This window comes from Haemaphysalis longicornis, unplaced genomic scaffold (genome assembly GCF_048455015.1).
Source record: "Haemaphysalis longicornis isolate Haplotype H1 unplaced genomic scaffold, Haemaphysalis longicornis Haplotype H1 scaffold_10, whole genome shotgun sequence".
NCBI lineage: Eukaryota > Metazoa > Arthropoda > Arachnida > Ixodida > Ixodidae > Haemaphysalis > Haemaphysalis longicornis.
The window spans coordinates 140,743,320-140,805,391 of NW_027526204.1; the positions used below are offsets into that span (position 1 = coordinate 140,743,320).

The following is a 62,072-nucleotide window of genomic DNA, read 5'->3' on the forward strand; positions in this document are numbered from 1 at the left end:
AGGAGAGTAGCGCCCGCCGTTACGGTGAGGGCTACACGAGCGCCCTCACGCGTCGGAATGCGGAGCGCCCGCTACGCGAGCGAGAGCTCTCCCGCCCGAAGTGGAGAGGAGGCGCCCAACACCCGCAGTCACTGAGCGGAGAGAGGAGGAGGACAGTAGCGCGCGTCCATCTCCCCCCGTTGCTAGGGAAGACGAGGAGCGCGCGCACCCGCAGCTGTTGCTATGCGGACGACGGCGGCGGACGATTCAGGCTCGCTTAAGAAGTGCATTCGCACTTAAAAGTTCGAGTCAAACCCTGTCGTAACCGGCATGTAGTAAGCGAAACGATCCTAGCCAATCCCCCAAGTGGGTATGCGCCACAAACTGCGCAGGAGGCCGCCTGGTTCTTGCTGCGGCAGGAGGAGGAGGAGGAGGAGTAAACATTTATTGAGCAAAAGGGCGGGAGTGAGGGGTGGTGGTCAGCTTCCTACGTCCAGGAGGCCGCGAGCCTTTGCTGATTCCAGGGCCCGTTGCACAAGCGCTTTTTGGCGCTCCGGTGCCGAGCTGGTCAGCGCAGACTCCCACTGCTCAGGGGAAGGGGAGGGGACGGGGTCAGGGTGGCGTGGGCAGGAGTAGACGAGGTGATAGGTTGTGAGAGGAGTGTCGCAATGCGGGCAGTTGTAGGGGTATGTGGATGGAGATATGTGTGCGAGGATGGTGTGATTGTAAAAGGTGTCAGTTTGTAGTCGGCGGTAGATATATGCCTCGTAGTTAGATAACGTGTGGTGGGGGGGAGGATATGTTCTTCTCGTGTGGGTGTAATGTGACAAGAGTGAGCTGTAGCTGTTGTCGAGGGGTGCCAGGTGGGTAGCTCCACTCTCCGTGCCCCTCAGGGTAGCTTGCATTGAGGATGGGAATGCCCGGGAGTGGAGTTCTCGGGCGGAAGCGTGTGCCGCTTCGTTCCCAGCAAGACCCGAGTGACCAGGAGTCCAGACAATGGATACTTCTATGTCTTCAGGCAATCGCTGTAGGATCGGGATGGCCTGGGGTGGTGCCAGCCCAGCTTGGTACATTCGGCAGGCTTCCTGACAGTCCGAGATGATGGTAAGATAGGGTTGATTGTGGTGAGTGGTGGTTGCATGGGCTATAGCTAGAGCTTCTGCCGATCTTGTGGATAAATCAAAGTACGTTGCTGCAGTGGCAATTTCTCCTTTGGAATCGACCGTGACCAGGGTGGTGCCGGGTATCTTGGGATTCTGAGCGATATCCGTGTATCGGGTATGACAGTCGTCTGCATATTTCTTCGTAAGCTGGCGGACCCTTGCCTCACGGCGGCCTCGATTAAAGGCTGGGTGCATATGCTTGGGAATGGGAGCAACCTTGAGTTTCTTGCGTATGTGTAGCGGGATTCGTTGAGGTAAGTCGTTGGTGGTTGGGCTTGGTCTTCCGATGTCATGAAGCACCTTCCTCCCTGTAGGAGTAAGTGTTAGGCGATGAAGTTGTGAATTTCGCTGGGCTTCAATTAGCTCTTGAAGAGTGTTGTGTAGCCCCAACCGGAGTAGTTTTTCATTGGAGGTGTAAGTGGGGAGGCCTAAGGCCGTTTTGTATGTTTTCCGTATGAGGACGTCCAGCTTGCTGATCTCTTGAGGTTTGAGTTCAATAAAGGGAGTCGAATATGTTATCCGGCTAAGTAGAAGGGCTTGTACCAATCGGCATGTGTCAGTTTCGGTGAGACCATGCTTTTGGCCTCTTATTCGCCGTATGAGGTGAGTAAGTTGGGTCACGGTTCTGTGAAGTTGCGGTAACAGGGCCGAACCCGAACCATCATGGTGGAAAGGCACGCCAAGAATTCTAAGTGTTCGCACTTTGGGAACGGGCTGCCCGAAAATTGTGACGTCTGGGTCCGGAGTGCGAGGGGGTGGGCGTCCTCGCGTTCTTGCCCTAAGGATGAGGAGTGCTGATTTAGAAGGCTCACATGTCAGTCCCCTTGGTTGAAGGTATGAAATAGTTTCATGCACTGCCTGTTGGAGGGCGTCCTGCTGCTCCCCGCTGGAACCTTCGACTGTCCAGAGGGTTAAATCGTCGGCATAGAATGCATGCTTGAGATTTGCTATTGCAGGAAACTAAACATCCCCTTCGCGAGGGGCACGATCAAATGCAGAGCATTTCCGGGGGCGCACGACGTTAAGTAGTTTGCGTTACGTTAATGTTGTTGCACTTGTTGCTGTTGGTTGTTGTATTGTAATTAAATGAGGAGACGTAATTACGTGGTCACGTGACATCATTTATTAGCAGGTGGGCATGATTATTGTGGCGCAGTGGGAAGAGCACCATGTACCTCGCATTCCGCCCACAGGTAGAATGCGTTGTATCAGCAGCTTCTTGACGTAGTTTGAATGAGTCAAGGATATAAGGCGCGTTCGTAGCCTTCCATTCTGTGTCGGCTTTGTGGCGCAGTGGGTAGAGCACCATGTACCTTGCGTTCCACCCGTAGGGTCGTGGGATCGAAACCAGGCGCCGGTAAGTATTATTTTTTTATATAGTGTAGGGGGAGGGGTGCGGACCTGTTGTTGAGAGCGAGGAGGGTAGCGTGATGCGGGAGAGGAGGAGTGAGGGAGAGGGCGCACCTGGAACGGCTGTTGCGGACGCCGAGGCACGCCGACAACGCCGGGTGACATCGTGAGTTAAAGAAATGCTCTGCATTTAAAAATGTTTGTGCAGAAGCAAGGGGGTCCTATCTACACCGTATAAGCAGTCTAAACACGCACTATTCATGCTGTCAGCAAAATCGATAGAGGCGATGATAGGATAGTGCAGGCGCACAAGTGAAAAAGTAATACAAAGAGATTGTATGCCATAGGTGGCGATGCGAAAAAATAGATCCTTTGTGTTTGGGGCGCATTGAACCGCGATGTTAACGACTTAAAATTCCCCGCATTTCCCCGAGGGGAAGAATGTGAAAGTGCGAATGCACGAGTTGAATTTGCGCGGTTCGGTAATGTTCGCGAAAGAGAGATCACACACACACACACAACTACAAAGAAAGAAAGATGCATTTATTCACAGACACCTATTTGTGTTGTCGTTGTACTTGGTTGCTAGAGCGGATCTCAGCTTTGAAATTTCGTGTCAGCACTCCTTTAAGCAGGTGCATTAGCCCTTCTCACGCCCGATTCTTGGCCAATCCCCCACGTGGATATGTGCCATGTCAGCGGCCAGGCAGCGCGCGCCCATCTCCCCCCGTTGCCAAGGAAGACGAGGAGATTCCTGGCCAATCCCCCACGTGGGATTGTGCCATGTCAGCGGCCAGGCTGCGCGCGCCCATCTCCACGTGCGCGGACATCGCCGGTGGACGCAGGTTCAGGGTCGCTTAAGAAGTGCATTCGCACTTAATAAAAAGTGTCGGAATGGCGCTATCAGATAGACGTCGGCTTCGTACTGTGACTGGCCGATTCTAACCACGAGTAGCGTTTTAACGATTCTCCACTTAGCCCACGATCATCATCATCGTCAAAGAAAGTTGGCTTTTTTACAGTCCGCTTTGTGTGGGCTACAGACGACATCAGTGAAAGACTGAAAGCTTCGCTTTAATACGCGAACAACGGCCGGCATTCTTTGGGATCAGGTTTTGCAAAGCAGCAGCTCGGCAGGTAAATTGTTGCAGAGAAACATTTAGAGACATTTAGCGAGCATACCTGTCTTCTGAGCAAACTTTCTGACCTGTTCTACATGGAGTGTATATGTTAGGGGCATTCATGATATGAATACAGTTGTACCCTCATCCCTCCCTTATCTTTGTCACCTCTGTCAACCTCTACCCACCCCACTTCTCCCCTTTCGGCCACACTGAGTGGCTGGGCAGAGCTGATACAACCATGCAGACCTCACTGTGTGTTTTTCTTAACAAATTCTCTTTACTTCAGGCTATTTCAAAGCAGCATAATGGATACCTGCTCAATCGCACTTCATTGCGTCCGCCCATAATGAAAGAAACGGTGCCGGAAGCACCAAACATGGTTCGCTTTCCTGTCGACAAAGCGCGATCCTTAGAAAGCACACGTGGGGCATCACGCGGTGGTTTCCCTTAAAAAGGCCACGCAGACAAAATTCATGTCTGTTTTATTCGAAAGATTCGTGTTTTATAGTGCTCCCAGCACTTGTCCGGAAGTGAACGATGCTTTATTCACTTAGCTTAAATTTAGGTTAAATTTAGGTTAATCAATTTAGGTTAAAAATTTCATTCTCGCGATGTTTTTGTATCATTATTTACCTCGCACGTTAATCTTTTGGTTGTAAGCAACTCTAAATTGTTTGTATGTTAATCCTTTGCCTATAATCAACTTGAAGCTGTTTATGTGTTTCTGTAAGTGTCTGTAACTGGCAGTCTTCGCGCTCTATTAGTTTTAAGTGCGAATGCACTTTATAAGCGACCCCAAACCATCCACCGCCGGCGTCGGCGGCGGCGGCGGCGTCGGCGGCGTCCGCAGTGCTCTTTAAAGAAGAAACACCATCCGGCGCCAGGTTTCGATCCGAGGACTTTGCGGGCCGCAGCCCGACGCTCTACCGAATAAGCCACGGACGCGACGCTGATATTGTCAGTAACGCGCCTTATATCTTTAACGCATTCAAACTACGTCGTCAGCGGCGTGCGTTGGCGACTCAGCGGCGTTATAGCGGCTTGATAACTGCGTGGTGTACACGTGATACTACAAACCCGATGGAAGAGATGGAAGAGAAGGCGGCGAGGCGGTGGGCTGCGGGGGCCGAGCGCAAGCGCCGCAAGCGGGCCGACAACCGTGCATTCGCACTTTCACATTCTCCCCCTCGGGGAAATGCGGGGGAATTTTTTGTAGCAACAGGCGCTACACTTGTTTAATTGTTTCTGGTTGTTACGTTGTATCATTGGTACCAGGATTTTTTTATAATAAATCTATCCTTTCAAGACAGACAAAAAGACAGACAGACAGACAGACAGACAGACAGACCAAAATTTCTGGGTGTAAGTAGCCCAAGAAAGCCTATCGTCTTTAAAAAACACCGGCGTCCGTAGTGTGCTCCGTTTCAACCCGATTCTCAATGGTGGTGTCAACAGAGCTGTTATTAATCGCACTCAGATTCGAGTCGAGGCATTACTTTGCCTTCGGTGGTGTAGAGTTTGGAACGTCCAACACGCAGCCTGTGCTCCGCGGCATGTGCATCCCGCGGAGCCCGACGTAACCAGAGGCGGCGAACTCAAATGGTTGCTGGCATGCGTGCCTCGCCAGCGAATACCACCTATAGGTGTTCGCGTAACTTATAGCTGCAAGAGCAAATCGCTTGACAATATGACACACATGGAGATAAAAATCAGATAGAGTAGAATCTCGATAAACGGAAATCGCTTAAACGGAATTGGCGCCTAAACGGAACAGTAGCCAGTAAGTTGGTTTTGTATTCAGATAACGTAAAAAAACTCTCGGTAATCGGAACTAAAGTTTCCACGTTACCGTTTAAACGGTACCTGAAATGTAACTTCTTGTGAAACCAATTGGCATGAGAATCAGCTTTTTACGGTTCAGGCTGTTTCGTGATTGTTTTTTTCCTCCCTCCTCGTAAGCCTCGTCTCGTTAGTGGTCAGCCGTGTTAGCGCAACGAATGCAACATCGCAGTTCTTGTTCCAGTCGTATGGTCTCGATTTAAGACGCCGAGATTACACGGCTCTGCTCCTATTGCCTCGTTCGTGCCATCGTGGTGCTATTCGCGCTTCATTACCGCGTTGCCGTCCTCTACATTCGGTGGCTCGTAAGCACTCGTGAAGTTGAGGCCTCTAGCCTCCGTGAAGATGCCGTTGCAAAGACTTAAACAAACATATTTGATGCATTTGATGCTCAGGGATTCATTGTTGCCAAATTAACTTTGTGAGTGCTGTGCCTAAACCTCTTTTAGTTTTCATGCTTTCTGAAAAACTATCAGCTGCATTCACCTTCCGATGCTTCGAGTTCCATGAAATTGTATTGATAGTGTGTACGCACATAAATTTGCGCTTTCATACATCGATCTCGGCAAACGGAACTCCTGTTAAACGGAACTAATTTTTTCGGTTCCTTGAAGTTCCATTTATCGAGAGTCTACTGTATACTAAAGGCGGGCGTTGAATAAATATTGGATGAATAAGCTGTAAGCGAAAATTGTTTGAGATTAATACACCGATCCACATAAATCCCCGTGGGGTCCCCCATCACTTTTGCAAGCCCGAAAGGGATACCCTGCACAACCATCGTTCAGAACCACTGGCCCATACAATATGAATTGCGTGGTGATTTAAGTCTGATTTTTGAAAAGGCGCAGAAAAAAACACTCGGAGGAAAGTTGATTGATGGATAAACAAACGAAGCGCCAGAGCGTCTAGTCTGAACTTACTTGACAGTCACAGAGGAGTCGTACAGGAGGCCGTGTTCCCGCATCACGAAGAGGCTGTCTCCCTTTCCGGCCTCGAGGAAGGGCGCTCTGGCCCCGACCATGTCCTGCTCCGGAATGAGGGCGTAGTCCCGAAGGATCTCACGTCCGCCCAGTAACTCCGCCTCCCAGCCCAAGGCATCCAGTGTCTTCCAATAGGTGTCATTGTACCGGTGACTGCGACGAAGACCGCCAGAGACCAAACGAAACGCTGTGTTTGACCGGACTTCGTGACGTATGGGCTTCGTCCAACTTTCCTAAGGAACTTCGTTCCTCTAACGTGTTGGTGATGACGAGGCAATGAGTATAAAGAAAATGCGTCATAAGATAAGTTGTTCGGAGAAAATGCCATCTGCTCCAGAATGGCGGACTGATGGTGAGTCATTGTATATTAGGGCGGGAAGACGGCACACAGAAAAGAAATACAGGGGCCAAACGCTAGTCCTCAATCCGAACAATCGGACGATCAATCAATCAATCAATCAATCAATCAATCAATCAATCAATCAATCAATCAATCAATCAATCAATCAATCAATCAATCAATCAATCAATCAATTGATTGGTCTATGGACCAGCATGAAATAAACAACAAATCAAATCCTCCCCCTCACGTGATCGAATGAAGCGCGATCTCGTTCCCCGCGCTGTGCAGCTCGTGCACGTAGCTGAAGTCCGTGCGTACGGCCGACACGAAGAAGGTGGCGGCCACGTTGCAGCCGCTAGCCCTGTTCTTCCGTCTACCCGGTTCCAGCAGCCGGCGGTAGAAGTACATGTTCTCTGCGTTGACGTGATCGTCGAAGGTCAGCATCACGAACTGCGGCATCTTCTCCACGCTCAGGTTTCCAGGCGGCTGCCTGCTCATGCAGAGGCAGTTGTCCTCCGGACGGCACTCCTTGGGGTCGCACTTTGCAGCTTCACTGGCGACGGCAACGAAGCACAGGAATATCAGGCACAACGGTGTGGCTGGCGTTACCTCCATTGTACCTGCACCTGTGAAGCGTTCGTATCAATCGATTTGGAGTGACGAGTCATGATTACATTGATTTCTGCTATCTTAAGCCTGAAATCAGCGGCGTATCGAAGGAAGAGCGCGGTGGAGGTGATCGCACTTACCCTAGCGCTTTTCGAACTATATACCCTCCTGGCGCTGCTCTAAAGGTATTCGCCCCCTCCATCAGAAGGACTCCCCGTCGTTAGGCAGGTGGTAAGTTTGAACTAAAATATAACGGGAGCAACGAAAATGAAGGCGGGGCGCGTGGCCCTATAGTGCGTTGCTAAATACCTCACTTCGTGCATACGCTACTCTGTGGAAATATAGTCCTTTGGTAGGCTTCAGAGAATGCCCACAGATTTGTTGTTGTTGTTGTTGTTGTTGTTGTTGTTGTTGTTGTTGTTGTTGCTGCTGCTGCTGCTGCTGCTGCTGTTGTTGATGCTGCTGTTGTTGTTGTTGATGCTCCTGCTGCTGCTCTTGTTTTTGTTCTTGTAGTTGTCGTTGTCATTGTCGTCGTCTTCGATGTCGTCGTTGGTGTCGTCGATGTCATCGTTGTCATCATTGTCGTCGTCGCCATCGTCTTTGTCGTCGTTGTCGATGTCGTCATTGTTATTGTTGTCGTTGTTGTTGTTCTTGTTGTTGTTGTTATCGTCGTCATCGTCGGTATTGTTGTTTATGATAATGATGCTCTTGTTGTTGTCGTTGTCATTGTCGTCGTTGTGGCTGTCGTCATTGTCGTCGTTGTTTTTGTTTGTGTTTGTTGTTGTTGTTGTTGTTGTCGTTGTTGCTGCTGTTGTTGTTGTTGTTGCAAGCTTTTATAGAAAGGAAGGCATGTGGCCACCGAGTAAAGAGGGGGGATGAAGGGAAGGGGGTTCAGTCCTATGGAGATCGCCTTTAGGAGGCATCATTTATAAGTCATGTAGACCGATGCTAAATTGCCCGTATTAGGCCGCTTTTCGAGGCATAAATGATAACGTAGCGTACGGTATCATGTGGCAGTGATGTGAATTCAGTGCAAGGTGTGGTGTCGTGGGAAGGAAGGGTAAACGTTTCTCGAGAAAGCGAGAAGGTTTGGGGCAGTGCCAGTTGATGTGGTTGAGGTAGGCTGTGATAGGGTGGTGAAAGTCGGGACATCGGGGGTGGGGCGCTCCGTGGATAATTAAGTTTTAATCCCTTAGTTTGATCGCAACCACTAAGAAAGTCGAGCACGGGCGGTATTCTGAGTAGTGTTCGTTTCGTAAATGTCCGTTTCGTGTCCGTTTCAGTTGTGACGTAGTTGCACTTGCGAATCATCTGACCAATAGATGTTCTGCGCCATATTCGGCCGCCTGCTTTCGGCCAGTCAGGGCGAACTGGAAACGTACAACTTGAAACGGACGTGAAATAGAAGAAACAGAATTTCGATGTCTCAGTACCCAGTACCCAGTACCCAGTACCCAGTAAACAGTCCCAGATGTCTTGCAGTAGACCTTCCTAGGGGCTCCGACCTAAGTAACAAATTAATTGAATAATAGATTGCTCGGTGCATGTCCCTGTAGGCACTGCTCAGTAGCAACGCGCGCTGCAGCGGCACGCATTCCTGCTCAGAAAGCTTGTTCTGAAACGCACCTGCGAGTAGGTGGTACTCTATGGGTATGTGCCCATCTGCTAGTATAGCTGCAGAACCTGTTGAATACGCGTCAGAGGGTATTCTCAACGTTTCGTTCCGAGGTTTTACCTATCACTCTATACTGACGCACAACTACAGAAATGAGTACTTCTCCCCTACGGTACCGGTTGACTACGTTAGACCTCTGCGCCTAACGTTGGGCCTAACGTCCTAGGCTCAGGCTTAATTAGATGTAGCCTGTAAGTTGAGCCTCACTTCGTGCAAAGCGACAGCGCGCTTATTGTATCTCGAGCTGCGGGGTTGACAACGTTAGACATCATAACTAGTCGGGCCGTCGCGTACCCGCGCCGCGTCCTTCCTCTTCTGCACGCATCTTTCACGCAAGCGAGTTAGGAACCGGAAAGTACGGGAGGCTTCATCGAGGGAACAATCCGAGTGAATGATTTTCTACACCGGCGAAATCTAGTGAGGTGTATACGATTGCAGGGCTATAGCAAGAAAACTGTTTGCGACCATGTGCGCTTAGCGAAAATGAACGCTAGCCATTGCGCACAAGTAAAGGTATTCGTGTAAGGTGGTTACTGTGTTTAAAGACAGACAACCGATTTTTGTCGAGTATATTTTCCCTATCCCAAATGACAAAGCCCGTTAACCCGAAACGGTTTTGCGGATAGCGCCATGAACTTTTGAAATCAGAATTTTTAACACGAGGGTGCTTTAGGGCGGGGTACACAAACCTCACCGTCGTCATATCCGTGACCGAAACGACATCACTAGAAAAAGCTCCATTGGCGCGGCGGCGCTAGGTTTCGGGCCCACGATCACTCCGGCCGCAACGGGAGGAGTGAAACGCTCTACCGACTCAGCCATGAAGTCATGCCCGGGTAACGGTATGAACGCGCGTATGTCCTTCCCTCTAACTTGAACATTCAGATGGTGCTGCCATTTAGGAGAGGTGAAGCGAAGTAGTGCGTCATGACGCTAATGAGCGCCGATAGTTGGTGCTTCGTTGGTGCAGCGTGTAGCAGCGGAAGCTGCTGTGTTTACCCGTCCGCCGCCTATGTGGAACGCCGCCCATCTTGTGGACCGCGCCGACGCGTTTTACGAGCTGGGCTCGTCGCAACGCAAGCGCCTAGCGTACACGCCACGGAGAAGGGCCAATTTTTGTCGCATCTTTGCCTAAGCGACCCGCCAGCAAGGCGTCGCTCGCCAAGAACTCCCACAAGACTGCTGCCGGCCCGCAAATCATGCTCGTTTCGCCGTTGCGTACTGTGACTTCACCGAACGACTCGCTGACAACCCGTTCGGTTTCGTTCGCACCGCTTGCGAGCGCCGGGGGTTTCAATCGGATTTACGCGATGCTCCGGCGCGTGTAATCCACTGTCTAATGTTGATGCGCCTCACGGTGCCATATCGACCAAATATAAATAGCGATGTGCAAGTTCATATCGGTGCACAATAAACATTCAAATGCTCCTATGAAGGCATTTTCGTGTTTTACCGATTCCTATATGAAAGAAGGATCATCCCCGGTTTTTAGATCTACCAGCCATACCTTCCCCGCCAAAAGTAATGCTGGCAACCATGACACTGGGCAGTGCGGCAACATACATTTAACTGCACGCGAGAGGAAAATATATTTTAAAAACTTGTGCACCGGCTAAAACAACAATAATGTGCATCCTCTCCTGTCGAAACATATTAGCAGAAGTAACACAAACGACATTCATGCATGTAACATGGCAGTGGTTGGGCAAACGCTGCAAATAGGGGGAAGCTTGCCAGCAACTAAGAGCATAGCTCGGCAGGCTCACTCACGAGTGCACTCACACACCCCCACTCACCAGAGTGGTGAGTGAGCCTCGCCATCGTTTTGGACTGGCCAGTGTGAGTGCGAGCCCACGCGCAGTGAGCCCCGCTCACCGCTCGCGAGTGCAAGTGCAACTCGCCGTGAACCCCGCTCACCATTCGTGAGTGCACTCGCGCTACTCGCGCCATTTTCGGGGCTGCTTACCGCGGTGAGCGCCACTATTGCGCTTGTACTCGCTGTTGGCTACTCCTCGCAGGAGCTGCTCGTTGTATGAATGCTAAAGCGGGATTGCTCTTATAGCTTCGGAAATACGTTGCCACTGAGCTCCTGCTAAGGGGCACCCTAGAATTAATTCTGCGGTGGCGTGTTGATTTAGGAATATGATTTATATGGCCTTTTGACGCCGTAATGCACTAATACTTTTTTGGTTTCATGACTCATGGAGGGTCAGCTGTACACACTCGCGTTCGAGGGGAGATGACGAGGGGGGAGTGTGAGTGCGAGTGAGTGTGACTGGTGACGGCGAATGGTGAGCGTGTGGTGATGGCGAGTTGCGAGCGTGAGCGCTAGTGAGTGATAGTGGTGATGGCGATCGGTGAGCGGGAGCGCAAGTGGTCACGGTGAGTGGTGAGCGTGAGCGGGAGTGGGTGCGAGCGGTGGGGGGCGCGTAGTGAGCGTGAGTGCGAGTGAGGGCGAGTGGTGAGGGCGACTCGTGAGCGTGAGTGTGAGTGAGTGCGTGAAGAAAAAATATTTTTCTGTGTGAGTGTGAGTGAGTGCGCACAGTTTTGCAGAGGTATGACTAAGAGAAAGCTAGCCATCGTCAAAGACAGGATGTACGCATTCAGAGACGAGCGGGGTAACATTGCGCATAAACTTGGACGAGATAATGAAGGCAGCAGAACAATTATGCACCAGGCTGTATGCCAGCGTTGGTTAGACCAGGGGAAACTATTGACAGTACAAACTCAAATTGCGATGTCCCACAAGTAACTAAAGAGGATGTTGGAAAGGCTATCAAAGAATCAAGATAGGGAAAGCTGAAGGTGATGACGTCATAACCGCAGGTCTTTTGAAGGAGGGAGGAGATATTGTACGGAAAAGCTTGCTGTACTATTTTAGGAATGTTTGAAGACCCAAAAAGTGCCCACAGTCTGAAAAAACGCCAAAGTTTTAGTGATTCATAAGAAGTGAGATCCCAAGGACCTCAAGAATTACAGACTCATCAGCCTACTGTGAGTTGTTTACAAGCTGTTTACCAAAGTTAGTTAGCCACAAATGTGGCAGCCTAAATTTCGAACAACCGAGAGAGAAAGCTGGGTTTGGGAAAGAGAACTGAACCATGGATCACATCCATTTCGTCAATCAAGTGATAGAAAAATCGGCAGAGTGCACTAAACCCCGTAACATGGTATTTATAGACTATGAGAAAGCGTTTGACTCAGTACACACTGCAACCGTTTTAAAAGCACTCAAAGAACAGGGAATACAGGAAACGTACTTACGTCTTCCAGAAGGCATATATAAGGGTGCACGGGCAGGATAACCCTCCACAAGCAAAGCCATAAATTTCCCATTCGAAGGTGAGTCAAAACACGAAGATAACATCTCGCCAAAACTATTCACAGCATGTCTGGAGGGGATATTTAGAAAGCTGGCTGGGAAAACATCGGATTAGGTACAAACGGGGAATACTTGAGCCATTTGAGGTTTGCGGACGACAAAGTCTTGATTAGTGACAGTGCAGAACACATGATAATGCTCGAGGGACTACAATGAGAAAGCACAATCGGGGGGGTCAAACTAAATATGAATAAATCTGAGGTAATGGGGAGTATGCATGCCGAAAGAGTCCTCTTCAGCTTAGGAAACGAAACGCTATGATAAGTAAAGTAATATAACTATCTCGGTCAGGTGGTTAGTGCTTATTCCAACCACGAGAGACAAATCCGGCGCAGAACAGGTATGAGTTGGGGAGCTAACACTCCGCTAGTACTTGCAAATGAGGAAAAGTAAGCTACCTCTTTCACTCAAAAGAAAAATCTACAACGAATGAATGCTGCCGGTGATGACATACGCAGCTGAAACTTGGCGCCTTACTAAACAACTAGAAAGCAAACTTAGGTCGGCTCAACGGGCCGTGGAACGAATAATGTTAGGAATAATATTCAGGGACAGGAAACGAGCAACCTGGAACAAAGACCAAACTGGAGTAGCAGATATCATAGTTGAAATAGAGAAAAAGAAATGGACTTGGTCATGTAACGATACGAACCCACAACCGGTGGACAATAAGGGTGACAGAGTGGATACCCAGAGATGAGTTTAGAACTAGGGGAAGGCCATTAATCCGATGGAGGGATGAAATTTAAAAATTCGGAGGTAAACCGTAGACTCGAGCAGCGCAGGGCAGGAGCGGTTGGAGGTCAAAGGGAGAGGCCTTTGTCCTGCAGTGGAACTGAGTAGGCTGATAAGGATGACGATGACGATGATGATTTTCTATCCCTTTATGCTGCTTTTGAATCACGTGTGGAAACCGACGGAGTTGTTTGGACACGTACGGTAGTGTCAAGTTCAGACACCACATGGCGCCCCCTTTCTGACTTCAGAAATTGAAGGGAAAAATAAAATTATTTTCGCCTGCTTGTTTACAAATTCCTTGCGGTTATCCTAGTGCACAAAACTCTGGCTTTCATATGGGCTAGAGGAAATGCACTCCACAAAAATCGGTTGACTGTGCCATTAGGATATCACATCGTGGTCACGTGCGCGTAAATAGCATTGCGTGACTGAATAACCACTACCGAGAAAGCCTTACAACGAAGGCTTCAGTTGTACCCAATTTTGGTCTAATCCGCCGTTTTGAAAACCGTACGAGTACGTGACTATGACCTACCTGTGTGAGCAACGGATATGAGATGAGGGGCGAAGATTCGTATTGTAATCCGCAGCGGCACTGTATGAGCTGAAATAACGGCGAAGCGATTCTTGCCGCTCCCCCGTCAGGCAGCTGGCGGGTCGTATGCCCGAGGCACAGTACGCACACGTCGAAAACGACGACGCACGGGTGCCTAGATAGTTTTTATGTATTCCGGCGCAACGGCCGTGGAACAATACACCCCCAGAGCCGACTATTGCGGTTCAGCGGTTTCCTGTCAGTGAATCAAGGACACTATACGACGATGCTTTCGACTAACATGATGAGACCGACACGTGTCATGAATTTGACTAACCGAATTCTCTCTAACAGCACCCGATTAGAAAGATGTTTGGACAATATCAGTGCACTCTGTCCATGTGGCTGGGTGCGGGGCACAGATGTTTGGAAATTACTTCAGCGTAGCTTTGCTCATGAAAGAACGGAGCTTCTTCGTTCTTTTATAGGCGGTCACTAATTGTGCGTCCCACTTGTCGCTTTACAGTGGCGATTACCTGCCTTCTGTACTCTTTTAAGTTTCATTCGGCCGCATGATGGACTGCCTTCACGCCCACCGCCACCTCACTCTACTGTCGCCATGGTACTGGAGGCATCATTCCGCAGACATTACTTTCGAGAGTAACGTCACTGTTCATTTGCAGTGCCACATCTACGTTAAATCCTCGCATCCGCCCATAACGCCGCAACAGCGTCGAACCAGTGGCTACGCGGCGTCTTTTGTATCCGCCATGACGTGCCGACGTTGCGGTAGCCTTTTATTTCGTGGGCAATTTGATGCGTGATGTCGGGGCAACTTTTCGGCGCCGATCCGTCGATAGCGAGCGAGAGACAGAGAGGAGGAGGAGGAATGCGTTTATTATCAGAAGGTGCATTAATGCCCTGTAGGGGAAGGAGAGGGACACGAAGGAAGGGAGGGAATAATCAAAAAAAGAACACTGTTTAAGGTTCAATCACTTGAAATGGTGGATAGCATTTTTAAGTCCGGGAACATATAGTCCGAAAATTTCGTGAAGAGATAGGTGCGACGATTTTTGATACGTATCGGTCCAGTTTATTACACCAACTTGTAGAGACCACTGGTTAGTGCGTGTTCAATAACTTTCTCAAGCACTGAGGGGTCCTCTCAAACGCGTTGCAGATGCGCTTCTTCATCTGCGGGTGGAGAACCGAGGTCCAATACTGGTTCGAGCCCGGTCTTTAAGTGTGCACAGTGCCATATCAAATGATACAGTTTAGGGACGCACTTCTCGTCTCAATACGGGCAGCGTTGGATGTGCGAGCTGGCTCCGTGAGTCCATTTATGTAGTACATGCCTTGAATTTCCGCAGGTAAAGTTGCCAGTCTGTCTGGTCGTAGTAGGTGTTGCAATGGGGCACTGGAAAGCACTTGAGGTGAAAATAATGTTACCATCCCTTTCCAAAGAAAGCTGAGAGATGCGCGAAAACTTTATAACATCAAAAGTGCGTTAGATGTGCGTCCCACCTTCGCTGAAAGTGCGTCCAATCGATCGCCAAACCTTCAAAGACCCAAATCGCAAACGATGAACCAGCCCATGCGACCATTTTTCGCACACTAAGTCAACGCATATACGAATGATCTAAGCGTGTACCGATACGTGGTTTGCGGGATAAGAGGTATCGATTTCCTCATATACACAATTAAATTATCCGAATTCATCAGACAAGTCGTACCAACACTGGCCATATACACTTCAAGCAATTGAAGAACATTTTTCAAAGGCTGTTTAGCAGCCGCAGACATTTTTGATGGAAAAGGGGGTTTCAGAGCCCGTCGGCAGTGTGAAGTTTAGGGCACCATAAGGTAGTGCAACTGCGCAGTGATGCTTCGCCGCTGGCCCTGCAATGCAGAAATGATCTGGCAACAAAGGCGTGTTCGATGCTCAAACGTTGCGTTGAACATAAAGTTTGATTTCGTTATGCTTCTGAAAACGAGTATGCACATGTTTGAATAAACCTCTTTGGAGAAAGCCCAGAACGCAGTAGCGGTCCCAGAGATTATTATTATTATTTTTTTTTTTGGGGGGGGGGGGGGGGGGGGGGCAAATGAATAACCCCTTTCCTCTTTGCACCAGTTCTGCGAAGGAGGTGATAGCCATGCCGGTGTGTGCGCGTATGCGAAGTAACCTGCTTGCGCACAAATGGGCACAGTGGTTTTTGACCCCCCTTACGCGGTACAACGGCTGGCTCGAGCCCGCACTTCTGAGGGTCACAACACGTTTGCGACCTCGCACAAGTGTGATGCTTAAAAAAAAACAGAAAAATAAGAAGCTGAGGACCTCTCTTGGGGGGGGGGGGGGGGGGGGGGGGGCGATCGCTTCCTTTCGCCCCCTTGCCCCCCCTGGGACCGCCACTGCCGCAACGTAGTATAAGAATCACTGTGAAAATTGTGGAAGCATGGAAGCAATAGTAAAAGCTTTTGGGATCCACAATTGTGCCTTTGTAACTGAAAATATCCGTCCCATCCCGCCAAAAGGAATGCTGGCAACAATGGGCCTCCTCGATTATCAGTCCCGGATCGTCCACGGACTGCTCGAGACGCGATCCGGTGCTCGATTTTTCCATGTATTCCTATGGGACCTCCGGTCCGAACGCAGTCCTCGGACTGCCCGCGGATCGTCCAGGACTGCTAAATCGAGGAGGCCCAATGACAGCGAGCTGGGTGGTAACGTACTTTTAACTGTACGTGAGACGAAAAGATGTGCTTAAAAACTTGTCCCCGTCCAAAACAACGGCTGTGTACAACGTTTCCTGTTCCTTCATGCGGTTTTTGAATCACTTGTAGAAATCGACGGAATTGTGTCGAGACGTAAGCTAGTGTCATGTTTAGACACCACACCGCGCCCCCTTTTAGACTTAGAAATTTCATTGCAAAATTAAAATTATTTCCGCCTGCTTTAGAAATTCTTTATGGTTATTCCAGTACATGAAACGATGGCTCTCACATAAGCTATAGTTGACAGGGTAAGAGCATAGCAGGAGCTCCGCCCACAAGTGTTGTGTGGCCGCTACCTGACTCTCCGCGGTTACAAGAAATAGTTCGTTATATTGCTGCTGTTTATACCCATGATTACTAATATTAGGGGCTGAAAGTATAACTATTTTATTATAAGGTCGTTTATTTATGTTTCATTAACAAGAATGAAGGATTTTCAACGGAAAAAGTAAAAGTCGTCCTCATTGAAAACTTGCTCAGGAGGAGGAGGAGGAGGAGTAAACATTTATTGAGCAAAAGGACGGGAGTGAGGGGTGGTGGTCAACTTCCTACGTCCAGGAGGCCGTGAGCCTTTGCCGATTCCAGGGCCTGTTGCACAAACGCTTTGTGGCGCTCCGGTGCCGAGCTGGTCTGCGCAGACTCCCACTGCTCAGGGGAAGGGGAGGGGACGGGGTCAGGGTTGCGTGGGCAGGAGTAGACGAGGTGATAGGTTGTGAGAGGAGTGTCGCAATGCGGGCAGTTGTAGGGGTATGTGGATGGAGATATGTGTGCGAGGATGGTGTGGTTGTAAAAGGTGTCAGTTTGTAGTCGGCGGTAGATATATGCCTCGTAGTTAGATAACGTGTGGTGGGGGGAGGATATGTTCTTCTCGTGTGGGTGTAATGTGACAAGAGTGAGCTGTAGCTGTTGTCGAGGGGTGCCAGGTGGGTAGCTCCACTGTCCGTGCTCCTCAGGGTAGCTTGCGTTGAGGACGGGAATGCCCGGGAGTGGAGTTCTCGGGCGGAAGCGTGCGCCGCTTCGTTCCCAGCAAGACCCGAGTGACCAGGAGTCCAGACAATGTATACTTCTATGTCTTCAGGAGAAAAAAAAAATTACTCAAACAAAGGTTTTTCTTGATACAACCTATTCCCGGAATATTTTAAATTTAACTCAATGCAATCTGATTGGTTTACTGTTAGACAAACAGAAATTAACACAACAACAACGCACGTACGATTTTTGGCTCTGAATAGTTCGAATTTCGATTGCAGCACGTTGCTTTTGTCGTTGTCTTGGAGAAAGATAATGGTCCTCTGTTACATTTGCTCGGGCTCGTTGCAGTGCCATTATTTCTTCTCTTTGCGTGTGCACTAATTATCAAGAAATGTAGTCGGTACAATAACTTCCACAGTCATCATCACCGTCGAATGAAGCGCCGTAAACGCAGGGGGGAAAAAAGGAGCGATTCGTCGCCGCAATCAGGGATTTATACACGCCGCCCCAACACCTCATAACACCCCTCCCCCCACAAGGATTCGGAACCCTCCCCCCCCCCCCCCCCACAAAAAAAAAAGATTTCACAACCACGGTCTGGCACCCTGCCCAGGGATTTATACACACACCCCCTCAACAGCCCCCCCCCCCCCCCCCCCCCTCCGCGGAGTAATTTTTCACCCTAGCGTAAGCAAAGCGCAAAGTGCAAAGCGCAAATCGCGGTCACGATCGCTTGCACGGATAGAAATTCGGACAACATTTGCAATGAATCGTCAAGGTGTGCATGCTTTACACTTTAATAGACATTCTCTATAAAAACTCTTGCCTGGCTACGTGGCCTAGTAGTAGCGTGTTGAATTCCTTGGGTACTGTTGCGAGAGTCGGTAGTTCGATCCCTCCTGAGATGTTTTTTTTTTTTCTGATACTACCATCCAGCAGCTCTTCCTTGGGGAGTATCGGCAAGGACCTACGGGTGGCGGGCTAACCGTTCCCCCGCTCACATTTAGTCCCGGAAGTGTGTCATGATTGCGGCAAAGTGCACGAGTCCCCCAGAAGACGAACTTTTAGTCCTCTTTGCCTGCAGTAACTACTGCAGCTCGCGACTGACGAAGTCGCCATCGCTCACACTAGCAGCGAGTTATCACCTAAAATTCACTGTTGTGTTCTTCTGTAGGTGATAGGTGATAAAAACAAAACAGAACGCACACACAAGCCCTGCAACCAGTAACGTAACGCCAAACCCCTGCGGTTCGTTGGGTAACAAACGGACACCAAACTTAGGCTCGGGAAGAACGGAGCACTTAACAGCCCGGCATGGGGGCTGCGGCGTTCGCTTCATAGACGGCGCTGCTGTCTGGTCAGAAATAGTGAGAGTAGTGAGAGGAATCTGGAAGGGTGTAATGGTACCAGCACTCACTTTTTCAAACGCAGTAGTGTGTGCCAAATCAGAGATTCAATCAGGGCTAGGCGTAAATGAAAGGGGGTAGGTCGATTGGCATTAGGGGCACACAGTAAAACAACAAACGAGGCAGTGCAGGGAGACATGGGATGGACCCCCTTTGAAGTTAGAGAAGCACAGAGCAAAATATGTTTTGAAGGAGGACTTAGAAATACGGATGATCAGAGATGGGCGGCCAGAGTGTTACGGTATCTTTACATGAAAGCGTGGACACACACTGGAGGAAAAGAACCAGAAGGCTCAGGACAAAGTATATGAAACCTGGAAGTGCAGGGGAAACGACCAAGGCAATAAAAAAATGAAATGAAAGAATGAGAGACAACAACCTGGAATAGGAGGACGGACGCAAAGAAGTCCTTAGATATATACAAAATCGGGAAGCGGGAGATCACGAGGGAAAAATTCTTTGGTAATACCAAAGGGAGTGCATTGCTTTTTGAAGCCCGGGCGGGTTGCTTGCGGACAAAAACGCTTACTCACGAGCGGGTACTGGAAGAACTGTGCGCAGGTTGCGGCAGGGAGCCAGAAACCAAGCGACATATTGCAACGGAGTGCAGAGGTATATCCGTCCAGGTGAGGGAGACATGCTTCTGGAAGCCGGAAAAGTGAACTGGACAGCAGTAGATGTCAGTAAAAGAAGGTTAGAATGTTGGTCGGGAAAGAGCTGAGAAGAATCTGGGAAGACATGCGTACATAGAAGTCAGACTAGCACAAAAATTCCATAAAGGTTCTTTTTTTGGCGAGGTGATTGTACAGTGGCGTTACGACCAAGGTCTCTGTGCAACGCCACCCCGTTACAAAGAGGAAGCAGCTAAGCATCATCATCATCATCATCATCATCATCATCATCATCATCATCAAATAAGGCCCCTAAAATTGGGGCTTAGTCAGAAAAAGCATAATGGTGGCGCTCACGTCTAGAAAGGAAAATGGTGTTAGACTTCAGTTCCCCGAAGATCGGTCTCCTCTCAAGAGGACAATGACACGGGCGGTGGTGGTGCATGTGTTGTGCAAAAGAAAGGCGCTGCAGTGATTTCCACTCTGTTCCCAGGCAGAATCAATCAAGTATGATATCGACAAGCTCACAGGAAAACAGAATTCTGCCGCACGGAATTCCTGCCAATGAGCATTTACATTGCACCCATAGCGGCAAGGCCTCAATCCATGCTAACTTTACCGTGAAAACGAGAAGTGTGCTTATTGCGAAACAACACAATTAATCGCTTGGTAAAAAGCGCCAGCAAACATATGAGAACTGAGCACAAGATGAAAAGGTAGCTGGTGCTGTAGTAGACGCGCTCAAGTGTGGCGGGTCCTGCTGCGCTATCTCGCTGTGATTCCTTCGCCGTCCCTTCTCGAATCCACGGATATCTTTCGGGGCACCGTCTGCAACTCGTCAGAAAGCGATTTTCTCTGATTTGCGCCTCCGTAAATTCGCAGGAATGTATTTCGGGGCAGCGGGAGAACTCAGTCGCTTTGGAGCACTTGGACTGCACGTATTCTCCCAGTGGCTTCGGGTTTTGCATGAAGCGCACGACTTCTTCCACGGTGACGAAGAAGACGTCGTCCATGGTTAGCAGCCAGTCGACGAAGGTCAGGAAGCCCTGAGCTCGCTCTGGGTCATGCAGCCATGTTTCGTGGATGAAAAACGTAAAGGGGGCTCTGTGGTAGTGGTAGAACTCGAAGTTTGATCTGCAAGAGGAGGAAAAATGGCGCTGTACTTTGGGAGACCTAACGAGGAGCAGTGCGTGGCAACGGTTTTTAATGGGTGCCGTCCTTTACCTACTACCAGAGCGTTGAAGGTCTCTGCTACTACTGACAAATTTCTGCCGTGGATCATGCGGTTTCCAATGCCCGCCACTGTCTACATTTACAAAATGAAACGCAACATGGTCCTAATTATTTAATATAGAACAACTAATATTTCCCCTGGAATAATGTCTCTCCGGTGATGTATTTCTGCACTATCGAAGCCAACTTTGAAGGGGCCCCCCTTTAATATCAGTCCGGCTAGTTTTACCGAGAAATTGTGGTCATGAAGGTGGCTTTTCCGAACTGTATTCAAGTACCGCAGCGGGGGCCACATTACTGTACGCCTATTCGTGTCTGTAAATGCCAAAATCCCTGTAAAAAAGATGCTTTTCAGAAGACCATGTCAAGAAGGCGTTCCTACAGCGCACGAACTTGTTCTAATTACGCCTACTTCACACAAGCTCGGTGAAGTCCACTTCTGCAGGTGCGCACCTGCGCGCTAATAACTCAAAGGGGAAAAAAATAAACAAGAAAAACGGAACATCCAGGGTTGAAAACAGGTTAGAAAAGACTGGAAATAATCTGACACGTAAGTATAAAAATACTGGCGAAGCTTGCACCAAGCTGCGAAGCTGCAGGACTTCTTTCTGCGTGAGCACTGAAAGACACATCACCACTCATTTGTACAAGTTTGAAATTGTTTATTTCCATGATCCGTCGTCGCTTTGCATTGTGCTAGTAGTAGTCTTCGTCGTGTGCATCGATACCATCGTGTTTCTCGATATGCGCAGCAGCGCTTGACGACAGCTGGTGTGCAGCGGCGGCGCTTACGTGCACGGCGCATGCCCGGCGTTCCTGGAGTCGCATCGAGGTTCCGTGGAGCAGGTGTTGCGCAAGCTATATAGTGTTGTTGGTTGCTAGGCAACGCGAGGCCCTCCTCGGGGTTTCCGTCAGATTTCTTTCTGTTTGCTAAAGCCACTGTGAGAGCAGGGGACGCTCGCCGGTCGCCACGAGGCACGCGCTCGCGAGCACTCGGTGTTTTTTTTTAAAGACGATAGAAATTTTGGTCTGTCTGTATGTCTGTATGTCTGTCTGTCTGTCTGTCTGTCTGTCTGTGACTGGATTCAGCCACCCGGCCAAAGCAAAACAATGCCTGCGCAATAGTCTTATATAGTCAGAGCTAAATCTACCCGTCTATGTCCGGTGTATAAGGTTCATACTTGTCAACATTGTTGAAGAAGAACAATACATTACGCAAATATGAGACAACAAATCAATACAGAAGTGATATTTGTAGTGTTGCTTTATAAAAAATCAAACATGCTTGACTTTTGCGACATTAAATACTTCATCAACTGCAGAAAAAGAATTCACTCCGCCGTCGCCTGCTGTCGCCCGCGCCACTATAGCTTCTGGCGCCATTTTAAGAAATCAACTGGCAACAGTTACGCAAGGTTCCACTAGATAGGTTCCACGTTCTGCTTGCAATGTGCGTGGAGTAGGGAAACGCGGTTCTATAAACGTTGAAGTAGGGCGCCTCGATTAACGCGCGTCTTCGCCGTACGGCAGCGTTCGCATCGAGACACCCGGTTTGGAGCAGTGGAGCGCGGGAAATTTAAAATGATTTAAGCAAACCTGTGGCGTCTTTACCTTAGAGAGGAGCGCGACGCAAGAGGAACAACATGAGAGGTGAGCGGGAAAGCGAAGGGAGGCATTTACTTCGCAAAAGCCGATAAAGACTATCGTCTTTTGACGACATGCAACGAAAGGAGCAGATACGCGGCCATTTTTTTTGTATTTTTAACGCGTTACGTGCCACACATTACGGCGAGCTACAACAGCTTTGCTGTTAAAAAAAATCTTCCTTGCCCTGTCGCAGGCGACGTCAAACACAAAACAATAACAAAAAAACACGCACCGTCGACTACGTTCGGTTAGTTCTAGCCTCGCATATCGAATTAACTCTGAGTGATCATATAGTCAGCACGACAAAGACGATTTAGATATGAATGTCAAACACTATATCCCAATTTTAGGAGTTTCGGCCTCGTTTTTGTCGGCCTGTTACGCAACATTGCCTTTGTTGACAGTAATGTTTGAAGGCGACGACCAAGTTTAAAGCATTGGAGCAATTCCTGTTAACCTTAACAAGGTACTTTCTGCCCAACACAAATGCTCCTGCCAAAAAAATATGACTTAATTAAAAATAAAGGCAGGAAGAACAAATACTGAACATTATAATTGCAATCAGCTGGCTCTTGATATCAGCATGAAGTAAATCGGCAAATGGAGTTTAAGCTCATCCCCGTTACACGCCGGTCAACTCCCGCCAGCGTGAGTGCACAAACTCACTCACTCACTCACTCACTCACTCACTCACTCACTCACTCACTCACTCACTCACTCACTCACTCACTCACTCACTCACTCACTCACTCACTCACTCACTCACTCACTCACTCACTCACTCACTCACTCACTCACTCACTCACTCACTCACTCACTCACTCACTCACTCACTCACTCACTCACTCACTCACTCACTCACTCACTCACTCACTCACTCACTCACTCACTCACTCACTCACTCACTCACTCACTCACTCACTCACTCACTCACTCACTCACTCACTCACTCACTCACTCACTCACTCACTCACTCACTCACTCACTCACTCACTCACTCACTCACTCACTCACTCACTCACTCACTCACTCACTCACTCACTCACTCACTCACTCACTCACTCACTCACTCACTCACTCACTCACTCACTCACTCACTCACTCACTCACTCACTCACTCACTCACTCACTCACTCACTCACTCACTCACTCACTCACTCACTCACTCACTCACTCACTCACTCACTCACTCACTCACTCACTCACTCACTCAGCCACCCGCTACCGCTACGTACTCAACCCTGTCACCCACCTTAGATAGTCGAACATTTCAACATGCGTAAGTGGTTGCGGTTGACACGCGTCTGCCATGGGGCAGCCGCTCGTAGACACTGATCCAGCGTCGTCCTGGACCGTTCTGTAGAACCAGTGCACGGGCACCGTCCACAGTCCCTTGTAAAATCCTTCAGGACACGGTGCTATGACGCACGTGGTCTGCAGGCCGTAGTCCACCGTGTACGGGTAGAGCGGCAGCTTGTCGGGCTCTTGAGTGTAACTGCGACGCAAGACAAAAGCACGGTCCAAGTCTTCAATAAAACCACGAATCACAGAGAGAAGCAAACAATTACTTAAGGCAGGGACATCCCCGCGAGACGACGGCCGCCATATTTAGAAGACCACGAGGGAAAAAGAGAAGGTTATCAAACAAACACTATGTATTAAAGTAAGGTGTCACCTTTTGCATGAAGCGCAGAACACGACAGGACGTAACGACTGAATGCGAAGCGATCAGCAATCTAGGATCAGCTCATAATGCCGTGGATATCAAGATACTGTGATGAAACAGTTAACAAAGCGGCTTTTCTCTGGTGTGTCATGCAGTTAATTCAAGCAACCAGCTACTGAGGCGCACTCAGTTTCTGAAACTAACCATCAAAGGGTTCAAGTGCTGTCACATACGTATGTTGCAAGAATACCCTATTTTCGTGCGACATCTCGGTCATGTCGCTCTTCTCGCACTTCATCACGTCCGTCAACGACAAAAAAAGAAGAGTGTGCTCGGTGGCTTTGAACAGCGCAAACCACTAATACGTTGCATTTCGCCATGCAGGTGCACAGTTTCTTCACCGGACTTCTTTTGCCCGCAATTCTGGCCTTCCCCGAAGCTACAGCGATCGCAGCAAACCGTTCCAGAACACCCGGCGCGGGCCACTGGCCTGCTCCGTCCACGACCGATTCATCGGGCCCAACAGCGCCGCCACTACCCTCTTTGGTTCCCCATTCACCTTGGAAAGCGCCATCGTCAGCAACATCATCCGCCACATCAGTTATAAAACCTCCCCTGTCGTCCCCCGCGCTCAGTGGGCTTGGTGGCTGTGCCGGCTGTGCTTCAGCGCAGACCCCTTATCCGTTGCATTTCGCCATGCAAATTAGTGGAATGTATTTTCTTTCGGGAAAAAAATCTAGCAATTACTTTCTTATACAGCTACCGAGCCCACGGTGTTACGCTACAATTGTTGCCGAATGTGTTCACACCATGCAGTCTCTTTTAATTTTGGCGGGAGATATTAAATCTGACCCTGGCCCTCCCAGTATTGAGGACGTAATGAACGAGTTCGGAAAGCTATCGGCTGGCCAGTCGAAGCTGATTACCGAAATACCAGACATTAAAAACCAGCTACTGACAGGAGACAAAACCTTACCAGACCTAAATAAACGCATGACTGATTTAGAAGGACATTATCAAGTCATTTCAACCATCCGAACCGACCTACACACCATTAAAACAGATACCACTGAAATGGCTAACCAGATTTTCCGTCTTGCAAAACAGATGGATGATACCGAAAACAGATCACGTCGGAATAATCTAATATTTTATAACATTCCCGACCCAAACCCTAAAGAAAAATTCGCAGGATCTGAAGAAAGCGTCACCAGTCATTGTAATGATCACTTGAAGTTCACTGTTGACCCTAATCACATTGAACGTGCGTATCGCCTAGGACGCCATACAGAAGGCCATAATCGGCCACTCATTGTAAAATTCAATCAATTCAAAACTAAAGAGTCTCTCCTATCTAATGGCCCCAGATTTAAGGGAAGCAATTTCAGTGTCGGTGAAGATTTCTCTCAGCCCGTTAGAGTTGCTCGTAAAAACCTTTTCGCCTTCGCTAAATCGAAATCCACGTCCTAATCTCCGCGCTTCAAAACATTGCACATTGGTACCAAACGCTACGTGTATGACCACTCCACAGGCTCTGTTAAAGAAATGTTGTAGCAATTGCCCCGTCATCAAAATGCGCCTCACCGCCCTTGATCCGCCCCTCGATCAAACTCATTGCTCTCTGCTATCTTTACTAACATACGCAGCTTTATTCCAAAACGTGACATTATTTCTAATCTGGTTTTGTCATCTGGTAGCAACCTTCTGATATTAACGGAAACATTGCTTCGTGACTGATGGCGAGGTACTCGCTGATCTACCAAATTCTCGACTGTTCGAAACGATCGCAGGGGCACGAGGGGGGGGTGGGGGAGGAGTACTTGTGGCTGTCAGTCACCACATTGTGTCCGACCTTGACATCCTGTGGCTTAAATGCCATGCCGCACCGCACTCAGTTTTACCAGGCGTTTGCTGTAGGCCGCCCTCACAGTACTCCACACTTCTCTTCTAAGATCAATAATATCCTAAGTGAAATACGATCAAACACCCTAATATGCATGTAATTCGGTTTGGTGATTTTAATTTTCCTAATATCGATTGGTCAAGTCAGCCTGCACCAGCGGCTACGTCAAGGGAATCGAACGACTTCCTTGATGTATGTCTTAACTTTAATCTATCTCAAGTTCTTACAGAACCAACCCGCGTTACCGGTAACTGCCAAAACATTCTAGATCTTATATTAACGAGCCATCCCGAGTGCGTGTCCTCCATTGCGTACCTTCCTGAAATCAGTGATCATAAATTCGTTCATGTTGACTTCGTAATTAAGCCCGTTTTGGTCCCGACCTTAAAAAAAACTTTTTGTTTGTATGAGAATCGTCCGACCTGAAGCCGAGAGCTTTAAGCGTTCAAGCTGGACCGATTATCACCCTCTTAAACTACCCAACAGACAGTCTTCCCCCAATCCCTCCCGAACCTCCTCCCTGGTCTTTTTTCCCAAACCTGGTAATTGAGCGTATCCCTCGCCACATGCACCCTGCTCACAACTCGGTCCGCAGGCAACAACGCACAAAAGCATTGAACAGGCGCATTCATTGGCTTAAACAGCATGGTGCGGCAATATACTTCCCGGACGCCAGTTTTGACTCCACTTCTAGAGATGGTGCTATCGCCCTCCATAGCCCTACCCGATCTGTAGACACCATTGTCCACTTAAAAAGCGCCCCAACTTGTACCACCCTCGAAGAATTCTCCATAGCCGCCGCCGTCGAATACGCTGTGAAAGTCGAGCCCCCTGCCACCCCAATTTTCGTGTTTAGTGACTCACAGGAGGCGCTATGAAATATTTCCCGATACACCACACACCCTCATACCTCTGACACCCTCAACTGCGCCCTTCGCGCCCATCCTCCCCACAAGATAACGCTGGTATGGGTCCCCGGCCACGCCAACTTGGACGGCAATGCTCGAGCACACGAGCTTACCCGAGTACTCTCCCCGGGTCCGCCCATGTTGTGGCCCCATGTGTACCACCCTGGCACTCAAAAGATTTCAGAACATCAGGCACGCCGACAGCATCTCTGCGCGCTACGCGCAAGCAGGCAGTGTTTCCCGGTCCCCCACCTCGCCCTGTCTCGTGAAGCCGCATCTGTGGTCCGGAAAGCACAGACCTCATCTCTTATTCCTCCATCCCGTATCCACTACATGCATGGCATCCTCTCGCGTCCCACTTGCTCTACACCCAAGTGCCCTTCCTACCCATCAGTACGACACCTTTACTGGGAGTGCCATCCGCCAGACCTACCACCACACCTGCGTTCCCGCATCGCTTCCTGGGAGGACTGGTTGAACCCGGGTCCTGGCGTAGATGTCAAATCGACGCAAGAACTTCTGGCGGCCCACTGCCTTCGTGTTAGTGTGAACCTCTGGGAGTTCTACGGACCAGCCGTCTCCTAATGAAGAGACTGTGGCACGACGGCCCGGACCAGGGCTGTTTAAAGAATAAAGTTTTCTCTCTCTCTGTCTGTCTCTCTCTCTCTCGTTTGTATGATAAAAGAAATTACGAACCAGTTAACTGTGAACTAACAAATTTTCACTACACTTTTGAAACTGCCCCTTCTTATCATAATGTAGCCGAAAACTGGTTGATTTTCAGAGACAAACTAAACGAAATGGTTGGTAAATACATTCCCCAAATTGCATTAATTCTAATTACGCCCAACCCTGGTTCAATCGATTAGAAAACAATAAAAAACGCTCCTTCCGCGCAGCCAAGTTCCGCAACACCCCTGGTGCATGGAACAAGTACAAAACAGCCGAATCTGCTTATCTGCAAGCCATACACGCCACGCCAAACACTCATTTTTTCATTATGACGTACCGAACATGCTTAAGCACAACCCCCAGAAATTCCGGCAAGTCTTAAACCCACACGACAGGCGCATTATTACCCTATCCAATGAGTCAGGTGATGCCCTCAGTGACGCGGAATGTGCACACGTGTTTAATGCCGCCTTCGCATCAGTTTTCACCCAAGAAACTGAGTTGTCATTTACCATTCCTCATGCGAACTTTGAATGTACCATGCCAGCCATTGCATTTTTTCCCAGAGGCATTTCATCACTGATAGACAAAATCAAACTTTCTTCTTCAGCTGATGTAGACAATATTACGTCCAAACTTCTGAAAAATACTAAACATATCTATGCAGCGTACCTATGCCTACTATTTTCACAATCAGTTTCAACAGGAATGCTGCCTCCAGATTGGAAGTACGGAAAGGTCGTTCCAGTCCACAAATCAGGTAACAAACGCTCCCCATTAAATTATCGTCCCATTTCATTGACCAGCGTACCCTGAAAACTCCTCGAGCATATCATCTACCCACAGGTCATGGACTTTCTTGATTCCAACCATTTTTTTCATCCCGCGCGCAGCATAGATTTAGGAAAGGGTTTTCGTGTGAAACGCAGCTAGCTATGTTTGTTCAAGACCTGCATGTTAACCTCGACTCTAACCTTCAGACTGACGCCATCTTCCTCGATTTCGCAAAAGCATTTGACGAAGTTCCTCATGAGCGCCTACTACTAAAACTTGCCGCGATACATTTAAATTCGACATATTAGCACGGATTAAAGAATTCTTAACTAACCGTTCGCAATCAGTTTCTGTCAACAATCAAATCTCTAACTCTACCCCGGTAACCTCAGGTGTCCCTCAAGGTTCGTCTTAGGCCCACTTCTGTTTTTGATTTACATTAATGACCTACCAATGCATGTATCTTCTAACATACGCATGCTTGCAGACGACTGCGTTATTTATCGTGAAATAAACACCGTTTCCGATAACACGTCTCTTCAAACTGACTTACGAAGCGTGCAAGAATGGTGTAACCTTTGGCTAATGGAACTAAACCCTAACAAATGTAAAACTGTTTCCTTCCACCGCCGTCGAAATCTGATTGCATTCTCGTACCAAATTGCTGACACTTTCGAACTAGTTCCTTCCTACAAATATCTCGGAGTAACCCTTTGTAGCGATTTAACTTCGGCAACGCACATTAAGCACATCATTGCATCTGCTAACAAAACACTCAGGTTCTTAAAACGCCATTTGCGTTACGCCCCTAACAATGTCAAATTGCTAGCTTATCAATCTCTCCTCAGGACGAAGCTAGAATACGCATCAACCATTTGGATTGATTGATTGATTGTAGGGTTTAACGCGCCGACGCAACGCAGGCGATGAGGCGCGCCGTAGTGGAGGGCTCCGGATTAATTTTGACCACCTGGGGATCTTTATCGTGCGCCGAAATCTCGCACACACGGGCGTTTTTGCTTTTCGCCTCCATCAGAAAAGCGGTCGCCGCGGCCGGGAATCGAACCCGCGACCTCGTGCTCAGCAGCGCAACGCCTTAGCCACTGAGCCACCGCGGCGGGTCTGAACCATTTGGACCCCACATCAAGTATATCTCATAAATCAACTCGAGTCGCTTCAAAATCGAGCCACACGATTTATTCATTCAAAGTACTCTGATGACGTCAGCATATCTGCACTGAAAACAGAATCTGGCCTATCATTGCTTGCATCTCGTCGCCGCATTTCTAGTCTCTGCCTTTTTCACAAGTTCTTTTACAGCTCACTCGGCAGGCCACCATACATTCTCCCTCCGGCATGCATCTCCCATCGCACCGGTCACCCGCAACAAGTTGCGCGCCCGCGTACGCGCACCATCACTTTTTTTAGATGCGACGCATCTCTTTAACTCGCCTTGTCCGCCGTAGTCGGCGTAGTCCGCACGTCTCTCCCCCATTCTCCTCGCCGCGCCAGCTGCGCGCTAACGCCGCTCTTTCACCGCAGCGCCATCTGCGTTTAGCGCTCGCTGGCGCTCGCTCCCGTCGCCGTGCCAGCTGTGTGTCAGCGTGCGTTAGCTCTCGGTTAAACACATGCGCATGCGCTGCTCTCTCTAATTCCGCTACATATAAACGCGGTAACTGCGCCGCTCCATTCAGTCGTTCCTCCGCCGTTCCACCGCGCCGCTCCGCCGATGACATCCGATGACCACCGATGATTTGAATGGAGACTATGTGGGTTTCCGTTGCGTTTCCGTTATGTTAGCATGCCCATTGTTGTTATGTTTCCACTTTATGCAGCATGTCCCCCCCCCCCCCCCCACGATGCGTCGCATCTAACCATGGTTCCCCTCGCGGGAAGATGGTGTAAATTTTTTCTTCATTCTTTTTTTTGTGCAGCAACGGACTGAAACGGCCTTTCTAATGAAATCACCGCCATAACCTGTCCTTCGACCTTTTTGAACACCGTAACAAATTACCTTGCATTGTAATAACATATGGCTTTCACGTTTTCATGAATGTACCCACCCCTTATGTAATACCCCTTCAATGGGGTCTTTAAGGAAATAAAATGGAATGAAATGAAATGAAAGGCACAAAACACACCTCCTTCTTGTCTCTACTCGAAACGCAATCTTGAGAAAACCCATGCGTGACGGTGCGGAGTAGTTTCCTTTTAGCAATCATATATTAGTAAGGGTTCAGAAGGCAAATCCAGAACCTTTTTTATCCTTCAATTTTAGCCCGAATATGCGTGCACAGATGAGGTAAACGGATGCAAAAATTTGTGGAGATGAGTTTGCCTCCAAGATCACAAGCATGACATGAACAAGTGGGCTGGCCTTTATTAAAAAAAATTGCCTACGTATCTGCTCCTTTCGTCGCAAATGTAGACAAAAGACGATAGTCTTTGTCGACATTTGCCAAGTAAATGCCTCCTTTCGCTTTCCCGCTCACCTCTCATGTTGTCCCTGTTGCGTCGCGCTCCTCCCAAGGTAAACACGCTAGAGGTTTGCTCAAGTCAATTTAAATTTACCGCGTTCCATTGCTCCAGGCCGGGTGCCTCGATGCCAGCGCTGTCGTACAGCGGAGACGCGCGTGAATCGAGGCTACCTACTTGAACGTTTATAGAACCGCGTTTCCTTAGGCCACGTGCGTTCCAAGCAGAGCGTGCAACCTATTTAGTGGAACCTTTCGTAACTGTTGCCGCTTGAATTCTTAGAATGCCGCCAGAAGCTATGCCGCCAGAGCAAGCGACAATGTGACTTTTTTCTCTGCAGTAGATGTATTTCATTTCGCAAAAATCAAGCACCTAAGAATTTCTTTTATAAAGTAACGCTGTAAATATTCCTTGCGTATTGATTTTTTGCCCCAAATTTGCGTAATGTCTTGTTCTTGTTCAACAATGTTGACAAGTTGGACACATAAACCGGTCTTAGACGTTTACATTTTGCTGTGAGTACATAAGACTATTGCGCAGGCTTTGTTTCACTTTGGCCGGGTGGCTGGATCGATTCACAAACAGACAGACAGACAGACAGACAGACAGACAGACCAAAATATCTGGGTTTAAGTAGCCCAAGAAAGACTATCGTCTTTAAAAGTCACGTAACGCTTGTCATGCAACGCGGAAGTAGTGTCCCACCGTGCTCTCCGGGACGTTCATCTGTTAAATCTTTCTTTTGTAAACTTCATAGCGGCACGCTACCGGTAAAACCCTGGCTGCGGGAAAAAGGACTATATGTACACCCATGGGCACTTAACTGTCGATTATGCAAAAAGCTGGAAACAATCGAGCACATCTTTCTGGGCTGTTGGGATGCGGGGTTCCACTGGGACATCCTCCAACGAACCTTGAAAAAATGCTTACCGTTAACGCCTTATGGCATTCGCTTTTTTCCCGTAAACAATGAGGGAGGCGTGCCTTATGATATGTTCATGGCACTTAGTCTGCATTCTATGTGGAAAACTCGCATGGCGGTTCAAAATGTCGAAGAGGATATAAGAAAAGTTTATAGAGTCATGCCGGAAGAACCTGAGTGGTCACCCATTCTGGATGTTCTAGCGCAAGTTAAGATAATTTAATCCACTCCCTTCATCCGATTGCTCGCTGGAGCTACTAATTTGTGTACTGGGCAGTGTGTTTTCTGTTGTCGCCAAGCAGGCAATAAAAAAAAACGGAGAAATTGGAAACAGCATCGAGGGGTTGATAGGATATCAAGTTAACCAAGGCACCACATCACACACGTAACCGCATTACAGCCCAACGGCGTGGGCACGGCCATGTTGGCCGGCGTGACGTCATTCGGCACGGCTGGCCTTTTCGAACGCGTTTCTCCCCGTGGCCTTCGCGGGTGCCGGTGCGCATCGGCGAGCGCCGGTTGGGCTCGACGGGCGATTTGACAATTGTTTTCGAAGGTTGCAATGGACGGGGGCTTGTTGTGCAACTAGGTAGGGTGTGCCAACTTTCAGAGATTACTTCGTCACAGAACATTCCCACATAAAGGTTGTTTGAGCGCTGTTTTGACGTGCTTGTCGCCTACTTTCCTGTTCACGCGTTTCGTCCAAATGAAGCTGCCCGATGGCTGTAGTTTTTTTTTTCCTACTTCTATGGACTCTCTTAAAGCAACAAAATAAAAGCCTAAGGACTGCAACATTGTGTAATAAAACACAATTCTGGAAGTATTAATGCTCTAAAGCTTGTTTTGAGAGCTTTCCTTTCCGGCCTACGCTGAAATGGTTGGCCGTGGAACATTATATTACAAATATGAATGTCTGTAAAACAGGTCTGTAGAATGTCTGTAAAACAGAAACACGCATGTTAGAACTGTCATTAGGCGCATACAGTGGATAAAAAAATAGCATATGTGTAGCTATTAATAGTAGGTGTGCTAGCGCGCAAATCGCTGAATACTTAGCGCGTACACTGAAGTTCGTAAACGCTCAGATCGGGTGGTCAAGCTTTGTTAACGGACACAAATATTTCCCGAGTTGGCCCATAAGGCTGCGGATGTGAGAATTTCTTGTATTTTTATATTATGCATTACATAATTGGTTTGGTAGCATATGCTACAAGACAATTCTTCGATATGACCTTAGTTTTTATTTTAATTATGCATTCCCGCATTATTCTTGACAGATTTGCGGCAGCAAGTTTTATTTATTCGTGACGTAATGGCTTTCTTGCGAGAAACAGGTATGCCGCCGATTGGAACCCTACATAGGATTTAATTACAGAGAGTTGAAGTGACGAACTTCCGTTTTGTGCAGCCTCAGCTATTCAGCGTCGGGTAATATCACATGGACCCCGGAGCATGAAGGTCTGGAAGGGAATGAGGCGGCCAGTGCGGCTGTGTGTGCACTCACATACCACGCAGCCGACGGGACAACCACGCGTCCTTACACGGCGCCCACCTTGACTCTACACATAGCCCGGCAGCTGAGGGTTCAATTCGCACATCCACATAAAGACCTCACGGCCTCGGAAGCGCAAATCCTGAGAAAAATCCAGACCAATACGTGCATACACAAATCCAGATGGTCCAAGATACTGCGACACCAAAATCGAGACTTTGACGAATACTGTAACCAATGCGGCGAGACAGCAAAGCTGTTCCACGCCACATGGTCCTGCCCAATAATATGAGGAACAGGCCCCAGCAACACCTCAAGACAGACTACTACACTGGATACATGGGAGGCGGCCCTGGCAAGCACAGGACCAACTCAACCTGCTGGAGAAAGCGAAGACAGGCGCACTAGCCACTGCGGCCCTGGACCTAAGGTTCCACCCATGAATTCCACTCTACTCTATCCCCTACCCCATTCCCTCCTTTTCCTATTCCTCAATAAAGTTTGTTCAGTCAGCCAGTCATGATCAGGGTGCCTCGATGGCAGTGCCGCCGTACAGGGCGGAGACACCCTTTGAACGGTCCCGTGCCGCTGCTATTGGGTCAAAAGTGCTCAACGCACTGTTCTTTTCGTTTCCCACGAGACCCCAAGGCGAAACAGATAACATGATTCAAACTTCGCCAGTATACCACGTTGCGGCAATAACTATAGCGCCGTTTTGATGCGAGGACTTGCTGCGGCGGCGACCGAGTGACCCAAAATGGCGGCGTCAACGCATACGTGTCTCCACGCTGTACGGCGGACGCGCGTATATCGAGACACCCTAGCGATGGCGTCCAAAAAAGCACAGCACATGACTACAGCGTGCTGTTAAATGTTCGAAACTATGCCTCACCGAACGCAAAGTAACCCCTCGACGCCAAATACTGTCACGAGGAGCACCATACGATCTACTTATCGCCAGACACGGTTGAAATCGTCGCATTACTAGGTAGAACGGTAGAAACTTCGGAGCCTACGTATGCGCGCCACTGCGTGGCAGCGTCGTTATGGACAGAGTGGCGTGCGTCTGCAAGTGAAAGCCGATTGCCATTCAAGGTCTCTCATCTGTTCAAGGGCAACAACAAAAATATTGTTGCCGAAAATTTTGCCACGCGGAATCCAAACTTCAATGAGTTGATCAACAGCGCTTGCGATTCGCCAGCTCTTGTGCCGGCCGGGCAGTGCGAGCATGCCACGGCTCGGGAGGTGGCCTCGGATGCACTATAGCTGCTACGCTACCATCGTATTTAAATCGGCGTACGCGTGAAACTATTCTTCAAAACAATTCTTTGGTTTTTGTACTCAACCAGGCATTAGACGGCACTTGTGGCGACATCCGTGGTCGCAGGAACTTGCAGCGTCGGCCTCTCGCGCGCCATGGCGCCTTCATTCGCAGTCGCGGTTTCATTCTCCGAGGGTGCGAAGTTCTCGAGGGCAAGTAGAGCGCCACCACATAATATGAGTGCGATTAATAATATATTTGTTCACGCCACCGCCGAGAATCGGGCTGAAACGCGGCAGACGGTGCACGCTAGTGCTTTCTTCTTGTGCCAGATATGGGCGCAAAGCGCATGCGCAGGCACAGCGGGCACGGTCATGGCGGTTTTCAGTGTTGCCAAGCGAAGAAATCGCCCGCCAAACTTTTCAGCGAATACCATCGATACAGTGTGCATACTCACTCGACGGTCACAGAGGAGTCGTACAAGAGGCCGTGCTCCTGGATGACGACGTAGCTGTCTCCCTTTCCGGGCTCGAGGAAGGGCGCTCTAGCCCCGACCATGTCCTCCTCCGGGATGAGGGCGTAGTCCCGGAGGATATCACGTCCGCCCAGTAGCTCCGCTTCCCAGCCCGCGGCGTCCAAAGTCTTCCAGTAGGTGTAATTGTACCGATGGCTGCAACAAATACAGTCAGAGACCAATAGGAGCTGCGACTGGGCAATTTTCGCGACGAATTACCTTCTGCCGACTTTTGCAAGGAGCTTAATATCTCTAACATAAAAGTTTTCATAATGTAGCAAACACATATTAAGTGGTCACTCTGCCAGGCGGTTTATTTGGTAAAGTTGCCACATATGCCATTTCAATAAGTATTGCTGAGGTTTAAAACTTCTTAAACTAGTGATCTCGAGCAAAAGCAAAGACCATGCACACAGTGTGGTGAACGTTTGCCTTTGCTTCAGTCGCAGCATTACCACCTAGCTATTTCTGCTGGATGACCTGGATGGCTGGATTAATCCCTTTGCTCGCTGTGACGAGCACGCACAGACAGTTCAGCTGCCGCACCATCGATGCACCGGCGAAGCAGCCATTGAGCCCTCGCCCAATAACATGGTTCCCTTGCACTGAAGTGCTCGCACAGACGGCCCAGCCGGCACTGAGTGACCAAGCCGTTTCACCTTCGCCCAGTCACGTGGTACCGCAGTGGTGAGGTTCCCAGCGAGTGAAGCGGTGAGAAAGAAAGCCGAAGCTTGCTCGCCGGTGGCTGAAGGTCAGTTGCGACGGGATAAATGACCTCGAAAGATGTGTCATAGCAGAGCTCTCGCTTTAAAATTTGGAGTGAGTGAGTGTTTTCAACACTGACTGGGGTGGGCAAGCGAGTATCAACGAGTTGCGGCCTGGCTGTACTCGGAACCCGAGTCCCGCGAAATTAAAATGAAGTTTTATGCTCAGGGGACTCCGCAGGGAAGAGTCGCGGAAACATTTTGACCCCGCATATTAACTACTACCGAAATCTCTCACGGGAGAACCAAATTCAGCGGCACCCCGTGGAAAAAAAATGACACCATTTTCCCGTAGGAGAACCCTGAGTAGTATGCAAAGCAGCCATGGGGTCGATTCAAGTGCCCATTAGTTCTCAGTTCGTCGTTTCCGTTAGGTTGAGGTGCGCAGCTACCGTTATATTTACCGTTTGGTTTCCATGGTAACTACCACACTTTTCACTTACCGGAACTACGAAATGGGAAACTGCGTTGAGCCCATGGCTGTTTCGCATACTACTCAGTGTTCCCCTACGGGAAGATGGTGTAATTTTATTAGATGCGACGGGGCTATGTCCCATCCTTGTCGTTGTTGCGCCGTTCACATCCCCACTGCGCATGCTCGGCTTGCTGAACGCCCGGTGGTGTCTTACCCTTTAATGGCTCCTGGAGCGACAGTGTTACCGGTGTCTTCCTGGGCCGGCACGAGATGAGCCGAGCATGCGCAGTGGGGGTGTGGACGGCGCCACAACAAGGGAGGGACATAGCCCCGACCATGAGATGCTGGAGCGACAGTGTTGCTGGTGTCTTCCTGGGCCGGCACGAGACGAGCACGCTTCCCCTTAAAGGGCTCCTGGAGCGGCAGTGTTGCCGGTGTCTTCCTGGGCCGGTGGATGGACGGACGACGGACGACGGATGACGGAGCCGAGAGCAAGAGATGCTTTGCATCTAAAAATTTAAGCTAGCACGAAGCTACCAAGAAACCCACCGACTGCATTTCGTAGCGCATTGTTATCGGCTGAACAGAACTCAAACTCCAGCGTCCAGCATGTGAGCCCTTGAGCATCGCGCGTTAGGCATGTGGCATTTCTCCAGTGCAAAATGTGCTGAGTTTTTCTTTCCTCTGAGTGTTTGTTTTCCTCCAGGATGTTTAAGCTAACGAAAAAAAAATAAAAAAGGCGACTGTCTCCGAGTCACCCTTTTTCTTAGAAGAAAAAAACAGGGCACCCCTTTTTCTGCGTGTATGCTTTTGGAACCGAAATAAACAAGCCGAAATTAAGCCGGCCGTAGTACATTCGTGACCATGGCAGAAATCGAGGTTTACTTTGCGGGTACGTGCCATACCCTAGAACACACCATACGCGGGCAGGTTTCTGGTTTATGAAAAAAAAAGTATGAAAATAACTACGAGGCAAATCCGTCTTTCCAAGAATTCCACTCAAACCAAGACTGGGAATGCCATTGTATTCGCTAAAATAAGCGCTAGTAAAGACATGCTGCACTATTATAGAAGAAGGGGCTCGTTTACTGAACTTTGTACATTCCTAATATCAGCTGTAAGCATCACCATGAAAGTCAATTTTCTGCGCTACCATGGCTGCGGCCGCCATGGCCCACCAACAATGGCTCTTCGTCGCATCAACTCGCGGCCTACGCTCCCCACATGAAGGAATGAATGATTTCTTTATGGCCACTTATAAACATTTATATACAGATATGTACACATAAAGTGGCGGGGCCATGGAAAAAAGTTGTACTGACAGCTTGACTAGCCCTTGGGTCCGTCAGGCCCAAAGCAAACTCAAGGTGGTCAGCACTTCACAAAATAAGTAAACGAGACAAAAAGCCAACAGAAAACAAAAGGCGGCCATAGTCCTTCGCGTCTAAAAATATTGATGAGTCTGGAGTCAACTTCTTCAGCAAACTAATAATGTCTTGTAGATGCGAATACACGGTATCTACGTTGGAGTCACATAACCGATTGAGCAATGAGGGTAGAATAAAAGACAACACCAGTTAGCTATAATTTGTTCTGGGGAACACTACAATTCAATTGTCAGGTTTTCGCGTAGGATAACATCGATTGCGCTTGGTAAGTTTAGCTAATTGAAAAAAAAAACTGTCTTGGTGGTGGGAACGGGAAGCTTTTCTGTAGGCCATGAATAAACGGGTTTCGTACAGAGCTACAGTACTGAATTTATTTAATCTATTCAAGGCGGATTACATAGATTGGTATATTTGAATATTTAAAATAGCTCTCAATGTTCTTTTTTGCAAAATGAATATTTTTGTTTATCTGTCTGGGTTGTCGAGTTTCAGACAAGTGGACAATAATTTAGATGAGACAGAAAGAGAGTGATAGATTAATATTTTTACTCCAGTTGGTATTACGGATCTCAGTTTTGATAACTCGCCCACAACAGAAGATAGCTTATTTATCACATAGTTTACGTGACTGCTCCAATTAAGGGAACTAAAGAAATGTACTCCTAAAAGTTTAATGTCGGTCACGATTTGAATAGTTTGGGACTTTGTTTGGGAAGTAGTTTGGGAAAGGGTACACTTGTCCACTGGTTGCTTATTTTTAGGGAAAAAGAACATAGCCTTTGTTTTAGATGCATTAACTGTTAATTGTTGTCAGACCATTTCTCCAACACCGGTAATGTTTGATTCGCAGTAGTTCCTAAATTAGAGTAGCTTTGTCCTGAGAATAGAAGGGTGGTGGCGTCGGCATACAAATAGGCTTGACCTGCGGGGTAGCAGTGACTATATCATTAATGTAGATATTGAACAAAAACGGTCCCAGTGTACTTCCTCGCGGTACTCCGGACATGATCAGTTTTATTGCAGAACTTCAGGAATTAATTTGAACGTATTGGCGACGTTGGCTCAAATATGATTTTATCAGGAGTAATGCATGGCCACGAGTGATAAACTAGAAAAAAATTCAAAGACTAGCATTGCGCTTCATTTGCTCATGGTACCGCTGGACAGAATCCGTCACAAATTTGTTAACATCGTGTAAACTAGAACTCCTGCAAGTGCGCCGCGAAAAGCAAAGGTTGAAACTCCTGTTTCAAATGATAAAAGACGAAGTGAAAATAAATAAAGACGCATACATACAACCCGCACCCAAACGGGGAGCTCGGTTGAAGCACAGTAACCCAATAAGGCCTTTTTGGGCTCGTCTAGACGGGTTTAAAAATTATTTTTTTCCTTATACCATAGAAGTGTGGAATATACTTCCAGAGTATGCTGTTGCTAGTTCCAATGTCAAAGCGTTTGAGTGTTCGCTAGAATTGCTCTACCGGCAACACGAAACCTAATGTATGTTTAGCCATTGTGTATTGTTTCCTTGTTTGTACTCCTCCCTGTAATGACCCTCAAGTGAGGGTTACAGTATAAATAAATAAAAAAACAATATGCTTCTAGCTTTTTAAATAGAATATAATGCGACAGGGAGTCGAAGGTTTTCGTGAAATCTACAAAGAGGGCAAGTGCACCGTTTTGTTTTTCTAGTGATTCTAAAAGAAATTCCTTTGTGTAATTAGGACCAGTTCAGTAGAGCGCGACTGCGGACGTATAAACCCGTACTGCGAGTCTGTGAAGATTTTGTATTTGTTAGCAAAATTGACTACTCTTAACAAAGTAACTTTTTCAAATCCTTTGCCGAATACTGGAGGAATTGAGAAAAGACGTATAAGTACCAAATTTTTTTACCTTTCCTATGTACATAACTTTCGCAGTTTGCATTCATGATGGTAAACCTGCTTGTTCGGCCGCAAGGTTAAAGGTAAATGTAAGTACTTGGGTAATCTGTACGATACCATGTTTGACAAGTCCTATCTGTATATTATCGCTATCACAGACTCTGGAAAACGTGCATTGCTTCATTGACCTGAACCGGTTCTAGGCCAATAGCAGAATTTATACTGCTCTCCACGTGATCGTATGAAACAGGACTCGTGATGGCCTGAGACATGCTTTCAAAATGACCAGTGAAAGCGTTCGCAAGGGAATCAGTTATAAGCACAGTGTTATCATGTACGATCTCAGACGGCAAGCTGTTCGGCCTGCGCCGGTTTAGAAGTGTGCTAATCATTTTCCATGTACGTTCTGTTTTGCCTTTGCAAGAAGTAAAAAGTAGGCTTCCTCGGCCTTATTTAGTTCATTTTGAAGTTTATTTCGAAACATTTTAAATTCAGCAAACAATTTATGATCATTCTTATCGACGAAGATCTTATAATTTGTTTTTTTTTTTTTTGCTTAATTTTTGCAATGTCCTCCGCAGGTATCTATGGTTTTCTATTTTTATTTTTGCACTGATTGCTTGAAATCAAACGTTGGCAATAAATGTCCTTGTAAATTTCAATGAAGTATTTATAATCATTTAACCACTAAATTCTTTGTAAACATCTTGCCCATATATTTGTGATATCGTTGCCTAAATCGAGCGAGCGTTATGGTCGTTATATTATGAATGCAAGTACGGTCTTCTATACGGTGTCTTACTGCTGGGAGTTCTGCTTAGCATAAAACAAATGTGGCTAAGTGGTCACTTATTATCTTTTAATATCGTGTTGTTAATATCGGGCCTGAGAGCGTTGGTAATTTACTGCTGTAGACGAGAAAAAGGTCAATCAAACAACTGGCATCGATTCTTTTTTACAAAAGTAAGTACTTTCTCTAGCATAGACATAAATTGTACGTAGTTTTCGGAACAGTAAACTGTTTAGAAGACAAAGTTGTTGGTTTTGTTGTTAGTATATCAGAGTCATTTTTCACACAAGAAAGTTCGTCTATTATGTCTCTAGAATGGTTTGATTTTAGCAGGATTGATATCCCACCGCCCCGTGTAGAGGTTGTGTTTAAAAAAAAAGGTGGTATAGGAGGGCAGTTCAAATAGAGGTGAATTATTTCTATACCAAGTTTCCGTGAACATAACATAAAACTCAAAGCCAAAACGAGAAAACAAATGGTCAAGATGGCGAAAAGCAAAAACGCCCGTGTGTGCGAGATTTCGGCGCACGTTGAACATCCCCTGGTGGTCAAATATAATCCGGAGCCCTCCACTACGGCGCGCCTCATCGCCTGCGTTGCTTCGATAGGTTAAACCTTACAATCAATCAAATGAAAATGGTCAAGATCATGAAATTTCTTAGTAGCAAATTGTAAATTGAGGTGAAAGCATTTTAAGGCTCTTTTGTTGTATTCTTCATCACTGAAAATAGTTTCTGGCTCAAAATAACCGCTGCCCATTGCGGAACGTAGTCTTCAGTCATACCGCATCAAGAGCCTCAAGTTGCAATTTTGTGCAAGTCGTCCATGGTCCGTACAGTTATCTCGGTTGCGCCGTCAGTCTTGCGCACTCGGACCTTTCCGTCCCTGTGCCATGCATGCTGATAATCGGTGGTACGCGCCCACTCTCGGGCTGCCGACAGCAAGGCTATGCTCTTTTTAAAGCGAAGCCTTTTAACTCTACCCCCCAAAGGGTTCTGTCGCGACCGTTGGTGTCAACAGAAAACTCCCGCGAATAAACAAAATAACTATCTGGCACCGCCAGGAATCGAACCTGGAACGAATGGAGAAATGGAGCGAGAGCCCGTTGCCTTACCGATTGAGCTACGAGCCCATTTTGTAAAGTTACATTTATTGCCTAACTTGGCATAACACAACAGTCACATGCTCAACCAGCTAGGTTGATGTTAATAACACTCTGCCTTGCTTTAAGCAGAAAGCTAACATTTGTGCACTTTCATCACAACTAAATCATTCATGATTCTCAACGCATCATCATCACACCCCTGTGCGGAGTACATTTCTCTAAGCTTACACACATTTTCGCTGAAATAATTAAGCACAGGCATCGCGTCCACGTCTGTTTCGTACAGCCATTCTGCTCCTCCATTTGGCATGAAGGCTGAGCAGGAGAAACATATGGTATGACATCGTGTTTTACGTCAAGGTGACGCATTCCATATGGTGTCAGTGGCAGATGTTTGTGGAATGTTCGTTGGAGGACATCCCAAAAAAAACACCGCATCCCATCAATCCACGAAGACATACTGTACATTTTCTGGCTTTGTACAAAGCCTTCAGTCGTATCCCCACGACAAAAACATCCCCTTTCATGTAATTATGTTAAAACTGGCAATGTCTGTGTGTGTAACTTAAAAAAGAAAGTTTTCATCCTCCCCCTCCTGTTACTGGCATGCGCTTAACTCAAGGACGTTGTTAGCCTGACCTCGCCGTAAAGGCTCCTGTACATCGGTTACGGGCATAAAAGTTCAATTACATTGCAATTCAGACGCTTGCGTGTAACCTGTGCCAAGTAGTCTAGTGGAAATCGTGGATTCAAAAACCGGTAAGACGACACAACTTCACGTAAGTATCCACTGGTAGCGTATTGTTGGACACCTTTTGTTGACACAATTTAATTGGGCAATGCAGAGGATAGTCTAACATGAATGAATGTTCGTATAAATGGGTCACAGTGATCGCGTAGAAACAAACCTTGACACCAACTGTTTTACGAGCAGATTAGGAAGTTTCAGGCCCCCACCTTTAACGTTCGAAACAAGTTACTGCGCTTTGTTCGCACGAAAGACGATTACCATACAAATACGGAAAACATCCGATGAAATCTCTGAATGTTAGTTCGCGTACAGAGCATTGCCTGCATGACGTGCCATAATATAGCAAAAAGAAACATGTTGCATATGGTCGCTCTCACGAAGATCGATGCGTAGCAGCCTGCCCATGCATTTGTCTGCGCGCCATTTCTTGTTCTTTCTCCCGCCAATACATCGTATTCTCTCGGTATTCGTCGAACGCAAGGAGGTTATACTAAACTTTAGGCACTCCCAAATACTTGGCGGGCATTGTTGACCACTCTAAGTTATCATAAACGGCGGGTGTCTCCGGCCACTCACCATGCCAGATGCCAAACTCGCACTACCGCCAGTTTAGCTGGCAGAAATCTCTTGTCACAGATAACGTGTTTGTTACGCTTTCCAGACCGTTACAAAATACGGCCACGTCGTCTGCATACGCGAGTACTTTTACTTCGGCATCCTCTAAAGCAAACCCATCTATTTTGCTACTTTTAATTATCTTTCTGCATAATGATTCCAAGTAAAGCGCAAACTGTAAAGGCGACATTGGGCATCCTTGACGAACTGATGCATTTACGTTTATTCTTCCAGTTAGCTCTTTGTTTATTGGTAGAGCAATTTTTGTATGCCATCTTTATTCCTTCAAATACCATCGAACCCACTTTACCGTAGCCGAAAACTGCAAATAGAATGCATGAGATGCCCTATCGAAGGCTTTTTCTAGGTCAATTTGTTACAAAGCTACGTTCCTGTGGTCGGGATCACAGCCCTCCAGAGTGCTGCGTCCCGCGTGTATGTTTGTGCATATGCTCCTCCCTCGGACGCCGCATGTCTGGGGTGGTCCGACGAAGTTTGTGATGACAGATTGTAGTCATTTCGTTAACACCTTCATAAATACTTTGTAGTCAATGTTGGTTAATTTAAAAGGCAGGTAACCAGTCACCTTGCTTAATTTTTCTGCCTCCTCTCTTTTTGGGATAAGTATCGTGGCCCGTTACTGAAAGACGGTGGCAGACATCCATTCACATTACTGTAAGCGTAAATGGTGTGCAAAAAAGTAGCTACATCTGACTTGAACATTTTATAAAAAGCTGCATTGAATCCGTCAGGTCCATGTGATTTCCCATATTTTAATTTATCAATTGCGTCTTCATTTTCTTGTCTGCTAATTGGGGATTCAAACTTTGTGTATTGTCATTGTCAAGAGCTGGTAGAAGCTGTAGAAACTTAGTTTCATATCCACTTTTTATCGTTTTTCAGCTGAAAAGCGTGGTGTAATATTCCGTGGAGGCTTTTTTTTATATCACTTTGGACCTGCTTCATCACCCCATAATGTTCTATTTGTGTTATCTCCTGCTTACGTGCGTAACGTTTTTCGTCAGCCAGTGCCGGCTGAGTTGGCTGCTCTCCGACTAGCAACCTCTCGACACGGGCCCTGATAGCGGGTCCTTTGTATTTTTCAACTTCTAGCTTTTTGATCTTGGCTTTTATGTTCCGAATATCTTCGCCAAAATACCCTGGTGTTTTGGTTTCTTCTTGAGTTAGTTCCATTAATAGCTACATATAAATCTTTTTCCTAATTTTTTTTTCTAAATAGCAAAGCTTGCCGGCCCTCTCAATCGCTGTAATCTTTACGTCTTGCTTGAACCGCTCCCATGCTTCGCCGGCACTCTGACAATTCTGGTCTAGTTATCGTGCAGTCTGTTTCTAACACTCCACAAAAACGCTGTCCTCCACAAGTTTTGTTCATTTTCCACAAATCCCAGTTCGATTTCGCTTTTCTCCAAACTTTTCCCCCAGTGATGAAACGAGACAGTGGTCACTAAAAGCCTGTGGCTCTACGGGTAATTGTAAGACACTCAGACCAGTTCTGAGGACATGTAGGTACGGCTCAAACGTGCGTGGCTAAATCCTTGGAAGTGGGTGAACTTAACGTCCTCTTTGGAACTGTCACAAACGTGGTTACGTCATGCAAACTGTTTTCAGAGATCCTGGCTTCCAAAAACTGTGCACTAGTGTCCGCAGGGGCATTCTTATTTGAACGGTCACATTTACTGAAGACACCATTGAAATCACCCATAACAATTAGGCTCCTATCGCAGGCAAAGAACTTCGTTAGTTCTTCGAAAAACTTCATGCGTGGCTTGGCTTTCGCTGGCGCGTACACACAGACAGTTCTAAATTCTTTTTTCCCAATCCGCGACAACGAAACGCCCAGAACCGCATGAAACAACACTCTGCACCTCAATGCCTACTGAATTCCGCAGGAACAGACAGCATCCTGCCGAGTTTCCCGTTGCGTGACTCACACATACCTAATAATGATCACGGAAGGTCAGTCCCACTCTCGCTATTAATTTTGGTCTCTTACACTGCAAGTAAATCAAGGTCACTTTCTAGCAAAAGCCGTCTGACTTGGTACTGCCGGCGTCCAGATGCAATATCTCTAATATTTAGAGTGGCCGCGCGTAGTCGTGTAGGAAGCAAAGTCATTGCTTGCATTAAGTAGGATGAAAGCATGGTTCATACAGATAACGACACAATTAACAGAATCTGCCCATACGCAGCACTTACTTTGGTGGTTTGGGGTCGCGAACAGGCGACGACGACGTGCAGCGCCGTTCTTGAGGACACGCCCCCCACGACCCACCACCAACCATTTCTTTTCTGCCGCCCGATGTTTTCTTTCAATGCCCGCCTCTGTCATCACCGGTCCGTCGTTGCGACGTCGCTTTGGCCGCGCCTCTGAGGTCTCTGTGGCTGAGGCAATGTCTGCCCGAGTGCCGTTCTCTGCGTTGTTCTCTTCCTCATGTTTGAAGGGTTGCGGGTCGTCACCTTGGGTCGTCACCGTCGTCTCCACGGTGGCCTTCGCTGTCGGAAGCGTCCCCATCGTTGCTCCCACGCGTTAGCAACATACACCTCGTAGTCCCTCGATGGTGCAGACTTTGTCGCCTCTTCTGCGTCCATTTATTCTTCACACTGGTGTAGCTCCTCACGCAGTCCCGGCGCAGATGCCCGAAGGCATGGCACCGCGACCATCGCGGAGTCCTACATTCCCCCCGTATGTGGCCGCTCCGTCGGCGCCTGAGACACACGTGTGCCCGTCCAGGCACAACCCCCAGCACGGACTCTCCCTCCACTTTGAAGAGATTAGGAAGTGCTTACGGTGTGGTTTTTTTCTCTCAGCATCACCCGAACGACGCGAGTCGTTGAATTCGCCTTGCCGAACCACGTTGACGAACTCCAGCCTTCCCGGCGTACTTCCTGAATCTCATCGAATTCGCTGAACGCCCGACGAAGGGCCTCGTTCGGCATGAAGAAAGGTACCCAGTGGACTTTAAAAGTCACTTTTTGCTTCGTCGGGTTTACGACGGTGCAGAAACGCCCCTTTACTTGCAAGATTCCTTTGGCGAGCAGTCGTTCCTTGTCTTCTTCCGTCCGTAAGCTGACAAGCCAAACGTGGCCCATCTGATAAGAGCCGATGCCGGTGACGTCCTTCAACAGCCCCACCACTTGAAACGGGTTCCGAAAATCTTCCACGCGGTATGGGCGGGCGACAAGTCGCAATGCAAAACTACGCAAAGTTTCATTCCTTTGCCAGAAGAAAAAGCCGGCAACAAAAAGCGGTCAAGAGGGCAAAATGCTGGGCCAGTTGGTTAATACTGTGCAAAAGAACCAGCCCGGGCGGGGGTTCCGATAACGATTCATCCCGGCCCCCAACGGCCGTTGCGTCACCTAGCTGAGAGCTAGCCATCCTGCGACCGCCCCGCTCGGAAGCCGGAAGCCGAATCAATTCAGCTACGAGCCCACGCGGAGGCAGGGGAGACAGACGCTGCACTCAGCAAGCACATCTGCGGGTTTACCACCTGCATTCTCGCTGAATACCACGTGATAGCGCCACGCGGGCTCTCGCGCCGAGTAGAAATTAAAGGAAGCTCACACCAACGCATGGCATCTCACTTCTCGTCCGTCTCTGCCGCCGCCGACGGAGGCGACGAGGTCGGCGGCAGAGACGGAAAGAAGTGAAATCATCGAACACCGGAATTGAGCTTCCTTTCATTTTATAAAAAAAGAGCTTTCACTCACGTGTTTTATCAGTACAACTCAACCAACCAGCATTCCTGGATCTTGAATTGATCTGACCTTAGCAAATAATATCTCTTTAAAGTAGTAAATGGTGTGGTTAAGTGCATTTCACTTGTCTCTGGTTTCACTCTTTGTAGAGCCACGTGTGTGAATTTAAGCGACGTCATATGGGTAATCGTAATGGGTGTCGTTTAAAGCTTCGCTTTCGAACCAAATTCTCAGGGTGGATTGGCGCGCACTTTTTTGTTAGGTTTTCAAGGATGAAACAATCATCGCGAGCTTCCTTCAACTTTCCTCAGCTGCGGAACCATGCCTCACGCGTTGCTAGATTTTCAAACCGCACAATGATTCCTGGGACATTGTCAGGTTTTGAAGGCATTCTGTGTATGACATCTACGTCCTGCTCAATCAGCTTGCTAGTCTGAAGAATGTCAGGCATAGCATTAAATTTTGCTGACAGCTTTTCATTTTGCGTGACAGGGATGCTATGGAATTCCAGGTTCATTTTCAGGTTTCGCCACTCAACCTCGTCAATATCGAGTTGCAGATCAGCGAGCGCTTTGCTGCGATTCTGTGCCTCGATTTTGTTCAAACTGTTTTTCAGGTTCTCTATCTCGTTTGGGTGCTTCTTTTGGGTGGCTAGAATTTCACGGTACTTTTTTGAAAGCGCTTCTGCGAACTTCTCAAGGTTGTCTACAATTTGTTTCATGGTCAAAAGGTCGTCTAGCTTCCTTAGCATTTCGGCGAGTTGTCTGTCGTAAGCCTTTAGTCGTTCAGCAACAGAATCATTAGTGGCACCTGCGCTAGTTTCCACTGTTTGGCAGGCTACACAGCCACATGCTTTTAACTAAGGTGAGGTTATCGCTCTGTGAGATGCAGGTTTCAAGCCACTGCATTCCCCGAGGCGGTACGAGCGTGGGCACTCAGAACATGTGGTTTTACATGCATCAGGAGTTATTGCCTGCTCACATTGGGGACACACATCAGTCTTCGACATTCTCCCCAGCAAAAGAGGTAAAATCAAGGGTGGGACTCAGGCTAGCAAACAACCAGCAAACAGCAGGGGTAGCAGCAGTGCATGCGAGTGGCTCTGATTGAAAATGCACGAATTATGACAGGCGCTAACCTGTAACCCGAAGAATACGGGGTCAGTTCGCTGGCTTACACGTCGTTACCGCTGCCGTTTGCCTGCCCTTGAATCGATTTTTTTTTATTTCTCGGTTCTAGAACGCTGGAATTCAAACCAGAGGTGACGAATAGTGCCTTCCACACCAGGGACACCCCGGGAAGCGCTGTCTGCCATTACAATGTTGTGGTGGAAAGGGCAAAGGGGCGTAGACTGGCTGTCCACACTACCGGGGGAAGACGGGCCTAGTGCAATTACCGACGTTGCAAAAACTAGGATTTAGTCAAGGTGAGGAGCTTCCGTTAGGTACGGACGGACTATTTGACAGATTTGTGTTACATCTATGCGGTAGAGCCATCGGTATAACCTGCTGGAAAGCTACTCGCTGTGCGGAGCAGAATGTTCCGGTTGGTTATATGAACTTCGTTTTCCACCCACCCAGTCACTTTATCATTTATTTATTGAATATATGAATTTATCAGTAAGTCGATCGATCGGCGGGTTGACTGACCTATAAATTAAAAACAACCAACCAACAGTTTTCTCTCACGTGATCGAGTGCAGCGCGATCTCGTTCCCGACGCTGTGCAGCTCGTGCACGAAGCTGTAATCGGTGAACCCTGCCGAGACGAAGAATGTGGCGACCATGTTGCAGCCGTTTGCCCTGTTCTTCCGTTTACCCGGTGCCAGAAGGTGGCGGTAGAAATCCATGTTCTCCTCGTTGACCGCATCGTCGAAGGTCAGCATCACGAACTGGGGCATCTCCTGCACGCTCAGGTTTCCCGGGGGCTGGCTGCTCATGCAGAGGCAGTTGTCCTCCAGACGACACTTGCTCGGATCGCACCTTGCACGTACAGCGGCGCCGGCAGCGCAGCACATGCCGATCAGGTACAGCAGGCGGGCATGTACTACCGTCATTGTACCTGCAGTCATGATGCGTTTGTGTTGATTCTGAGGAGGCGTCACCATGATATTTATCTCTACCAAGTTTAGCGTTAAGTCACTGATGTACTCAGGGGGGAGGACACAGTGGGGACGAGTGCATTTCCCCGTAGCACACTTTGCAGACGCAGTGCTACGGCTGCAACAGGTACTGCTTTCAATTTCTCCTGGAGACCCGCTCTAAACGAACGAATCTCCGTGCTCACTCAGAAGGTCATTCTAAATATCCCTACGATGTAGGCAAGTGGTAACTTGTATAACCGAACCAATGTAGTAAACAAATGGCCGAGGTGTGCGAGTCTATGCGTCGCTCGTTGCTCACAACCGACTGCCTGGGGAAATAAATTAGTATTGTCCTGACGTACGTGCTTCGCTGCAGATGCCAATAGCCCTGGGCCGTCGGTTCTGTTCCCACCTGTCATGGCTGTAATCTTGCAAGAAATGAAAACGACAAAATCCATGCTTACGAGGTTTCTTCCCACATTAGAGCACGCTGGTGTGAGGGGCAGGGTAAAGTACGCTGGTGCGACTTACTGTGGTCAGCCTTATTATCTATGGGCAGCTGCTACGAGGCGAAAAAAAGCAAGCGCTGAAGGAGCACGGCTACCAATCCGGTAATTGATGACTATCCCGACCATCACAAAACAACGTACAAGGGGCTTAGAAATTACAAGGCTTTGTTCTAGCGGGAATCACCGCACCCTACCCACTACTTCCAGCCACGGAGTGAATACTGAAAGCGTTTATCGTCAGTTGCACAGTCCCTTGGAAGCAACTTTCGCTCCCAGAAAAGACCACCTGGAATCTCTGCGCTGTTGGTACGCCAATATTGTTCGAGATCCACACACGCTTAGCCAGCTCTTTGTTTCCTGCTTCCAGAAGAAGCTTGTTTTTCTTGATTAGGTTTTAATTTCCCTCTTTAAGGTATTTTGGCAGACCTCGTAAACGTTTTCAGGTTGTCGTGCGTCGGGGGCTTTTCGACTCAAAAAGTTTCGTCTTCTTTTGATAGGTCAGCGTTAGGCGGCATAACGGGAATGGCGCGAAAATCTCAGCAGCTGAAAATTCTACAATTTTTGGAAGAAAAGCGATCCGTGTACAAACCTGTGAACGAAGTACAACAGCTATTACGTGGGAGGCTCGTATCCGCGGGCACTGCTGACACACTGAATGACGATGCGCTGCAGCCCTTGACTCTGTTTACCTTTATGCCCGTGGAACGCAGGGCAGCCACAGAATTGATCCGTTGTTCCTATGCTGGCCGTCATGCGCAGCGATTTACAACGGCAGGCGTGCGTCGTCGCAACAGCTGGAAGTAAGTGGCTTGTTGCTAAATGGCCTTCGTACGAAATACACAGGAAGTGGGAAACTCGCACACGTAAACACTGCTGCCACACTGAACCGAGGTACCCCTAAATATAAAGAAAACAAAATTTATTATTTACCGCGCATTACCGCGCATATCGTGAATTAGGTGAAGTTGAAAAAAAAAGTTGGCGGTCACCAATCCCTGTTGAATTCGTCGAGTCCGACCGAGTGAGACCGACCGCGTTGTCTATGGGTGGACTAAAATATTCTAGCTCCATGATACGATTCAAGATGTTTTACCGCGGTAAGTTATAAAACAAAATACTGTTTTTTTCTTATTCGCTCTCATCTCGTGTATACTGTCATCTGATTTGGGAAAATTGCAATAAAGCGAATTCAGGTCGGCTTTTTTTCTCTTCAAAAGAAAGTCGCCATAATGAAATTTTGCCGATGTCTGTCTGCGTCCGTGGCTCATCTCAGCCAACGAATGCCTCACCATGCTCTGCTCTGTATCGGGTCTCCTTCACCAAGATCAAAGCCCATTCTCCGAGCTAACACCTTCCTGCGTAATCGCCGCGTTCAGCAATTGTAGGAAAGTCGTCTTCAGTCCGAACTGACGCCACTCCCCGCCTTCTCTGGCTATCACGCTCTACAAAATCACCACCTTACCACCATTTCAAACTAAGTCCACGTTATATTCACGCAATAAATTTCTTGTATACGACTACGGCTACCCACATTCGCACCCTCGACGACTCATTTGAGTTCATTATTGAGCTACGGGCACATACTTTCAAGAACCCATTGACTTACGAAATTCTTCTCCGTGTCAGCATCTTTAAGCGCAATGGCATTGATGTTGACGTGAATCGGGTTCATGGCAATTGGTCACGGGAGCCATGGTCGTAAGCAAGGGCCCCGTGGAGGAGCCGAAACGATAATCATTTTAAGCTATTCACTTGTGGTCAGCGTCCTGGCGTTTTATTCGTGAGTACTGACACCGTGCAATAAGACTACTGCGTCGTCCCGTAGGTGCATCCCAAACTGCGTGACGGGCGGCCGAGCAGACAACGATGGTGTAGTTATGCTGTGACTGGAGACTTTGTGGTGTGCGCAAAAAGTATTATGTTGTGAGCTGTTGAAAAACTTACCCTAATTCTTTTCTTTCAACGAACTTCTTTCGATTTTTAGCATGTTCACCACTTCATGATCAGCGAACGAGGGATATGCAGAGGTCATCGCGTAAAGGAAGTCCTTGTTTAAATTTTGTTGTATGTGCGTGCGCGGAAGACGGGTGTAAATTGGTCTTTTTTGAGGAGCGAGGCCCCTTAGGGGCTCGGGCCTTCGGCGTCTTCTGCCGTCGTCGTCTCATGTAGTTATCATCACCATCGTCACCCTACTCAGGTACACTGCAGTACGAGGGCCTCTCCCATTGACTTCCAACCGCTCCTGTCCTGCGCTGCTTGAGTCCACAGTTTACCCCCGAATTTCTTTGTTTCATCCCTCCCCTTTCTTTGTTAATGGCAACCCCTTCTTCAATACCCATCTCTTGGTATCCACTCTGTTACCCTAATTGTCCACCGGTTATCGGTTAGTCTCACTAAATGGCCAGCCCAAGTCTGTTTCTTTTTCTTTATTTGCACTATGATATTGTCTACTCTAGTTTGTCCTTTGATCTAGGTTTCTGTCCCTGAGTGCTACCCCTAACATTATTCGTTCCACGGCCCCTCGAACTGACCTAAGTTTGCTTTCTAGCTGTTTAGTAAGGCCCCAAGTTTCAGCTCCATATGTCATCACCGGCCTGTATGCACTGGTTCTAGATTTTCTTTCTGAGTGAGAGAGGTGGCTTATTGGATTGATTGGAAAACGTTTTATTTGTGTCATTACGTGAAGTGCGACCGTAGGCGGTGGGTGGACATCCTAGTCCGGTAGTACACGCTGTGCTACGGCGGCCCGGGCGCGCGTCACAAGAAATTCCTGCTTACCTTTCATTATTTGGGAGTGCTTGCCAAGTGCCCCCCCCCAACCCATACCTATTCTGCGCGGGATTTCTCTCTCGTGGTTTGGGTCAGCACTAACCATCTGACCGAGGTAGCTATATTCTTTTAATTCTACTGTTTTGTTTTCGAAACTGAAGAGGACGTTTTTTGCATGCTTGTTTCCCATTATTTTGATTTCTTCATATTTATTTTTAGCCCGACGGCCGTGTTTTCTGATTGTAGTTTCTCAAGCGTTGTTTGCATGTGTACAGCAGTCTCACTCAGCGAGACAACGTCGCCCGCAAATCTCAAATGGCTCAAGTATTTTCCTTTTATCCTTAATTCTATGTTTTCACAGTCAATCTTTCTAAATACCCCCTCCAGGCATGCTGTGGATAGTTTTGGCGAGCTATCTCCCCGTTTTACTCCCTGCAGTCGGAGCGGAAATTTATCGCTTTGCTTGTGGAGGGTTCTCCTGCCCGTGCATCTTTATATATGCCTTCTAGATGTCTTATGTAGGTTTCTTCTATTCCCTGGTCTTTTGGTGCTTCTAGCACGGCTGCGGTGAGTACGGAGTCAAACGCTTTCACATAATCTATAAGTAGCATGCAAAAAACTTTAGTGTGCTCTGCAGATTCTTTTATCACTCGATTGACGACATGGATGTGATCCATGGTTGAGTACCCCTTTCTAAAACCAGTCTGCTCTCTGGGTTGATGGGAATTGAGGCGGCCACCTACGTGGCTTACTATAACTTTGGTAAACAGCTTGTAAACAATTGAGAGTAGGCTCCCAGAAGGGATTTTACAGGGTATGGGCACTTTTTGAGTCTTCAAGTGATCTGAAAATATAACAGCAAGCTTTCCCAGGATAATATCTTCTCCCTCCTTCAAAAGATCCACGGTTATGCCATCATCACCTGCAGCTTTCTCAATTTTCAAGGGTTAGAGAGCCTTTCCAACTTCCTCTTTAGTTACTAGTGGGACATCGCAAGTTGAGCCTGTACTCTCAGTAGTTTCCCCTGGTCTAACCTCGCTGGCATACAGACTGGTGAAGAATTGTTCCGCTACCTTTTTTATCTCGTCCAAGTTGTGCGTATCCTTGCCCTGCTCGTCTCTGAGTGCGTGCATCCTTTCTTTCCCGATGGCTAGCTTTCCCTTAATGGCTTTCCAACTTCCCCCAATTTGCAGCGTTTACTCGATTACTGTGATTTTATTTATTTATTTATTGACACGGCTATCACACATTGGGATTTCGGCAGGAGGGTACAAATGATGGCAACATCGCAGAAAGGCAAACAAATAATGTCGTTTGTCTTCAGATATGCTCGAATGTCGTTTGTTTTACCTCTGTTAATCAGTTTCAAAAGCTCGGCGAATTCAATCCGATCCGCCGTACTTGACACTTTCATGGTCCTACGTTTGGCAATTAGTTCCTTCGTTTTCTTAGTTAGTTTTCCAGTTTGTTCCCTACATGTTGCTTTTCCCACAGCTGCTGCTGATTCACTGAGTGGCGATGTTAGGTTGTCATTTAGCTTGTCTACACTGACCTCATTCTGCTCGTTCAGAATTCGCTCGCGCAAATTGGTTTTGAAGAGTTATATTAAACTGCTGCTATCTGACTCTGACTGACTGCATGCGTGGTTTCTTAGTTTTCTCGAGTTTCCTTTCTTCTCTTTTGAGATTCAGCCTTAGCTTGCATCTAACCATCCAATGATCGGTACTCCTTATCTTATTTAGCCCCTCTACGTTCTGCCCAATGCCTGCGTTTTCACCTAAAATGAAGTAAATTTCGTTTTTTGTTGTACCATTGGTGGTTCTACATGTCCATGTCCTACTCTTTCGTTTGTAGAAGAATGCAGTCATCAACCTCAGGTCATTTCTCTCTGCAAATACCACCATTGTATCTCCTCTACTGTTGCGATTGTCTATACCGAAGTTTCTTACTGATCTTTCTCCCATTTCCTTCTTACCGCGAAGTTTCACATCACAATATTGAACTGTATTGTTGCCTTCTTCATTGCTGATTGCACGTCCTCAGGAAGTGTGAACGGCTTCGTCATCATAGCTGGTTGTTGGCGCTATATACTATCTTCAACCTGCATCGCTGCTTAGCTTGATCACAACAGCTGCGACTCTCTGGCTAATGCTGAAAAACTCTTCCACGTCTCCTCCTATTTTTTTTTTGCCGATTAAAATCCCACCCGTGTTCTTTCCATAGAATTTCATACTATATATATTAGTATGAAACTCTATGGTTCTTTCATCTCTTGGGGTCCACTGTAACATAATATGCCCGCTAGTGAGCTCCATGACCCCTTCTCCTGTCCTTCTAACTTCGCTTATCCCTATTATATCCCACTTATCTCCGAGAGCTCCTCCAGTAGTACAGCTAGCGCTTCCCGTGCTAGACACGGCGCGTGCTTTGAACGTTGTCAGGGTCTAATTCCAAAGGTCTGTACACAGATATTCTTAAACCCTGTTTTGTATCGTGTTCTGACCGCTGCCGTAGACAGGTGCTCTACAGCTGTTGGGGACTCAGGACCGAGAGTATGCCTGAACAAATACAGGAACGGTGGTAAAGAAGCGTTGTTTTTATTTTTACTGCGAAGTTATCGCGGCGAACATAACACGAGAAATTCCAGCGGCCATCGCTTTCAAGGTTACTTCCGCGCGTAGTAAACACGTTTCTCGCTGAGAATGTAGTTGATATCAACCGGTCAATTTATTAAGAAATTTCCTCAAAACATTAGCACGTCCACTTTTTCTGAGGTAAGTATGCGTTGGTTCATAAGTGCCGGGGGCGCAAGAATAGACCAGCCTGCGTAACGTCAGATAGGTCATGCTTGAAGCAGTCGCTCTGTTATTTTTACATGTAGTCAGCTCTAAACTTTAATGAAAAGTGGTCAAAAATCTGAATTGCAACGGCGTAGGACCCTCTGTTTACGGGGTGTACGTTTGCTTGGCGGTTGCGGCGTCCTATGACACTGAAGTCCTTTACGGCGCCGCAAAACGTGCTTGCTCTTGAGACATTTCATGCCCTTTGCCTTATTTTCGCCAATAAAGAAATCCACAGCTATCACTACGGCGAAATCCAGTTCGCAGGATGACATCAATCACCTTCGCAAACACCCGTCTAAAGTAGGCGGCTGTTGCACGCCGGATGGCCAGGGAACGACGGCGGGTATCGAACGTCGAGACACCACGTCGCCACTGGCAACGCCCTGCCGTGGCCTTTCCTCCAGTGCATCTATTCATCCCCGGACCGTGCTATTGTGTCTTCTCTATATGGCCCTCGCTTCTTCAGCAGCTGTACCTTGTTCCGGGCTATTAGTTATGAAGACGTCTGCGTCGCTCGCACCTTCAAGCTCCGCAACATCTCCGCGCATAGACCACGTATGACTCTTTCTAGTCGCGAGAACTCTCCTGGGGCGGTATTCTCGTAACTGTCCCTTTTGAAAACGTCCCTTTTGAGTCCCTTTCATGGTGACGTACTTCCGGTTAAGCAGTGGGCGTTGGCAGTAGGTTTGTTGCGCTTGCGTTACGTCACTTCCGGTTGTTTGCTTTTAGCCAATCAGGGCTTGCCAAAAGGGACACTTTTTAAAGGGACGCAAAAGGGACAAAACTCGAGAATACCGCCCCTGGTTAGCGTCTAACCTTGCCCTAACTCCCCGTCCTGCATAAATGTTCGTTTTCTTTGTCCATCGAACCAGTGTCGCGATTTCTTGCTCCTGACATCTACTTCCGCGTCGTGAAATATTTCTAACCTCAACATCATCACAATATGCAGGGCGCGTTGCTAAAAACGCGGGAATGCACTAAGAGCGTGCACTATTGGAGCGCCAACCACAAGAAATTTCTGCCCGTACTCTGAGTCCTACCGAAGTGGTATACAAGGAGGAGTACACTTATGCAGTGAGTTGTTCGACCATGCTTTAAAAACAAGACGGTAAGCTACTTTCCCGCGATGTTTCAGGACGCCAATCACCAGGCCTCATTTTTTCTACAGCGAAGCTGTTTATGACTAGGGGTATTACGCGGATTTTTTTTTTGTCCGTCAAGAAATATGTGTGTTCAGAAACTAAGCTTCGGAATTTGATGCAAAAGCTCGAAACACCGCATTCATAACGTGGGGTGTTCATACGCATGTGCGTTTGTTTATTTCTTAGGTGTCTTGTTTGTGTGTTTGTACTCTTGCTTTAGTTTAACTGGCGCCGCACTTCCTTCAGCTCAACAAATCCCTGCACATGTGGAATTTAATTTCTTTTCTCTCGTGGTAACGATGAGGTCACGAGTAGAGCAGTATCCCGGACGCCCCGGAACGTCGGAAAGTTTCAAGTGTGCCGGAAGTATGAACACTGGGCTGAAAGGTGTCATTCCCCAATTCTCCAACAAGAATAGACACGCCTATAGATGTGCGCAGACTGAATCACTTCGAAGGACGGCTAATCGGAGCTCGACTTCCCTCCAAAGTTTGCACCTTTGTTCAAAACTCTGTGTCACCTGAGCTTCGCTGGTCATCCACCTTCTGGCTCATTATTATTTCCGTTTCGCTAGCTGAGCAGGCGTTTTACACAAACCAGGGCGAAACTCAGTTGACTAGGTCAGCGTGACTTTCACAAAAACTTAGCGCGGAGATTGCACAAATGAACGATGCATCCGCACAAGTAAAATATTTAGCGTTATTTGGGTTATTTGTGTAATAAAGCACGTCCCTGCGGCTTTCCTGCAACCAAGCATAGCTTCAAGAGCTCTGTGATGCGGGCGAGTTGGTGAGCGTTCATTATTGCAAATCAGCTTTCTGATGGACGCGAAAAGCAAAAACGCCCGTGTGTACGAGATTTCGGCGCGCGTTAAAGATCCCCAGGTGGTCAAAATTAATCCGGAGCCCTCCACTACGGCGCGCCTCATCGCCTGCGTTGCATTGGCGCGTTAAACCCGACAATCAATTGAAAATCAGAGCGGAAAAAACAAAGCCTTCAGTAGTGCTGTATGACCTGGAATACGCTTATCTGAGTGACACCCTTACATGGCCACTTAGAGCAATAGATTACACTTGTGCAGACGGATGAGTGATTGTGCTTTTCTTTCTGTTTATTAATTTGCAATAATTTACCGCCGCGTGGGAGACTGATGCATGTATATTATCAGCGTTTTCTTCAAAATAAACTAGTTGTGAGTGCAGCGCCGTCCTGTCTACTCCTCGTTCCTTTTTTGTGCTGTTTTTTTCCACGCTGATATTCAATCATGCATAGCTCGCTTAAATTAAAACGACATTGCGAAGACCTAAAGAAATTCCTAAATTAGGTTGTATCTCATTCTGGTAGAAGCAATCGATGTACAGTCTACCGCTCCGAAACCGGAATCAGTACGTGCTTGTGACCTACCTCTGTGAACAGCGGCTGTGAGACGAGATGCGGAAGTTTTCTGGTGTCGTACGCAGTGGCAACGCACGCCCTGAAATAATGGTGACGTCGCGCCACATGTGGGTGCCCCGTCGTACAGCTGTTGCATCGTTAAGCATGCGGCGCGCAGAGGCAGAATACGCACACGTGAAAGCGACGAATGCGTGCCCACGTAGATTTTAAATATATCTCAACGCAAAGTCCGTGGGGCAAACATATGTCGCGAGTCGACTCACGTGGTTGAGCTGTTTTCTTTCAAAGAATCGAAGTACTTTCGGTACTTCTTTCGAGGGACACATACACCCAACTCTCTATCCAACCGCGGCCTGTTGCCTGTGCGGAGATCACGCCACCCTTTCTCACATCATATGGGCATGCCCACAAAATACATTCCCACTTATCACCTCTGAGGAGCACTGGGAGGCCGCGCTCCGCAGCTCCGATCTGGACCTTCAGGTCCAGTTAATCGATAGGGCTGTGGCAGTCGCCGGTGAGTGGTGGATGCCACCGGCTACAAGCGCCACCTGAATGGCATGGATCAAATAAAGTTTTATCTCTCTCTCTCTCTCGAGGGAAAAAAATTAGCAGTGGCTTAGGTCGGCTATGACAGGATATACGTAGCGTGAGCTAAGGTTCAGCTGGTTATTCTTAGCTTCCCTGGTTGTCTAGGATTAGCTGATTATCATGCTTACTGCTGCTAAAACGATTTCAATCCAAGCCAATCCAATTTAATCCAATTCAATCCATCCCATTCCAATCCAATCCAACCTAATCCATATCATTCCAATCCAATCCAGTCGCGGCGGCGGTGGCTCCGGCGCGCCAGCTGTGCGCCGCGAGACGTCACTGCTCCTCGCGCATGCGCAGCACGGCTCTCCAGGAGACCCGCGAAACTGCTCAACCTCGGCCAGTGTAGCTCACGCTACAAAAGGAACGACAAGTTTTCCGCGCACGTTATGAATTAACTTAATCGAAAGCTTTCTAGCAACACACTTTTAATAAATGTTTACACAAAAAATAAAGATCAGTGTGTTCATTGCTTACGAAGTGGTGCCACCGTTTGGAAGTTGCCTCAGAGTCGTGTCGCTTATAACAGAACATCCCTTTATTTTAAAGCGAAGCTTTATATGGCGTCGCGAAAGAACAATCGGGCGCTGCAACTTTTGTTCCTTACTAATATTCTATGTAATTTCTGATGTAAAGATTAGAGTGACGCTTCTGTAAATTATAACATACCGCCCCGTTCATTATAAGATATATACTCACTGGTTTTTCCAAGTCGGGTGAACAATTGCTGACTGAAATACTTCCAATTTTTCCTGCAAAATTGTTGTGTAGCTAATTTTGTAATAAAACAAAATAAAAGTAAGCGCCTCCCTCTTGAAAACGTGCAAGCGCAGAGTAAATAGGCAGAACGTGTTAAAAAAAAAATTCTAGACCCTAATTCCCGATTTTACAGTACTCATTACGGTGTATGGGTACTAATAAACCTGAAGGAGTATTTCGCTGCTAAAAATAATTGGGAAATTGTACTCCCCAATCTTATCGTAACGGCCACTTTTCGCTCCATGAGCTATTGAGCGAAACACAACGAATTAACGCTACCGCATTCAAAGCAACCGGCATCGCAACATGAGATGGACATGACTTCTGGACATCTTCTGGGATGATCTTCGCGCTATGCCATTGCCACGGAGGCTGCCGTTGGTAGGTCGCAAATAAGTACGAAAAACGTAAAACAAGGAAGAAATCATGAATCAACGCATTAATTAGCTCACATTAATTAATAAAAACTCCCCCCAGTGTTAGTTTATAGCTCTTTTCCAGGACCGCGGCTCCCTATCTTGACTGCGTTTGGTATCAACGCCAGACTGATACCCAAACTAGTCAAAAGAGGGCGCCACAGCATCTTTGGCGAATAACTGCTCCACACTTGGCGGCATTCACGTTGAGTGGAGCTGCTTTAATTTCAAAGACGATCGTCTTTCTTGGGCTACTTAAACAAAGAAATTTTGGTCTGTCTGTCTGTGACTGGATTCAGCCACCCGGTCAAAGTGAAATAAAACCTGCGCAATAGTGTTATGTACTCACAGCCAAATCTAAACGTCTAAGTCCGGTGTCAGTGTTCATTCTTGCCAACATTGTTGAACAAGAACAAGACATAACGCAAATATAAGGCAGAAAATCAATACATAAGTGACATTTGCAGTGTTCCTTGATTAAAAAATTCGTGAATGCTTGGTTTTTGCGATAGTAAATGAAAAACTACATCAACGGCTGAAAACCGTCGTCTGCTATTGCCAGCGCTACCTCCTGGCGGAATTTAAGAAATCAAACGTCAATAGCAACGAAAGGTTCCACTAGGTGGAATCCACGTTCCGCTTGGAACGCTCGTGCAGTAGGGCATAGTGGTTCTATAAACATTGTAGTAGGGTGCCTCAATTCACACGCGTCTCCGCCGTATGGCAGCGCTGGCATCGAGACACCCGACTTGGAGCAATAGAACGCGGTAAATTTAAATTGACTCGAGCAAACCTCCAACGGTGTTATCTTGGGATGACCGAGACGGGAAAGGAACAGCATGAGATGTGAGCGGGGAAGGGAAGGGAGGCCTTTACTTGGCAGGGGCGCCAGTCGACTACCGTCTTTCGGCGACATTTGCAACAAAAAAGGAGATACGCGGCCATTTTTTTTCGACCTAAATTCAATAGAGCTTCTCGTGTTAATATTTTTACCTTGTCATGCTGAGCTCGCTAGCAGTGCATCATATTAGACCAACTCAAAACGATCAGTAGAGCGAAAAAACGGGCAAAAGTAGACAAGTGCTTTCATATACGTTGCGCGACAGTGGCAACACGCAGCAAATTTTCTGGGAGTCGAAGGGTGTGGCGAGAGCATAGCTTACTGGGCAAGGAAATGTGTGGAGAGAAAAATATTGTGTAATCTGGAGACCTCAACGGTGGTTCATAAAACACTAAACTCGTTTGCTTCGTTTAATGGAGTACTAGCTGATATCAAAACGCTAGCCAGCATCATACTGGGTAAATAACTGGTTCTCTTTCAAAAAATCTACTTATTTTCTTCTGCTCACTAGATTTGCTTCTTGTTGGCATTTGACGTACGGTGCGTGACCATCCTTTATCAGCGACAGCTCTGGGGCAATTTTGCTCCGAGTTATTCATGCACAGTATTTGCATAAAAAGTCTAGGCCACATAGAGAATTCAAAGCAAAAGCTCTATGTTCCAGTGTGGCCAAACTATTTTAGGACATTAAGAAAGCAAAGCTGTTTCTCCAGTTTCAACAAGGTATTTCAGTCTAAGTCGAGAGTTAAGCTTCCGTATTGAATTTTTTTGTGGCCTAAAAGCTTTTGACAAAAACTGGGCGGAGATCATTATGTTAAGCTGCAATTGTCTCGCGCGGTGCAGGCGTGTTCACGGTGCTGCTGGCGAATTTCACCTTCCGCCGGGAGCTGACCTCCAAGGTACTAAAGACGTACTTTGGATTAGGTACGTCTCCCGGAGAGGATTAGACAACACAAAAACGACGTCCGGGAACAGAGCATTGAACGCAGCGCAGTCGCCGAGTATGCTGAAGTGGCCGACCACAAGACTGGCTTCTCCGGAACGGCCATCCTCGAAAGGGACACAAACTGGGCGAAGAGGCTTTTCCTTGAGTCGTGGCATATTCGACGAACCCCACGGAGCCTTAATCGCTCGCTTGGCACGCTCAATTCGGTGTACACACACGGGTTGCGTGCCGCAGCGAAGGGCGTTTTGCGAGGTCATCAACGCCGTAAGGATACAAGACGCAGTAACTGCAGCTTCTGGGGTTGAATGTTCACACGTCCAAGTAGGCACGCAGCTTGCAGATAACCGGCTGGTTTTGGCACTCACCGTCGGTTTAAAAAGTTACTCGTCGGCTGTGTTTTCACTGCTAACGCGGACGGTTCGCGTTAGTAGCGCGGCAACATTGCAAAGTACTCGGTTCACTCTCGACTCCGTTCTCCCGCATACATTGTTAGTAACGAGAAGGCAGCGTGCCCGTTACAATGAAACACACTCGACAACAGGCTCGCGGGGGTGCAAAGGAAGAGCGAAACCGAAACCGAGCGAAGGATACATAAACCACAGCTCCTACCCCCTCCAACTCATTTTACGGTTTCCAACGAACGGCGATCGCCCGCTTATAATCCGTGAACGAAATATTGCGAAGCACTTCAATTCCGCACTGCTATCGGTACAGCAGGCGATGTTATAGATGGGGAGCGAGAAGTCAGCGACGCTGCACCCAGAGCGAATGAGCGACAATGTCCGAGCTGCACCGTACCAGCTAGTATGGGCGGGAAAACACGGTATATAAAGCAGTGTGAGGGTCGTCCCCAGTGATATGGTGCAGCCGCTTTCTAACCGCTTTTTTTGCGCAGATTAAAAGGCGTCAATCGGTCGATCCTAGAGAAGTGCCGGTCGTCGATGACAAGGACGGCGACTTACGCAGTAGCATCCACAGGTTCCTCGGCGAAGAGACTGCCAAAGGCGCCAAGGCAAACAGAAATCCACAGGAAGGAAAAGCAAACAGACATCCACAACTTCTTCCGCGTCCTTTTTAATACGAAAGTGTTTCATTCCCAGATACACAAAGATTTCGCTGACGTCATACCCGTCACTGAAGTGACGCCCGTACAACGAAGCAAGCGGCCTGTAAAGGGTGCACCCCTGCACACAGGGTCTTCTTGCGGGGAAGCAACCTTTAGTACTAAAAAGTACGTTATATTTAAGGTTGTTCGTTTTCGGATTTTATATTTTGACACGAAAGTGTATTATGCCGGGATACACCAATATTTCACTAAAGTCATATTCGTCACGGAAATTACGCCAGTACACCTTTGCCGAAGCGACCCTCCAGGAAGACGTCGCTCGCCAAGCAC

General features: G+C 47.8%; 2 protein-coding genes across 5 annotated transcripts in view; both read right to left on the bottom strand.

The window, feature by feature from the left end:
- The window catches only part of LOC144159504 (chitin deacetylase 8-like), a 24,071-nt gene extending 10,201 nt beyond the window's left edge, over positions 1-13,870 (bottom strand). Inside the window, exons 1-3 of the mRNA XM_077691041.1 lie at positions 13,721-13,870; positions 7,029-7,407; positions 6,379-6,591 (exon numbers count right to left, since the gene is read on the bottom strand). Coding sequence (XP_077547167.1) covers positions 6,379-6,591; positions 7,029-7,396 — 581 coding nt within the window. The 5' untranslated portion in view covers positions 7,397-7,407; positions 13,721-13,870. The remainder of the gene's footprint in view (positions 1-6,378; positions 6,592-7,028; positions 7,408-13,720) is intronic.
- Positions 13,871-18,142: 4,272 nt separating this feature from the next.
- Positions 18,143-57,250, bottom strand: LOC144159505 (chitin deacetylase 8-like). Of its 4 annotated transcripts, none has more exons than XM_077691042.1 (5): positions 49,661-49,771; positions 48,068-48,440; positions 34,895-35,107; positions 23,617-23,859; positions 18,146-20,618 (listed from the first exon to the last, which is right to left on the bottom strand). In XM_077691042.1, the coding sequence occupies exons 1-5, from the start codon at positions 49,722-49,724 to the stop codon at positions 20,084-20,086; spliced, it is 1,428 nt and encodes a 475-aa protein (XP_077547168.1). In that variant the 5' UTR covers positions 49,725-49,771; the 3' UTR covers positions 18,146-20,083. The 4 variants fall into 4 exon arrangements, with proteins under 4 accessions (XP_077547171.1, XP_077547168.1, XP_077547170.1 ...); XM_077691044.1 differs by lacking the exon at positions 49,661-49,771 and adding an exon at positions 57,130-57,250 and having other exon boundaries at positions 18,147-20,618; XM_077691043.1 differs by having other exon boundaries at positions 18,147-20,618; positions 49,561-49,688.
- Between the last annotated feature and the right edge of the window lie 4,822 nt (positions 57,251-62,072).

Coding starts and splice junctions, on each gene's coding strand:
- LOC144159505 (XM_077691042.1), bottom strand. CDS start 49,724: ATGACGGCCAGCATAGGAACAACGGATCAATTCTGTGGCTGCCCTGCG. Junction 48,441..49,660: donor TGCGTTCCACGGGCATAAAG/GTAAACAGAGTC, acceptor TCATGACTGCAG/GTACAATGACGGTAGTACAT. Junction 35,108..48,067: donor ATCGCGCTGCACTCGATCAC/GTGAGAGAAAAC, acceptor TATTTGTTGCAG/CCATCGGTACAATTACACCT.